Source organism: Mercenaria mercenaria, chromosome 19 (genome assembly GCF_021730395.1).
Source record: "Mercenaria mercenaria strain notata chromosome 19, MADL_Memer_1, whole genome shotgun sequence".
In the NCBI taxonomy this organism is placed as follows: Eukaryota; Metazoa; Mollusca; class Bivalvia; order Venerida; family Veneridae; genus Mercenaria; species Mercenaria mercenaria.
The window spans coordinates 199,326-271,414 of NC_069379.1; the positions used below are offsets into that span (position 1 = coordinate 199,326).

A 72,089-nucleotide genomic window follows, 5' to 3' on the forward strand; every position below is an offset into this window, starting at 1 on the left:
ACATCACACGAATGCATCTGAAAACTGTTAACTTCTAATTAACTACCGTTGTCTTCAATACTCGGGTATGCATTTCCACTACCGTCCATGAACAGGCTCAATCAAACCGAGCCTGCAACATTTTCGTTTTTGTTGTGTTGAGCGACCTGTGGAGTTTCCACTTTTTCTATTCATCCGAATTATATAAGCTACAGTACATCACTAAATGAAAATTTACGTGATAAAACTTTAGCAGTTGATTAAATGTTTTCAAATGTTTAGCTAATATCTCTCAAATATCATTTACAAATATCACACTGGCTATAGCTTGGTGACATTGGATTGTTCCAGCATTGTTTGTGCAGCGAATTTTGAGCCGACCGAGTGAACAAAATTACACATTTCTTGTCTATCATGTACACTTGAATGCTTTTTGAATGCTTTGAATAACGACACATCTGCACTGCATTGCGTTAGTTTTGGGCTAATTTGTCACAGACAAACCCAAATAGTCTATGAAAACTCTAATGTTTTCTATGAAAAAAGTAGCCTCTTGAATAAGACGTAGTTCAATAATTACTAGGGATGGGAACGAATACTGAAATCAATATTCGAATATTCGGTTTGCCATATTCGAATATATTCGAATATTCGGTTAGTTTTAATGGAAGCTTTAAACTCTTATTCAGTGATTGGCATATACACAACGTATTCATTTGTTTAAAGCGTGGATCATCGTAAATAAGGCCAAAAAAATGTTTGTTTCGGGTAACCCGATCCTACATAGCAAAACCCGCCGATCCTAGCGTTTTATTTCACGATTCTGTCAGTATAATCATGAACATATTTAACTAATTCAGTGTTTTAGCTTCGAAATGATACAAAAAATCAAAACGATTATAATTTAGACCGTCGCAATTTTATCTAAAAATAGCAGGGCGTCCCATTTAAGCACGTGACGCGCTGTTGTATTACCGCCGCCATTTTGAAAAATTTCAATCGGCGTGTAAAAATCGTCGTGTAAAATGCAAGTAAGGCAGACTTAAACCTCCTTCAACATGAACTTGTGCATCAATCATACGTTTTCTTTGATTTTATTATCAACTACTTCAAAATTTAATTCGAATACGGCCGATTGCGGATGAAAACCGATTCTGCGGATGGTCTGAAACGTCGTACAAAATATTGTGAAAAGATCGACAATATCTACAAGTTTGGTATTGTTTTCGAAAAAAAAATCTACAACTTGTTACATAAAACAGGCGCCAATAAAAATGAACAAAAGATAAAAAGATATCACATTTACGCCTAATACAAACTGTTAATCTGTAGCGATGACCCCAGGTAATTATGCATTGCAATTTTCTTGTTAATTGGACATCTTTTGACATGCATCTGACACATTGACGCCTGTTGCAAACTGTTAATAAGTAACGATAACCCCTGCCAATTATGCACTGCTATTTTCTTGTTAATTGGACATCTTTTGATACGTGATAAACTAACATGACATGGTTTTATTCTGTATGTCTGGTTCATATTGCCCAAAATCAATGAAACTTATTTTGAAAAAAAAAAAATACACAATAATTTACGAATATTCGAATTTGATTTTCATATTCGAATATTCGACCGATTTTCGAATATTCGAACATTCGTTCCCATCCCTAATAATTACTTGATCCGATAAGGAGCGTTAATGATGTGAGATTTAACAAAACGGACGAGAATCTCCTTCCCCGTTGGACTTGACAGAAATATTTGAATAAACAACACAATTCGCAGCTAAATGAACGCATGTTCTAAGAAAAAGACAAATTTCAACTACAGGGAACCCGTTGTTTTTATTTGATTCGATACATGACACGCAAAAATCTTTAAAATTATATTTACAAGACGAAACGTGCAATTTTGTCCACTTGTTCTTTGTACACTTCATCGCTCAAACAACTTTGCAACCGCCTGATTTGATAAAGCGTTAGCCATATAGTTATATAGTTATATTTAAATGTGTTTAGCCAGGCGCAAGAAATTTCTTTTTATTTAACTTCTTATCTAAACCATCCCTTTGTTTGCACGTATATGTGTAATATGCTTATCATAGCAAAAGCTTGATCTGTGATTTCTTTGCATTCTAGTTACTTTCTAAGACATAGATTATAGGAGATATACATATTTCGATCTATTTATGATTTTATGAAACTTATTTAAAATTCGTCTGAGAAGTTTTCGTTTGAAAGAAAAAATAAACAGCAACTTGTTTTCGTGGAGAAATTCAAAATAACATGAACGAAGTGATAGAGCGATGTTCGGTGTTGGTTGAACTATAGTGAAAATGATTTTTAATAAAAGGAAAGATCGCAATGGCAAATGGAAACGGATTTCTGAAGATTTTGATATTTACTTGTGACAAAACAGGCTCTATTTGATAGAAATACAATACGGAAATCTTGAAAAAATCTATTTGCCAAAGCTAAAATCCTCTCTATTCATGAATCGGTGATTCTAAATGTTCAAATATAGTAAACACGGTTATGCTTTATATTGTTTCGGTTCATATATGTATTTTATGTTATCCATGTTAACAGCACATGGAATATGGAATCCTTATTTCATGGCCCGTGTATGACTTCAGATATAGCTAACTGACGTGACGTCAACGTGACATGGATGTAATGGATGTAAGAAATGTCCCGTGGAATAATACAGGAATGCGATATGAGCTACTCCGCGCAAATAATAATCGATTCAGAGCGTGATGGGTATGATGAGTAACCACTTTCTTCATTAACAATTCGATTCCGATTTTTTTATACTTTTATACAAAACAGTAGATCAAATATGGCGGCGCTTTTCTCTTCTCCTATAAGGTAATAATTAACATGTAGACGTTTCCTCAATATTGCTGTGTTTTAATGTAAACCAACTTGATTTTTTTCTTATTGGACCTTTATTGACGTCTACCATTAGACAATGTTATTTTCATTACAAAATTACATTTGTATGAATAAAACGAAATCTTGCAACTGATACAGAACAAATACAGAAAACTAATTAAATCCATAATGGTACAAGCGAAATTTCTATTATATTTACGCGCTTGGAAAAAAATGTTCTACAATGGAGATTTTGGTGAAACATTTCGTAGTTGTAGCTGCACCTATTTACAATCATACGGTCAAATACAAAGGTCCGTGCAATTTTTTTACAACTCGTCAAACACCACCCGAATTTCTTGCATTGCTGTTTATTCTGTGTTGTTATTTTTAATCATTTAACATTAAAACAAATCTATTATCATAAACTTAGAAAGTTAGAAACTAAGAAAGTGTTGAATTGTTGAATGCAGGAGCTATAATAAATTCAAAGCAACATTTCTCCTACACATATAAGTGCTAAAAGCAATTATTCTAAGCTTTCCAGATAAAAGGTCTTACGCCCTCACATCCAGTTAATCAATATTGATAAACATATATCTGCTTTGAACCGTTTCGTATAGTATCTCATCTGTTGATAGTTGCCACTTTACACTTGCAACTTAGCATCCAGTATAACTTTTACTTTTTCTCCTGGTGAATGCATACCAATAGCAGGGTAGTAGTAGAGAATGGAGACTAAATGTGCATTTATTCTTGGTAAAGACCTTTCTCCAATCTGAAAGAGAAAAGGGAGAATGCCTGATCAGTTAATCAATATTAAATTACACTCTGATTTTGCATCAAGTAAAACAGTAGCATCATAGTAACATAGGATCGCTTCCTCAAACGGTTTGACGTATCAGTTTAAAAAGAAGTTCCGTCCTTGTGAAAATATCAAAAATACGTATATTTTTATTTGTAGATACTTTCTGGTACGGAGCGCTGTCTAAAAGATAAATGAAACAAATAAGTTCATGCGAACTTATAATACTCCTACTCCCTAATTGGAATAGTTGAAATTAAAAGCAAGAATTGTAATGAATATCTAGGGAAATATACTTAATATTATCACGTATCAACAGTAACTGAAAACAAATTATCACAGAGAAGACTATGCCAGTTATAATTGTCAGTATTAAATGGTCATGCTTTTAATACGTTTTACTTTATTTTGAAGAACTATACATAGATTTCAGGTTATGCGAATAATTTGGCGCCATCTCATCCCCGTTCCTACCTAAACAAATATTAATCATGGGATGCAGTTTTTATAATTTTAGTGCAATAGGTATTTCAACAACAATACGTATTATGTATAGTTTTTTTTATCTCATCAACGTTTCGCCTAACGCCTTTATCAGGATAACACACATACAAATATAAACAACGGACGTGCCGTAAAACTTATAACGTAAAGTCAAATGGCGGGAAAACGTTAATCAAATATCAAAATGCAAATACATATAATTATATCTACAAGGTACTATCCCAGATATGAAAATACTAAATATTTCCTATAGTAAGATTATATAAAAAAAAGCGGCGATAGGAAAAAACGGAATAGTACCCATAGTATATGTGTAAATGTACAACTGCACATGCATAATATTTATGAATTTAATCTATTGTAAATAGCAGTTTTGAATTTAACCCTTCCGGACTTTTTGTTTTTAGTTTGTGGATCCAGAAAGTTTCTTTACAGAGACAGTCAATATTATTTTTCACAATATCAATCGGCATAAATGAGAAGTCATTCATACAATGATTATTTTCATTGAAGTGTGTAGCAACATTGGAAGAGAATGCAGAGTCAATGAAATTACATATATCAAATTTGTGGCTGTTCATACGTTTGGAAACAGGTTGCATAGTTTGTCCAACATACTGCATATTGCACTTTTTGCATGTTATTAAGTACACCACGTTTTTAGTTTGACAGTTCATGTTGTGACGTAAACTGAATGCCTCCTTTGTAACGTGACTCGTAAATGATGTCCCAGTATTAATACGCGGGCAATGTGAACAACGGTTTCTTTTCTTTCAGATGCGCAAATGTTCGTACTGTTAGTCGTAAACCCTGAGCTTATCAAAAAGTTTGGCAAATTCTTAGGCCGATTATACGCTAAGTAGATGTGTACATATTATGCACAAAATTAACATCTTTGTCATTTGATAACTTTAAAAGATCCCAGTATTTATTAATTGAACGGCCAATATTTGGTAACGACGGGTTATATACCACTGTAAATGGGAGTACATTTTTCTTGTCTCGAGTTGAGGAATTTAGTGCGTCACTTAGTGTCATATGTGATACTTTTTCAAAAGCTGCATCTATCACAGATTTGGGATAATTTCTGTCTAAAAAGAAGTCACGTAATTCATGAAGTGATGAATTAAATGAATCGTCGTCCGATATAATTCTCCTTTAACGTTTGGCCTGGCTGTAAGGAATTCCATCCTTGCACATTTTCGGATGACATGAAGTGTAGTCGAGATAATGATGGTTGCTTGTTTCTTTCACATAAATATCTGTTTCAATTTAAAGCGAATCGCTTTTCGATACTTGAACATCCAAGAAGGAAACGGATTTATTCGATATTTTTTTTATAATTTTAGTGCAAATTTTGACAGCAGAAATTTTGTTACGGATTGCTGATTTTTCTTTTTATTGATTGTGTTAAAGGGTAAGGTAACTTTGATTGAATATTTGTTCTGTCTGTAAGGTCTTCTTAAGGTGGAATAGCACTTTGTATTTTTTTTACAACCCGCATACGATTTTGATATCATATTAAAGTAGAAGTTATCCCCGGCAAGAATGTGTAACTGTTTTTTTGGTTATTAGTGAAACGTTTTAGCTATGACGTCGCAAACATTACCATGCACGTCTGTTTTGGCGCCACGTTAAAAAGCGATAAAAAATCGGTTTATTTTCTCTCATTTGTTTATTTTTCAATTTACGGCAATGAAATTTACATCTTTATGTGTGTTATACAAAGGTCTACGGCGCTGGATAGTAGTTGTCACTTTTGTTTTCAAAACGATGGAAAAAATGAAGGAAAACGACATTCTCAAAATTTTAGTTTTATTGAAAAAATCGCACACTCGTTAAATTAACGGGAAAACGGCTCGAAATTTTTTTGCCAAAATTTTATATATTTAAGATAAAATTATGTTTAATAAAATTTCAAAAAATTGAAAACTTTTACCATCTAGTATTCTTTTTAATCACTGATTTTGTCCCCTATCCGACGAACAAAAAGTGACGTCAAAGTGCGTTCTTAGATACAACGCGGGTATGGTTTCTTAAGAATAATCTATATACTTAAAAAGGTATGTATGCACTAAATATTCCCCTATAAATGTGCTTCATTTTTATCAATTCTTAATTGTTTTATAATAAAAATATTTCGTGTATGAATTTCATAACAATTCTGTTTCCAGATCTTATTAAATCTGGCAAAAATGTGCCGTCATGTAGGCAATCAGTCATCTATAAATACACCAATTTTTTATTTTTTACGAAAAGAAAATTGTTTGAAAATTTTATTAGCTAAAGAATGTAAAAGCTGAAGAACGTTAAAGAAGGATCTCGGGCCCGCCCGCCCGCTTCGCTCAGTAGTGATAGCGCAGATCTGCGGATCGAGGCGTACGTTCTCCGTGACGATATGATAAAAGACAGTGTTGGAAAGCATTCTTCCTTCACCTCCGATTCATGGGGGGAAGTTGGCAGTTACTTAGCGGAGAACATGTTTGTACTGGTACAGAATCCAGGAAGACTGTTTGGTCAACTGTCCACCGTTACATGACTGAAATACTGTTGAAAAACCCAAGACAAACAAACAAAAGAAGAATCTCATGACAACAATGAGGTCACATGAACATATGACATAACAGATTCAATCAAGTGTAGTGATAAAAACAATGTCTTACAGGAAGCCTTTTCCGCAGGTAAATTATCTTTTTTTCTTAAATGTGGTAGTGTTTGACAATACCTTGTTTTCCTTTAAATTATAAAACTTTGCAGTGATAGATATATACATGTTTAGATTTTATACATGTACTTTTACCTTTGCCAGTAACTTAAGTAAGAGCTCGTGCTTTATTTTGTTGAGCGCCAGAGTTGTAGCAGTTTTGATCATTTCAGTTTCAGTTCACGCTTATAATTACATTGATAAATAAAATTCAGACGTAGGCATACATTTGTGATTAAAAACTTTTTCAAGCGGATGTACTACGGATATACTACGGTAGTATGTTTAGGACATGCATCTATTTTTTTGAAGATTAAATTATTTCGCGCGCACGACATCTTATCTCGTGGTCACGACAACTTATCTCGTGTGCAAGAAATACTATCTGGAGAGCACGACATTTTGGCATTTTAAAATTAGCATGGCGCACCGGCCTTCCGCAGTCTCATTACTATACTACTAAAAACGAAACCCGCTTCCAAAATGATTAAAATGGAATTGCTAAATAATAAATTATAGCCTGATATATAAAAAATTAGACGCTGTGCCATTTAGTGATTTCGCCTATCATCACCAACCCTCCTACCCAACCCCTCCGTCCACTCCCCGCACTCCAAAAAAAAAAAAAAAAAAAAAAAAAGCAGATAAAAAGCATTGTTTCAAGTTTGGCCTTCCGGAATAACAAAATACGATTGTATTAATCAAACCTGAGATAAAAAGTGATGAAATTAATGAATAGTTATGATATATTTGTCTGTCGCCGACGAAATATTACTACTATATCCCCACTTACCTGACCCCCACCCCACATCCTTCAGTCCATCGGTGAGTCCAACAGTGACACGACGTGTGACTTTTAAATAGCAAAATTTTTCATGTCCTATAGATACAGGGAAATATTCATGCGTGAGTGCATGCAAGTGTGTGTACGTGCGTGCGTACGTTCGTCCGTCCAGCTAATTTGTGTCCAGATCATAACATCGTCGTATATTTTGAAAATACTTTATGCTTTACTCAGTGAGATCGATTCTCCGGAGCAAACATAGGACCTCTATCTCTAAGGTAAATGTAACACTTGACTGAGGGTGTTAGACAAAGGTTGTGCTCAAAAAAATCATCACACTGAGGCAAGCATGTAGCATTTTCCCAATGTGGAGCAACAAAAAATAAACAGACAGATGTTGAGAATTACGTCACACCGACACAATTTTAGTCATATAGCGGTTTTCCAGCTTTTGATGATGGAGGAGACCCCATGTTCCCGTCTGTGCATTATTCAAGGGAAGAGATAAGATTTCATGCGCAGGAGATTATATGCGCGCATGACACACAAGATAAGATGTCATGCGTGAGCAGGGAATACGCATAATATTAACTGAGAAGGTCGGAAAAAGTGCTAGTGTAACTAACAGATCATAAATAATGAACTCATTGTCATTATATTTTGATAGGAAATGAAAATGTAATGTGCAATTTTAATGTACGTTTCAGCGCTATTGTAAGTGCACATATACGAGTAGCATTTCATTTCCAAATTTCGTACTTTTTTAAACTCCCAGTTGTTGAAATTCAGAATAGGACAGCTTGTGCAATTTCATTGTACACGCTTAAAATGCACCCGTAAAACATAAATCTGATAAGTATGGAAGCCCTGGGGGGCAAAAGTTAGAAGTCAGAAATGGGAAGTACGGAAATCAATTGTCCCTCAATGGGCTTCCATAGATAAGTTATACTTTTAACTATGTGTAGCGGGCAAAAAGATGGAATTTATTTGTAAAAATTGTGCAACTTTTTTTTAACATCCAAAGAAGTTAACTGCACGTACGTGTAACAGTTTGGGATCGATGCATTGCGTGGAACAACCTATATCGAATGTTTAATCAAATGCAATAATTCTATAAGACTCTTATCCTTTCCTAATTATCTTGTTCAAACTATGATGTATGTATTTAATTTGTATATGTATTACTGGGAATAAAATATGTTTAAACTAAATGCAATAATACATTTTTCCCAACTGTAAGAAAATGAGTTAATGCAGATACTATTTGAGTTCTTTTCATTCAATAGCCATTTTTGATTTATTCTAAAAACAAAGTTGTGATATGCAAGACATTTTTCACTTATGTTCAGTGGTTTATTTCTCCTATAAGATGATTTGTTTTCCAGTAAAAAAAATTCTGAATAAAAAACAGAATAGAATTTTATTATTACCTCCACACAGGAAGAGTACGTAATATGTCACGTTATACATGCATAAATACACTTAACATAAAGTAATTTTTTAAAGAACAATACATAATGCAAAAATACTTGAAGCTTGATACTTTGCTATTTCTGTCATATGCACATACAAACAAATCGTGAGTGAAAACGTATTGTATCTGTTCATCCATATTATTCTACTGACGCAACATTAATTAGATAGAGTTTATATTTTGACGTCACATTTTACTGACGTATATGTTTAATAAATCATTAATTAAAAAATAACTGGATGGTAAAAGTACTTAATTTTTTAATATTCTATCAAACATAAATTTATCTTGAAAATATAAAAATTTGGCAAAAAAATTTCGAGCCGTTTATCCGTTAATTTGACAAGTGTGCCATTTTTTTCTAAAAACTAAAAAATTGAGATTGTCGTTTTTCTTCATTTTTTTCATAATTTTGAAAATAAAAGTGACAAATACTGTCTAGCGCCGTAGACCTTTGTATATCACACATAAAGATGTAAGTTTCATTGCTGTAAATAGAAAAATAAATAAATGAGAGAAAATAAACCGATTTTTTATCGCATTTTAACGTGGCGCCAAAACAGACGTGCATGGTAATGTTTGCGACGTCATAGCTAAAACGTTTCACTAGTAACTAAGGAAACAGTTACACATTCACGCCGGGGATAACTTCTACTTTAATTTGATATCAAAATCATATGCGGGTTGTAAAAAAATTACAAAGTGCTATTCCACCTTAAATCATTTAAGCTTTTTCAAAATCTGCTTTGAAATAATAAAGTTGATAACATATCACTTTCTCTTAAGTGAAATAGAACTTTTACACATGTATAGCAATTCATTTTCTATTTTCACGTGCATATCCAGTTTTCTTTTTTATGACATTGTGTTATTCATAATTAAGTCAGGTGACTGGCTGGAAGTGCCAAACAAATAATGTAGAAACACCGGGTAAGAAAAATAAATCTTCCTTTTAGCATTTCAATGAGTAAATTACAGTTAATTAGCTATATAATATAAAACGTATTGTTAAATCAACTTCCAGGCCGATGTACAACAAAAATGACAACTGGCCGTTATAAGAAAACTTGCCAATCATAAAACAAACGTCTAAATTACAAGTTTAGGATATTTTGAAATGCCAAAACACATGCCTATTTTAGAGTCACTGCATTTCATTTAATTTTCTTTTAGAGCCAAAACAAACCTTTCTTCTCTTTTGGCCCAGTTATTCTTTTTTTCTAGCAAAAATATGTCGCAGAATTTGAACTAATTGAATTATTACTACTGATTGTTGTGTCATGCGTTCTTCACAAATATTTGGAATAAAGTCATTAATTGTTAAAGGACTGTCGCTTAATTCACATTCTCACGCTCTCTGAAATTGATCCAAATAATCTGAAGTTGGATATGACAGCATTTTTTCGGTATTGCATCTCCGTGATTGGACATGAAAAGCTGATTGTAATAAATTAAATGATTTATATTTATGCAGCACTGTCAACAGAAGTCAAACAGAGCGAACTTTTGTCTTAATTAATTTGATTTCAGTTGTCATTGAAAGAAGACATACTTAGTGTATTGAACAAAAGAAAAATGACTTCGTTTTTGTTTTTATGGATTAAGATTGATTATAAAATGCTAAATGCTTAACATATGAAATTGTCAATGGTATATGATTTCATATGGACGACATTAGATTTATGTGTTTATGCGACTAAGCGCTGTCATTATTTTGAGTTTCTTTGTCGCAATCGGGCTGCGCATTTTGACGATGTCGTGATTGAGATTTTTTTTATTTATCTTAATTTGTTTTATTATTTTAAGTTACATGCTTGTAACTTACAAACATCAAAGTCATTTTATGTCAATTTGCATATATTTAAAAAGCTTTAACTATAACAAGTAGTCTCAATTATGACATGAATCTATTACTAATGTCTCAAAACTAGCAGTACATCCCTTGTTTATACACAATTTAGATATAGCATTCAAATAAGTAATTTCTTTCATCAGCCGTTTTTAACATATTCAACGCTTATGAGCTTTTCCAAGCAGACCATTTAGTACATTCAATACTTCGTAAGTAAGGTACCAAATCAGTACAATATTTTAAAACTACAGTGCAGTCTCTGTAGAGTAACACCCTTTGGGAGATACACATATTGACTGTTATGTAGAGGTTGTTGTTCTGGAGTGGTAAATTTGAGAGTAGATTTCAGCTTAGGGAAATTTTGATGCTGTTGTTATAAGAAGGTATTTGCTTAAGAGAGGGCGGCTCTGGAGAGATTGAACTGTATGTTACAACCATCAATCTGCTTAATAGTATAGATAGACAATAGTGGAACATTATTAAGACATGCTGCCTGTGCAAAATGAGTCATTTTGCATGATACAGTAATATTACCTAAAATACATCTATCGTATACTGTATGTATATCCAAGCCCAAAAAGCACTTTGAATATTATGTACGACAAATAAAGCACAGTAGGATGTTACTAGCAGGAGTGCGCATAGAACACCTGTTCCAGACAGATTTAGGCTTAACATTTGTTTCAATTACTCTTTAGTAACTTTTACTTTTTGTATGGATGCTTTGCCATCAACCTACCACTCTTTTTATGCAGGTCGAATATGTATTTAAAAGCCGTTAAAATAGATAAATGTTGACAGCAGTTAATCAGCAAGTACAGAAAAGCTCTTGAGACAATAATAACTTCATTCTTTTTAAATCATTTCTAGACAATACTTGCTTTTAAACACAAACTTACAATCCGTACAAAACTAACTTATATATTGCTATTTTGACTGGTTCCTGCCGGATCACTGATCTGTCAATTGTTCAATTTGCTAAATGTAGTACGTTTTTCACAACGTGAACTACCTAAAATATTTTTAAGAATCAATTTATTCAAGGACCGGTTAATGCTTAAAATATTTGGAATATTGTTGGAAAATATATACGTAATTTTGTCGCTGACAGACAAAAACAGTTATTCATCATGTCGCTGACACAGTAATCGCAATACACTGTTATAAAAAGATATATGTTATGCCGTTACTACTATTATAGCCGGATATAAGTCATTACGTTGTTGGTTCAGTAATCGTAATACACTGTTATAGAAATATATGTCACGTCGTCAATTGAACAGTAATCGTAATACTCATGCAAAAACCATAGTACACTGTTGGAGACAGATATAAGTGATGCGTCGCTGGTACACTTATCGCATTATATTGTTAAACCGATATAAGCTAAGTCTTCACTGGTAAAATAAGCGTAATGCACTGTTGTAGACATGTATAAGTATGTCGCTGCTGATACAGTACGCTTAATACAATATGTTACAAACAGCTATAAGTGATGCCGTCCATGATACAAAATAGCAATAAAATGTTAAACACAGATATGTCATGTCAACGCTAGTACAAGTACTATAAAGCTTTTGTTTGTTTGTTTTGGGTTTAACGCCGTTTTTCAACAGTATTTCAGTCACGTAACGGCGGGCAGTTAACCTAACCAGTGTTCCTGGATTCTGTACCAGTACAAACCTGTTCTTCGCAAGTAACTGTTAACTTCCCCACATGAATTATCAGAGGTGGAGGACAAATGATTTCAGACACAATGTCTTTTATCAAATCGTCACGGAGAACATACGCCCCGCCCGGGGATTGAACTCGCGACACCGCGATCCTTAGACCAACGCTCTCCCTACTGAGCTAAGCGAGCGTACTATAATGCACAAGCATTGTATTTCTTTATTGGTACAGTAATCGCAAAACATGTAAGAAACAGATGTTAGTGATATCGTCTGTGGCAGAGTAGAAAAATAAATCTTAAAGAAATCAGATAGGAGAAGTGTTTTAAAATGCTTGGAGAGTAATTAATGAAATATTTAGAATTACGGACTGAAGGCTAGAAAGGAGAAACAATGTTAAACATATTTAAAACTTACCTAAAGCAAGATATAACAGTACATAAATACTGTAGAATCTAGTAAATAAGCACATCTTTGAATGTATGCGCATATTAAAAATAAACGCATACGGCCTGACCGTTATTCAGTATTGGATAATAAGCGCAAGTCATGCCCTTACCGTAATTTTGTCTCGAAACTAGGCGTATATCCGATTACTGGAAAACAAACAACAGATGCAGCAAAACACGTAATTAACAGTATTATACCGTGATAATTTTTTTATCATGAATACAGGTGAAAAGTGTTCTTACCTGTTATTGGATGTGTGCTAAAAAATTAACGTCTATTGTCTGGTAAAACGTTAATCGTTTTCTTTTTTTTTCTAGATAAATAATGTTTTCAGTGCTGAACAACAGGGATTGAATGGTCTCAGAGATTGAACGCTATTTGCGATATGATCATTGTGCTTTCATTATGTATAAATACTGTATGTTATAGAAAGAAGTAGTTCACTGCGCATGTCCAAGTCCTTGTTTTACCTTCGTTTTCTCAACTGAGGTAAACACTGTCAAAACAAGAGAGTCACCAAGGCCCTGTATCTCTCACCTGACTTATTGACCTAAAGATCATCAAAATTAACATTCTGACCTAGTTTCATTTAGACATGGTCATAAATGTGGTTTCTAATGTGTTAACTTTTTTTCATATAATTTGACCCGGTGACCTAGTTTTTGACCCCACAAGACCCAGATTCAAACTTGACATAAAGATCATCAAGATTAACGATATGACTAAGTTGCATGAAGATATAGTCATAAAAGTGGTCTCTAGAGCGTTAAGAAGCTTTTCCTTTGATTTGACCTAGTGACCTAGTTTTTGACCCATCTAACTAAGATTTAAACTTGACCTATAGTTCATTAAGATCAACATTCTGACCAAGTTCCATTAAGATACGGTCATAAATGTGGCCTCTGCAGTGTTAGCTAGCCATTCCTTTGATTTAACCTGGTGATTTAGTTTTTGATCCTTCATGACCCAGATTCAAACTGGACCTTTAGACCATCAAGATTAACATACTGACCAAGATTCATCAAGATTAGTCATAAAGTGGTCTCTACAGTGTTAAATCCTTTTCCTTTGACTTGACCTGGTGACCTAGTTTTTGACCCCAGATGACCCAATATCAAATATGTCCACGATTTTATTGAGGGTAACATTCTGACCATGTTTCATTAAGATTGGGCCAAAACTGTGACCTCTGGAGTGTTAACAAGCTTTTCCTTTGATCTGCACCGGTGACCTAGTTTTTGACCCCAGATGACCCAGTATCCAACTCGTCCAAGGTTTTATTGAGGGTAACATTCTGACCAAGTTTCGGTAAGATTGGACCAAAATTGTGACCTCTAGAGTGTTTACAAGCTTTTCCTTTGATTTGACCTGGTGACATAGTTTTTGGCCCAGATGACTCAGTATCAAACTCATTCAGGATTTTATTGTGAGTAAACTTCTGACCACGTTTCGTTAAGATTAATCCAAAATTGTGACCTCTAGAGTGTTTGCAGTCAAATTGTTGACGAGGGACGACTGACGGACGACTGACGACGGACGACGACGGATACAGGGCAATCACAAAAGCTCACCTTTAAGCACTTCATGCTCAGGTGAGCTAAAGATCGAAATATATCAAAAATAAGTGCACACGGCTTGTCTGTATGCCCATATCAAATATAAGCGCATACTTTTTTTCTTAAGTATAAGTGCATATCTAAACTAGGCGCATAAAAGTGCCACTAAAATTATTATAAGCCTATACACTTATTTATCAGATATAACAGTATTGTATTGCTTTGAAAGGAACAGTAAATACTGTCACCATGAAGAGAATCCTATCATAATAGTGCCGAGACTCGCATTATTTCCCCAAATGTTGACAATATGGGTCTACTTCCAACGAAAAAAAAACAGCCAGTTGTATGCAATTTGTTTTGTTATACCAACAATCAAACAAATACAGAAAAAATGTTCACGCTTTAATTTCATAACTTCAAGTTGAAAGTTTTAAATATGAAAATTAATATAAATTACATGAAATCATATGGTTCTAACCAGTCCACTATAAAAAGTCTATAAAACATATGTATTTTCTGAAATACTGTTTAGTTCCATTTATAAAACACATAGTGTTTAAATTAGTTCTCTTTGATCTCTATTTGCTCTAGATCGTAAAAGGAAAATATAATATATTTTCGACTTTAATAAACTTTGCTAGTTATCATATCTCAAAGTTTAACGACAATCCTCCTATAAATATTGCTAAAGGGATTTTAAGACACAAAGATAATTTTAGAACAAGAGCTCATAGAACACGAAATAATTCCACCTACACCTGTGACCTTGACCTTTGACCTTCTGATCTCAAAATAAATATATAGATCATCTACTGATCCGGAAAAGGATCGGTCTACAGAAAGACATACCGACAGACCGACGGACATCTGCAAAACAAATATACCACTCCTTCTTCGAAGAGGTAGGGAGCATAATTATTTAAACAGGATTTATAACATGGTTTACAAAATGATTAAATTAGCTTACTTAAACACATTTTTAAAAATAGTAGTAATGAAAAATTATTATATAAAAAATCAAAATATTTAAACATATAGGAACCAGGCTGCTTGATATGCTTCATAAGTTAAGAATAATCCTATTAAATTTTATTTACTCTTATTTATCAAATATTCTTACTACTTCCATGAAAATACTGTCTTTATATCTGTATGCCTATTTTTAGCAAACTACTGTTCACGGTCTGAGGTGCTTGGAGATTTCCCCGATTGGTATGTAATAGTTATTATTCCAGGAATATGTCTGCATTGTGTTTATAGACCTGTGAGGGCTTTATGAACCGAGCAGGCGTATCAAGCGAGGTTTTCAAATCGCCTCACAGGTCGAAAAACACAATGCAGACCTATTCCAAGAACGAAAAGTGACTTACCTACACGCTTCTTTGTTTTACATAGTCCAGATTGGTTTAGGGTTTGAAGAACGTTTGTAACGTGTATGTATGATTCAAAACAAATAGTTAGAAGAAGGAACAAGATAATATGTGCTACAATTTGGCGGATACTATTAATATAAAAAAAGGCCCAACTTGCTACGCGCCTGTAAATATATTTGTCAGCAACTAGGATATGACATTTTTACGAAAGACCCGTGGTGACATTTCAACTTCATTATTTCACGATTTCTGCTTCCTGATTTCACGATTTCACGATTTCCACTTCATGAATTCAAGATTTCACGAATTCACGATTTCACGAAAAAACTTAACGATTTCTTGATTTCACGATTTCATGATTTCACGATTTTTTGATTTCACGATTTCCACTTCATGAATTCACGATTTCACTATTTCTGCTTCCTGAATTCACGATTTCCACTTCTTGAATACACGATTTTACGATTTCCACTTCATGAATTCACGATTTCCACTTCACGATTTCACGATTTCAACTTCACGAATTCACGATTTCACGATTTCAACTTCATGAATTCACGATTTTACGATTTCAACTTCATGAATTCACGATTTCACGAATTCCACTTCACGAATTCACGATTTCACGATTTCAACTTCACGAATTCACGATTTCAACTTCATGAATTCACGATTTCCACTTCACGAATTCACGATTTCCACTTCACGATTTCACGATTTCAACTTCACGAATTCACGATTTCCACTTCACGAATTCACGATTTCACGATTTCCACTTCATGAATTCACGATTTCACGATTTCAACTTCATGAATTCACGATTTTCACTTCACGAATTCACGATTTCCACTTCACGAATTCACGATTTCACGATTTCAACTTCACAAATTCACGATTTCCACTTCACGAATTCACAATTTCACGATTTCCACTTCATGAATTCACGATTTCACGATTTCAACTTCATGAATTCACGATTTCCACTTCACGAATTCACGATTTCAACTTCATGAATTCACGATTTCACGATTTCCACTTCAGGAATTCACGAGTTCACGATTTCAACTTCACGATTTCACGATTTCCACTTCACGAATTCACGATTTCCACTTCACGAATTCACGATTTCACGATTTCAACTTCATGAATTAACGATCTCACCATCGTGAAATTGTGAATTCGTGAAGTGGAAATCGAGAATTCGTGAAGTGGAAATCGTGAATTCATGGAGCGGAAATCGTGAAATCGTGAATTCATGAAGTGGAAATCGTGAAATCATGAAGCAGAAATCGTGAAATAATGAAGTTGAAATGTCACGACGGGTCTTTCGTACATTTTGCATGAAAAAGTCCGTGCACATTTAGGAAATATTTCGGAAGATTATAGTCTCTTTCTAAGATCATCAATGTGTGTCTAGCCAATTAGTCAGAATTTGACGCGAATGGTGTTTTATAAGTTTATTTAGTTCCCAAGATGGACATATAAAAATTGCACTGTTCATCCGTCTGTCCGTGTATGTGTCCGATAAATTCATTTCCGGGATGTAAGTCTTCAATCCATAAAGAGATTATGAAAAAACTTGGCATTAATGTTTACCATAATAAAATAGCAAAATGTGGAAACTTCATAGGTCGCTCAACACGACAAAGACGAAAATGTTGCAGGCTCGGTTTGATTAAGCCTGTTCATGGACGGTTGTGGAAATGCATGCTACCGTCCACGCCCTCTAGCCCCGGGTTGAGCAGAACTCAACATTTACACATGCTAAAAGTACAAATTACAATTTACAATTTAGAGACATCTGCAGATGTATTCAAACGGCGGTGAACATGGAACCTTCAATGATACACGTGTTGAGGCGTGTTATTCCATGAAGAGCGGCGTCGTTTGGTCCCCAGAGAAAGTAAAGGTGCACATTTAGGAAATATTTCGGAAGATTATAGTCTCTTTCTAAAACGAGAACATAAGACGGCTGTAAAAAGTCTCCCCGTACGTGGATTCAGTGTTATTTGTTATTTTTTCTGTTCCTTCGGGATCATGGACTCCATTCCACATAATATTTAACTGAGTTCCGCTAAAGCCGATGCTTGGGGGCGTGAGAGTTGTTGCATATTTCATTACCTCTCATGAACAGATTCAATCAGACTGAGTCTGCTATTATTCTTCTTGGTTGCATTCTTTGCTTTCAAAGGATCTTTTTACAGATTTTGCATTACGTTGCATTACATCAGATTCTATCTTGTCATATTTTTGTTTCATTCACTAGGGTTGCGTAGAGTATTGGTTTATGATATGTGAAAACGGAATTGCGACTGTGTGTTTTGTGCTATTTACAGTGTGTACATACCACGTGGTTTGTGACGTCATTTTCGGGTATTACGGCAAGAAAATTAATAAACAAATCCGTCGATTCAGAACTTAAAAACACCGTAAGTATTTCATTTTTGCACCGATTTGAATAATTCTTTTACGAGGCTCAAGCAAAAATAGTGGGCTAAAAACGTAAGGCAACGATTTTCTGAAATTCTAAGCAGTTTTTGCAAAGGTCCGTTCCAACCCTGAAATGCTGCAAATTCTTGGAGGGTATTACGGCAAGAAAATCCTGTGTTTTACAAAATAATGCAGGATTGCTTTCCTTTACATTGTTGTGCCTTTCACCGCTGGTCATTTTGGTTCCAAGAAGACTCGCGAACGACTTTATTTAAAATGAAATGTTAGGTATCTTTGAAAAAAATGTGTCTTCGGAAAATGCTAATACGGCAAGAATGATATGACGGCAAGCAGATTCATGTATACATTTATTGTTCCTTTACGAACAGTCTCGCAGATTATTGTGTTTGAGACTCATTTCCTCTTGAAAAATACCTGTTAACAGATTTCTTTAGCTTTTAAGATGTATTTCGGTATGATGTGATATGAAAGAACGTTTTTTTTCAATGCTTCTTAAATATCGTTTAGTAGATCTATTTTTTTCTGTTTCATTACTTGTTATCTAATAATTTCGGGCTTTCAGGAGAAGTTTCCTAATTTTTACTTTATTTATAATCCCAAGAGGTATCTTAAAGATGAGTCCCTATGTACCTATACTGTTGCATCCGCGAATGCTAACAACTAAATTGCCAAAAAGTGAACAAAAATTATTAAAAATTGAAAAATATATCCTAAATGTCCACATTATATGTTTCCTTATCAATCATTAGTGGAAGTTGGGCTTCTGATCAATACCTGATAATGTATCGAAACTTCATATAGGATAAGTCTTTAAGATTTCGAGATTAAGGTGATAGATCTACAAACATTGATAAGGAAAAACTTGATGTTGAAGAGGAATACTCGGACGACGTATTTTAACTTTTTAAGAGTAATGACGCGAACAAAGATTAAACTTAAACTTGGGAAACGATCTAAGACGTCAGAGTTCAGACACAGAAACCAACAAGCGAGTTCAAATGTAAAGTTTGTTACATCATTGATACATACAGAAGTTTTCAATAAGGTTTTTTATAATAAAAAATAACACATTAAATTATGATAGTATAAGCAGATAATTAAACACTTTTAAAAATTGATTAAACATTTTGAATTGTAAAACATAACAGTAAAATTTAATTAAGAAATGAAATGATTTTTTCGGTGTTTATGCGAAATGAACGACAGAATAGAATCGGCAGTTTAATAGGATCGGCAATAGGATAGGATCGGCAATAGGATAGGATCGGCAAGTTTAATTTCTTATAATTACAGAATATTTCCTTTCCATTTGCAAACTATATAATATTATGAATTACATATGATTTGTAGCACTGAGCATTAAAATCAACTTCCCGGCCATTCTGTTCACCAGACGGAACAACTGCGATGCCGTCTAAGGAACGTTCTTCCTGACTATATGCGGACGTCGTAAAAACAGCAGTAGGTTATCGCTAAGCAGCGATGATGTAACTTTCGCGCCTTTCCTTTTGCTGTTCATACGAAATGAACGTCAAATGTAAAAATGTAAAATTGGAAATATTCATTTTATCAGACCCAACAAAGCAATGGCAATACAACAAATGCAAAATCAACAAAAGGCCACCAAGCCAGATTTGTAGTTTCCATATACGCAACGATATATCACGCACATTGAAACTCATAAATGAAGACTGTGCAGCATCCTTTTGTGATAAATTTGTATTTAAAAATTATCTTTTATTTAAACAAAAAAATTTACTGACGATGGGGAAACTATGATGAACGTATATGATATATTATTGTAAGAGCAAAGCTTTTCCATTTCGTCTTTGCATCTGCCGTATCGTCCATTAATCGCAGTTTAAACAATGTAAAACATATAATTGTAAATAACAAAACTATGCATATGTATACAGTATTTCCTGTATGTCATACTAGAGTGTAAAATGCAGATGCACCTTTAAAAATAAAAGCAATATAAAAAACGTATATTACAGTAATGTGTTAGAATATTTTCTAAAATTGGACACTTTCATCGCGTAAAACAACGAATGTGATAAATTCGATTTTGAGTAAAACATCTTTGTATCTCATAAAAAACCACACCGAAGGTGAGACAAAGAACTATTGCTTTGAATAAAGCATTAATGATAAAACAAAGAGCACATTTAAGTACGATATTGATCTGCTCCTGTTGGTAAATAAAACATAGTTGTCACAGACGGAATCAAGGGTCGGTGTAATATCTTCCAAATACAAGTCATGCAATGAAACTGTTGTTAACCAAGTTATGATTCAAGTTATGGAAAGGATCGCAGAATCATTACTGAAGATAACTTCGGCTTATCATGAAACTTAATTAAGAATCATATATCCAATCATATAAAGATAAAACCATAAAGTCGTAAAACTTTATGCCCTAGAAAAGGAGCATATAAGTAAAAGTATGAAAAGAAAAGAAGGTTTATCCTGCTTGATAAACGTAACATTATAAATGTGAATATTCTTAAGATTTTGCATTATCTATTATCAAAATTGTACAGTAATACATGCATTCTTCAGACCCCTATAAGTATGTTGTCATAGTATAAAATTATTTTTTACAAACAATAAGTATCTTTTATGAACAATATTACAATCGTTCAAAATATCGTTTCAGAATCATGTCCATGGACGTAAAATGGAATGTAAGACTATGCCTGTACAATCACTTAACTTGCCAACAATATAAGTAATAAGTATTTTCAAGTTGTGTTAAACAGACTTTAAAAAGTAATCCCGAGACGACTATGAAAGTCCTATGTCGCTGACATAGTACAACTGTTTGTACAGCAAAGCCCCCATCCTTCCTATAGCGGAAGGTGCATGAAAAGGCAACAATAATTTTGAAAACAGACCCCTGAATTATTCTTTCTAATAAATCTCAGGCATAAAGAAAATGTTTTGTCAACATTTCAAAAATGAAACAAGGCTTCACTGTTTATAAACGGTTCCATCTACTTTAGCATACCATGCACTAAGTAGGTAGCCCTTTTTACTTACCTGCTGACGGAAGTAAGTAGTTTTAGAGAACCAAGTCTCAACTGCTGTTAGGGGACAAAATGTGTATAAATGAATCTGCTTGCCGTCATATCATTCTTGCCGTTTTAGCATTTTCCCAAGACATATCTTTTCAATGAGAAACCTACCATTTTATTTCCAGTAAAGTCGTTCGCTGGTCTTCTTGGGACCGAAATAAACAGCGGTGATAGGCACAACAATGTAAAGCAAATCAATCCTACATTTTTTTGTAAAACACAGGATTTTCTTGCCGTATTACCCTCCAAGATTTTGCAACATTTCAGGGTTGGAACGGACCTTTGCAAAAACTGCTTAAAATTTCAGAAAATCATTGCCTTACGTTCATAGCCCACTTGAGCCTCGTAAAAGCATTATTCAAATCGGTGAGAAAATGAAGTACTTACAGTGTTTTTAAGTTCTGAATCGACGGATTTGTTTATTAATTTTCTTGCCGTAATACCCGAAAATGACGTCACAAACCACGTGGTATGTACACACTGATTTAGCACAGTCATTATTTTGTGTTTCATCGGTGTCGAATTTAATTTCGCGATGCCGTGTTAGAGAATTGTTCTCGCTTTACCTTAATTGTTTATTAGTTAATGTGACAGGCTTATAAGTGATAAACATCAAATTCATTTTTATCATAGTGAACAATTTAAGAAGCTTCCTTAACAAATATGTATGCTGTAAAATATATTATATAGAAATATGACAAATATCTTAAAAATATCTTCCAAAATGTTAATGTGACTTTCAAACAAATTGTTTGTCTCATTAGCTGTTTTTAAAGTCGTCTTTGCATGTGGGCTTTTTCTGCTAGACAGTATTTTAATATTTCGAAAGTAAAGAAGATATGACATAAGATATTTTAAAGCTTGTATTTAACATCTGCTTATTGTGAATACGTGACATACCCTATACAGTGGAACATTACTGAGATATGTACTGTACGTGTAAAATGAGTTATTTCGCGTATGATCAGTTTACAGTGTCATTACCCTAAAATACATTTATCTTACACTGTGTGTACAATTAAGCCGAATAACAAATTCAAAATTAAATACTACAAATTACGCACACTGATATGTCACACCAATTTCAAATAATTACTTGGACCAAGGTTCACGGTCGATAAACTAGAATTAGCATTACATTTGATATTCTTTCTACTTCCATAAAGATAGTGTCTTTATATCTATTGGTCTTCTTTTAGCAAAAGTTTGTTAACTGTCCGAGAAATTTCTATATGCATCCTTTTCATTTTTTTTCTTTCTTTCTTTTAAAATTTCGAATGTGTTAAATCATTTACATACATACATACATACAAAACCGTTACTAATACATTCATATAGGTAATACATGTTTATAAGGAGGACAACACAAAGTCATGTGAATATACTTTACGAATGAAAATGTCGGTCACTGAACTCGCAATTATAATTTAACCATCGAAAAAGGTGACACACGAAAGAAAAATGAATGTTGTTTATTTTTTGTTGTTTTTTTGTAAGGGGGGGGGGGGGGGAGTGGGTTGTTTGTTTTGTTTTGTTTTCTTTACAACCAATCAAAGATTCTTACATATATGTTCAGTAGAAGAAAATATTCGAAATATTGAAAAGCCGTTTCATTGATTTTGTTTGTTAATCAATAACATAACATAAGGTAATATATTTGATATAATTGAATTTTTCAGTTTATCAGCTGGTTGCTTATATCCTAGCTATTATGCTATGCATTTATATTTACCAAAGACAGTAATGTACATTAAAGAAATTTGATTTCTTCTAACCTCGTACGCTCGAACTCACTCTTGAAAGCTTGATTAAACAAAGTTATAGCGAATAAATGATCAGAAAAAGAAACATTTTTGACCTTTAAGATGTATTTGGTATCGTATTTAGAATATTACTGAAGGAATATATGAAAATGCTGTAACATTAATTCAGCTTCAGTATAATGTTGATGCCTACTCAAAGTGTCATAAATATAAAGTTATTTTGAAAGAAACTTAACATTGTTAAGATAAGTACAAGTAGCAAGGAACATGTCTATGATAGATAGTGTTAATGGCACTGGGCATATCTTAAATCGGAGGTTAAAATGATGATTGTAAGGATAACATTTATTGCAATTATCAAAAGACAGAAATAATTTAGATAATTTTGACTGCATACAATTTAAAAATCTTTAGTTCTCTTTTCTGATAATACTTTAAAAGACAATTTTTGCGGAATGTCTCTAACCGCGATTTCCTCTTACATAAAATCTGTTTTTCGTTCAGATGCATATTTTGAGCAATGCACTTGTGATATAATTTCCTTTATGTAAAAACTTCAAACAATGATTTAATTTATCAAGTAGTCAATGCCTTCGCTTTGTTCATCGTTTACATAACTATGGTACAGAGTTCAGAATCACCATAACTGATAGTTACTATTACTTATTTAAGTGATTGTTCGGGTCATTATTGATCTAAGCATCATCTGTGATATTTCTATTTTACATGTTTAACTTTTGACCTTGTATGACATCAAAATAGTTCTAGTTCTTGCTTTTTGTTAACTTATGTTTATGTCAGAAGGAAGAATGTCTTAATGTTCTGCAACATGTTGTAAAGAAGACAATAACTGAACACACCTGAGTGCACAAAGAATATTACATGAAACAATGACGTTAGAATATTGGGAACTACAGGTTTATTAATCAAATTTCGATACAGATTGGTTAACTGCTTTATAGCGTTAATAAATAATAACCTGAATGAGATAAACTGCTTACATTCTCCACATCATAACAATTTCTTACCTTTCTTCCGTTCCTTGTAAACACAACGTCATACCCTAACCTAAAATATAAAGTTTAATCAGTTGTGGACATATATCTATATTCCTTATCAAAGGCAAACAATTTTTCAATTTAAATATTTTTTTCAGTTTTTATCTTCATAGAATATAACGTTTTCCCTTTAAGAGTAAATGATGACAAATATTGTTCAAAATTCTCATCAATATCCTTATATCTTGATATACATTTTGGAATAATCTTGATAATTCTGTAAAAAAATAAGTATACATATAGTTCCGTATTTAATGTAACAATGGCAAATATGATAATTATCACTATAGTTTGAGATAAAAGTAAATAATATATGTAGGCTATCCATTCTATTAAAATAATAGTATAAGTGATTTCATGTTTGAGGCATGTTGTGCCTGTTTTCATAGACGTCTTTATATTCCGTTTCCATGAAATTTCTATAGCTTACACTTCTTACAAGTGAATATAAAATCGCTTACAAAAATAATACAATTTTAATGATTCCGTGAATGTTAAAATACTGTTTTCCCCCTTTATTTCACAAATAGCTGAATACAATGCAGCTGCCAAATGCAATAATTTCGTTTAATAATCTGCGAAAGTGTGTTCAACTTCTGTAAATAGCATTTTCATGAACCTTTGTATTGATATAAATTGCAAAATCTCTGCAATAAACTTCACCTAGCAACCAAAAAATTTTGAAGAAATTAAAACTTGATATTCTTAAAATGACTACGTTTGGAAAAAAACAATGCCTGATTTCTATTTACCTAGCAAAATGAAAATCTACATGTCTTTGTAGCTGTTGTTTTGAAAATGCAAATCATGGCCATATTTTATTCCTTGTTAGATATTTGAATGATATTTATAACAGCCATTAAATTAGTGTATGTGTTACGACTGAGATACCTGGTGAAACGTATGTGATATCCATCATATTAGAAATTGTTATTTTACATATTTTTCAAATTCCAAATTTGTTATCAAGAATTCCATTTACCCAAATGACAGTTTGTAACTTCCATGAGTGTAAATCACTACAAGAAGCTTGCATTATCACAAAGAGGCAATCTGTGTATAGCGTTGTTGACTTCGACACTCTTTGTCACGTTGGAACAATACCGCAAACTATGTTAACAAATAAAGACTATGAATAGTTCTGCCTGAAATATTATGATGTTATTATGTTATTACAGCGTCATTAGAAATACGCAATTATCAAATGTTGAAACATGAATATCCTCGGCTTATTATCGGTTACTTTGTTTTGTTTTTTTATCTGCTCTATATATCACCAATATACAAGTGGTCTGCAAGCACGACGTTTCAGATTTAGAAGGTGTATTGATTGCTATCGTATGTTTTGGAATTGATTTGTTTTGCATGAGTTTGACTTTCATGCTAGATTTGTGTATTATACAGTTACAGGAAATCGTTTTCAAGTTTACGGACACCTAATATTTGAAATATGTTTAAGTTTCCTCGGATAAGTTTCATATGTAATGAACTATTTAATTCAGTGAAACTTAATTGAATAACGCAACATGTTTATTTGAAAAATATTTTACAGGTACTGTCTTAAAATACCATCTGTAATACTGCAAATGTATTACAGCACATAACCTACGCATTAAATATTTAATCTGTATGCCTTATTCTGTGAGATTATAATCAACAACAATAGTCCAACAAGAATAGTCACACTAAAACAACGAGATTATTACACATTAATGTGTACTTGATCTTAGCCGCTCAAGCAAAATTTACATTTAGAGTGCTGTACGGGCCACTGCGTTGTTTAAATGTGGCTATTCCAGTGGGAGTGCTGTCCTTAATTTACATTTTCCAGAATACAAAATACATATTATATTTCAACTGCGTGGGTATTTTATGTGAGAGGGGTTGCACATTTTGTTATATGAACGACACAATCAAACCGAGTCTGCTTTTTTAATTAAATAGGCTAAAGCATTTTATAAAATGAGTTTCCCTGAATTAAATATTTATTTACATATTTTATTATTTGAACAGATATAATTTGGATTTTAAACATGAAAAAAAAGAATCTTATTAAAAACGTATAAAACAGACTATAGAAAGCAAACCCACGATATTACGGAAGAGCATTAGTGCCAGGTGCGTTTTTTTAGTAACTCGAATTTTCGACTTACGTAACTCGAAATTTCGAGTTAGTAACTCGAAATTTCGAGTTACTATCTTGCCCTTTTATCCACAAAATTTGAACGTCAGTCCGTCTGTCAAAGGCCAAAAATGTAATGGACGACTTTTGACTCTTCGAGTGGAATCATTTATCTACACATCCACATATTGTACCGAACATGTAGGGACTTGAACCTATACTACCATACAACAATGTATGACCTACCATAGCCTCTATAGCTACTCTAGATTTCAAACTGTAGGCCTATCCAGGATATATACCCCCTATTTACATGTATAGTATATTCATGTGGTTGGGGCTCGAACTAGGTCAAAAACCATCCAGATATGGTCAAATTAGTGAAATACTCTAAGTTTTAATACTTCCCGGTCTCCTTCTATGACCTCTCCTCAAAATTTAGATCTGTCCAGGTATCCAATCTTGGTCAGACTCATAACTACACTTTCATTTAGGGTATGTCTATATTTCATTGACATATGGGCTCAAACTAGGTCGAAAACCTTCCAAACTTAAACATGGTTTAGGCATCTGAGGTCTTCCTCCAACATAAAAGCTGGGAAGTCGCCATAGGACCTATAATTGTGTCGCTGCGACGTTAAACCCAACAAAATCAATCAATAAATAAACATGGTTTAAATAGTGATGTTTTCAATGAGCAAACCCTGTAGGGCTACCCAATGGATACACCAGGTACCTAATCTTGGCCAGGACCTATTCATCAACGTAAACTATTTTAGTCAGTAACTCGAAATTTCAACTTAGTAACTCGAAATTTCAAGATACGTAACTCGAAATTTCGAGTTACTAACTTAAAATTTCGAGTTACTTATCTCAAAATTTCGGCTTAATAACTTGAAATTTCGAGTTACTAACTCGAAATTTCGACTTAGTAACTCGAAATGTCGAGATAAGTAACTTGAAATTTCGACTTAATAAATAACATACACCTGGCACTAATGCTCTTCCGTACGATATAACTTATATCGAAACAAATCAATTTCAGACCATACGACAACTAAACACTAACCATCGAAATTTGAAACATTAAATTATGAAAACTGCGCTTGCAAAGCTCGCTTGTATATGGGTGGTACATTGGCTTTCTAAAAGCAAAAGCAAGTCAAAAAATGTTCCTCTTGATATTTGTCTTTCATTGTTCATTTTGCCGTGACAAACAAGTGTCATTTTCTACATAGTCTACTGTTTGATTTCTACATCTATATTCTTACTACAAAATCCAAACACGAACAGACCACTTGCATACATTGTTTTTACAGAAAGTTGTATCAGTGACCAAGTTATATAATCTGAGCAGATTTGTATAACATATGTTGAAAAACGCTGCGCAATCCGATGTAATCTCAGCTTTTCAGAATTCAATTAGTTTTTGTTTTGAATATTTACTGAAAGAAGCATTGTTCAAATGTATACCTTAAGCAATCTTTGAACAAGTGAAAAATATACATGTAGTTATGATCGGCAATGTTATATTGTGTAAACGATAAAATCATAATACATATCGTTTATTCTACAAGATAATAAAACACAGAATACACACACACAAAAACAACAACTGGAAAATATTTATATTTCAAAACTTGTGAAATGCATATCAATTTAAATATCACTGTAATAGACATGTGATCAAATGTAAGGTAGAAATATTCATATTTAGTATATGTTAACATATTTTGCGGTACATTCTACCATAATACCGTACAACCTACGCAATCAACAACGCTATCAAAAGATTGCTTCCAATAATGAAAGCTTATTGTAGAGTTTACTTACATTGAATTTACAAGTGATATTTAGGTGAATGTAATTCGTGAATTTGAAATATAAAAAATGGCATTTTGATATATGACGGATATCACATTTATATGTTTCACCAGGTCGCTTTGGCGTAACACATACACCATTTGCTGCTATTTTCGCGTTACATCTGCTCGCGGTATTTGATTTTTTTGCGAGAACAACACTGTGCAGCACTCTCACAGTAAACAAATCTGACCTACTTTGGAAGCTGATTACGTTTCACACCCTACTTTTGTAAACTAGGTCAATTATTTTTAAATGCCCTCGTCGAACATTTGACAGTTAAGTTGGTAATGAATTGTGTGTTGTCCATCTATTTGACGGAGTTAACATCCAACGTGTTAATTTTACATTGCAGTATATGTTAATGTCTTACTCACGAAATTTATTTTGAAAATTTAGGGATCCTATACATTTTCACAGGAAGCGCTGTATCAAGTCGGATGCCGAACCGCGATATTAGAATTAACTCCCTTGGCAAAAGTGAATGTCACATGCACCGGAAATATGATGGATTTCAAAGTAAACAAGGACTAGAACAATGATGTTTTGCTTGAAATGATAGTTGAAAAGAAAAAGGTTTACGAAGTCAATAGGAATTGATAGCACCACAATATTGTTTTTTCTTTCCTTTATCCATTTATTCCCTTAGCACCGCAACAATAGCTGCAAACATGGTACATTAGCTCCGTTGCATCGAAAGAAAATCAAACATGATCATGATTTCACTTTGATTTTGTTCAACAACAGTTCCAAATGCATGTGAATTTCCATACTTGTATTATGCTGTTATGTTAGTTAAGAGAAATCAAGTGCTGTATATTCCAAAAATGAGCGCATTTGCGTTGTTTAGCAACGCAGTCTTGTATCAGAGTATTACGTTTTACTTCTTCCAAATTATTTGGTTACTATGTGAAAGTTATTTCTGTGATGTTGATATCTATATAAATACAAAGGCTCATTAAAATGTTAATTACAGAAGTAGAGCACACTCTCACAAGTTCCTAAACTAAATCATTTTATTTTACAATTGAATATTATTCAACGGCAGGTGTTATTTGTAAAATATACGAAAAAGACGGGATATAAACATTCGCAGATATATTAAAATCTATTTTTGTCAGCGGTCTAAGATTAATTTGTATGAAGGTCGTCTTAACTTAAAAGAATTATTGATCAAAATTGTATAGGGTTTACATACTTACCCTTAAATAAGAGAGCCTTATATGCTAGGCAACTGGAAACCCATGATGAAATTTAGAAAGCACTCGTGCGACTAGAAATAACAGACGACAATAAATTTATATGTATTTAATCATACTTGTTTTTAAAACTGCCAAGAAAATGTAGCAAATGTATGATTATATATGTTGCTAAATGATTGATAGTATATAAGTAAATGTTTGAGTAAAAGACTCTTCACGGGTATTATTGAATACAAAACGTCTATAAAAACGGACACAACAAGCACGTGAATTGAAAAATAACTGATATTATTATATGAATATATGATAAATAACCTCTGTCACATGTTGTTTTTTTCTGTTATCTTAAACTTCATTGATAAAAATTGTTATGTTTGTTTTAGTTACATTTAATACTGAACTATATATAAACTAATTTTGTTACTGAATTATCAAGACCAAAACGTATATCAGGATATAAGAAAGATTAAAGATATAGACGAGACAGCTGACCAATATTTGTCATTACTTATTTTCAAAGGGAAAGCATCATATCCTATGAAGATTGGAATCTGACAAAAAAGATAATGCCATCACTTATGTTGTTCTTTTTTTGATTTATATGTGTTATGGAGACGTTGTATGGCATAAAGAGCATGCGACAGTGATTTAAGTGGAAGCAATTTTGTCGTCTTGAAGTAGCGTATGTCATGTTTCAACATTTGTTTCATATTCAATTTCAACGTCTGCCCAAACAATACTTTCGATCACCATTCCAATACAGAAGACAAGTCAAAGACTCCGCATATAAAGTAAAATTTATTCGAAACACTTAACTTTTTAATACGTTTAAAGTGAAGAATGTTTGCCTTGCACAAAATTGTGCAATCCTGGCTCAGTATTTTCGCAAAAGCCTCAACAGACGGAATGATTTAGTTGTAAATTAAATGTAAGATGTAACGCTAAATATTATCATGTTGTACGATATTATTCCTTGATTTCGTACATCCAAACTCTTGACTTACAGATAAGAACATGTTCTATTTCGTAAGATTTCCCTTACGTATCATTCACGTTGACAAGCAACAAATAAATAAATTATTAGTTGATAATGGGGCAAGTGAATGAAATTCCGGAAATAATTGCCGATATGATAATCACAAATCTGAAAATAAAATAGCTTCCAACGCATAATGGAACTAGAATGTGTCTGTAGGAAACAGAGTGTGACCCCCACCCCCACCCCCCTACTTGTACATTTTTCTCACGACGAATACCGAGTGCGCAAGGTCACATCACGATAAAGAGAAATACCATATACCATTATAAAGAGAAAGGTTTCCTGAATTTACATCTAATAGCTAGACATATAATTAGGTAAAAAAGTGCATTTATTTACTATTTCAGGGGCCATAACTTAAATAGGGGGTGGAGACAGCCAAAATATTAAAGGAGGGCAAGTTTATATCATAATAAACCATTTATATCAAATACTTTTTGAGCTAGGTGCGTCACAAGGTGAAAATGTACATTTTTGACTATTTCAGGGGCCATTACTCTAAACATTGGGGGGCGGACCCAATTGAAAAATAGTAGGTATGCAAGTTCATATCATGATTAAGACTCATGCAAGGTCTCATGAATCTATATCACATACTTTTTAAGCTATGCGTTTCACAAGGTAAAAATGTGCATTTTTGATTATTTCAGGGGCCATTACTCTGGCAATAGGGAACGGAGCCAGATGAAAAATAGGAGGTGTGCAAGTTCATATCATGATTAAGACTCATGCAAGGTTTCATAAATCTATATCAAATACATTTTGGGCTAGTCCTATCACAATGTAAGAATGTGAATTTTTGACTATTTCAGGGGCCATAACTCTGAAAACAGGGGGCGTAGCCAGACGAAAAATAGGAGGTGGGCAAGTTCATATCATGATAAAGACTCAAGGTTTCATCAATTTATATCAAATACTTTTCGAGTTAGGCGCGTCACGAACTTCGGACGGACGGACGTTCTAACGAAACGGTATTTATGTGAAACTCCCATTGTTCTCTATATTGTTCTATCAGTCACATAAAAAGAAAAAAGTCACATAAACAGAACGGAATGAATGACATCAAAGAGAAAGTACCGCTATGAAGTCTCTTAACCATCATTTCGCGGGCACGGACAGACGGGCGGACGCACGGACAAGATTAAATCTATATACCCCCACCACTCATGGGGGCACAAAAAGGAAGACACTGAAAAGTTAAATGACAGTATACAGATGAATATATATTTTTTATTATTAACCCTTATCATGCTAAACACAACTGATTCTGCCTTTACGACAAGGGCAGATCATGATCAGCCAGCACATCCGTGCAGTTTGATCAAGATCTGCACTCTTCGCGACTTGGTCAGTATTATCTTAGTAAATACCACTTTTAACAGTTAATGGTACTGTTCACAAGTTCGTAATAGAAATTTAGCAGGTTACATTCTTTTCAGTACCTGATACACAGTGTTTACTGGGTAAATCTCTGTGATTTATATGCGATTGGAATACTGTCTGAAGTTGAAAATTGTACAACTTTAAAATTATATATCTTTCGTGGTGTTGTACAGGTAGAACATACCGTCGTCTGTGGACACCCTAATAAGAATAAAGACTTACTCGCTGTAAGTCAGAAAACATTTCTATGAAACACTAGACAGAATATTTGTCCGTACGTTGAAAATACATAGAACACTGAAAACATCAACTAGACTTCTTTTCACAAATACATCGCACGTATTTTGACGCTCGAAAACGCATATATCTCATTTTCGCAAGTCGCTGCTAAGGACTAACTCCGTATTGCTGCAACTGTCATTATCCATGTATATCATTTCGATTTAATCTAAAATATGAATTGTTATTAAGCTCTCTCTTAATTCAAATCTGGTCATCGTTTTGAAAAACAAAATGTGCGTTGGTAAGAAAAACATTTCTATTGAATATTTATAATTACATACAGTGTTAGATTTTTGCACGAAAATAAATTTCATAAAATTGTCTGCATTTTTAATTAATCCATGAGCAAAATTATGTCAGTTTTCGATAATACAGGTTTATGGTAGAGTACAATAAGAAATTAAATGTTTACAACGTAAACTTAGTTATGCTTATCAAATTTATTTGTGTCAGCCCTTTTACTTCATTGTGCGTAAACTGAATTGTTGCAAAAGCGTATTCACTTATCGCATAAACACAAATCGCTTTATTACAACATAACATATCCGTTTTGTTTTTCATGTAATGGAGGTCAATCTGCTAAACAGCAGAAAAAGACAACGCATGAGTAGCAAATATAAGTTACAACTTCACAAATACAATAGAGATTATCGATGATGACAATCCACCGGGGATGTGCTTCATTGTTCCACTTCAATGTAGTCCAAATTAATGTTTTGTGAAATTTTCTCGCCTTGTAAAGACTATCGTTCAATGAATATGGAAGCAGGTATTTTCGACGCATTTTCATCATGTTCTCAGTAAAGTGGTCATAGTTTCTTGCATTCTATTCATTCCTGGTTCGAATGGATAGAGGGAGAGCTTTACGACAAGAAGCGAAAACTAGAATGCCTATAAGAGGATGATATACATCATTTTAGCTTTGCAAACGGTATGATAATAAACACTTACTGAGCTTGCCGATCAATAGAATTGATATTCGACGACAGGCCATTCGAAAAATGTTTAATTACATGACATCGTGAATACGTTTTCATGAATTCCATTTCATAAACTTTTTTTATTTTAGCCCAGCAATGCAGTGGCAATTGGCGGGTCAGTAGCACACATTATAGAACTGATGATTTGTATTTTGTCTTACGAATATTGAAATTTTAAATACAATTATCGTTTTGCTAATACATTAGTTTTAATTTACTTAAAATAAGATATATCCTTTCCGCAGCCTTAACGTACTAAAAAAAGTTTTAGCGTCTGATGGCCCTATCACACTTCCGTAGAAGCAACATTTATTACACGAAACTTATTTTGAAAATATTTCTGAAATGTCTAGGTCTGCAGCTCTCAAATACGGCTATATCTTACATCTGAGGCATATACTGACACTCTCAGACAAAATCTAAATGACATTATAAGCGAATTGATGAAGTTCCAAAATTATTAATGTACCCTTGGTCCATTACGGAGCCCTGTGGGATTTGTGTTTATCCAGAGCTCAAATATTTTTGCATAGATTAAAATGCTGCAGTAAAGCCTAAGTAATTTCAATTCGTAATAAAATGCTGAAAATTGGCTCCCCAATAGCAAAAATAAAGTCCACGCGCATACATTTAAACAGAGTTACCCCTGCGCGTAACCCCTGACTATCTACGAATCAAACTGCGGCTTTCGTTTTTAAGTATAGCATTTTTACTTTCATTTCATTTACTTTCGGAAATAGCTGAAGGTCGAAAGACGGCATTTTCTGTGTTGTCAAAAACATACATATGCCTCGCGAGATTGCATAAATATGTGCTGGCAGTCCTAAGGTTATAGGGTGTATTGTTCTGGTCATCAATTATGTCACGTTGATAATGATATATGGTATTTCTCTTTGCACCTGTATGACAATCAAAAGGAACAATGAACTATATGAATGGCCATGAACTTGTTGGTAAGTCCTTTAAATGTCAAATGACTCAGTAACTATATCTTTGTTTGTTTGTTTGTTATTGGTTTAACGCCGATTTTCAACAGCATTTCAGTCATGTAACGGTGGACAGTTAACCGAACCAGTCATCGTGGATTCTGTACCAGTACAATCTTGTTCTCCGCAAGTAACTGCCAACTTCCCCACATGCATCAGAGGTGGATGGCGAACTATTTCAGACTCAATGTATTTTATCAAGTCGTCAAGGAGAATATACGCCCCGCACGAGGATCGAACTTACGACCCCGCGATCCGTAGGCCGACTCTCTCCCTGTTACGATAAATTTAGCCGGTTTGTAACTATTGAAGACTAATATAATATTATCTGTAATATGATACTTATAACATATTTATCTAATTCCCAACTTTTATTATACTGAAATTTAGTTTATTCAACAAGTCTTCCAAACATTCTCTGATATCATACATGTATGTATTTGACAACTGCTTCACAGCCAGAAATATTCTTACCCCAATATTCCAATTATAGTAAGGGATTACAAATCATAATTAATGACATAATTGGAAGCATTATTTAAAAGCGGAACTACATGACAATAAATAAGAAGTTTGAGAAAAGTTTTTTTATCAAGACGCTTACAAAAGAAGAAAGCAAGATTTTGTTATTATATTTGGTAAAAAATGATATAAAGCAACACTCATTCTGAGATAAGATCCTTTTAATTGGAACTATCGCTATAAATAGTAAACTCTTGGTAACCTATTGAAATTCATTCTATATGACCATGAATACACAATTTATTTTGTACCCTATAAGATCGTAGCAATCGATAATCTATATTTATTTAGCAAGAGTTTCAATTTGACTACAGTTTTTGAGCTGAAGCAAAAAATAATTTTTTGACGCGTTCTGTGGAATAGTGTAGGTATTTCTTCGTTATTGGCAAAATTTGAACATTTGTGTGTATCTACGTCAATTATAATTATATGAATTTGTATGTCAAAAGCCGATAATAAACAGTAAGAGCTGGATTTAAGACGGTATCAAATTTTGGGCCAGTCAGAAGATCAAAATTCAAATTTTCAAAAGGACGAACATTCAGCTGACACTAAAATTTGGGCAAAGTCTGAGATCGAAAATCAAAGGAAAAGAAAACACAAAATTTCGAGTTGAAATTGAAATTAGTCCAAACTTGAAGTTTGGAATTAAATGTTTATATTGTTAAAATTCGACATAACATGACTTTCGTGTAAATGTTAGCTCAATAATTGACTTTCTATATTAACTTTTATTTTTAATCTTTGAACTGGTTCCAAATCCAAAGTCGGCTAGAAAATCGGTTTCTTGAAAATTTGAAAGCAATTTTGAGTCACATTTTGAGGGATAGGCAGAGCTTCAGATTATAAATTTGAATTTCAATATTTAATCTGACCTGAAATACAATTAGAACTCTAAATTAAACTCTTGGGCTCGACATTCTCGAATTTTTTTTCCTAAGAATTTTGACTTTTGATATCCTGACAGGAATATAATTTAACAAAAAGTAATATTCAGCTTTCGGAAGACAGAAATTACAATTATTAGGCAGTCTTGAAATGAAATGCTTATTTTAATGTAAGAATTTTTGGAAACTTAAATTTCAATCTTCAGGTTATCTTGTAATCGAACTTCATAAGATTCAAAACTAATAAGAATTCTGATCCTCAGTCTTCGATGATAGTGCCATGGCTAATGATGATAAATGTGCTACAACTCTTATTTGTTTAAAAACAAAATTATTTAAAAACGCATATTTCACTATTGTGATTATCAAACAAGTTATCATATTTTCGAAATTTTAATCTGAGCCTTTGATATCAGAAATTATTTCGCAAAATGATTATTGCATTGTCATAGTAATACGTCTCATCCACATATATAAAATGCATGAATATATACTGAACAAACACCTTTACAAGGCAATTAAAGAAAATTAAAATCTGTATACTGGACAGGTTTCATACATCAGTATGACATTATCATTAACAAATAAAAGCTTGGAAATGGAGAAATTTACCATTACAGTGTTTCAGACAAATGAAGACTAGTGAGCAATGTGCATGTGCAAAAATGCACCTTTAAAGTGTTGATAATACTGTTAGAAAGATGATCTGTCTACTCTTATTCAAATAACGTTACGTGTTTATAGTTTTGATTGATAGACCAATTTAATTCTGTAAATAACAGTTTTCACTTTTCATTTAAAACATTGTGTATGGGCGTTCAATACTATGACATGTTTAAAAGTATTATTATAGCATTAAGATAATAGTGAATTCACTAGATCTGTTGATAATTACCTGGAAAATTGGAAGCAAAAAGTAGTTACCAGTTTTTCAGATGATAATTCACAATGGGTTCAGTTTTCGAATATTTTGCTTTTTACGCATTCTATTCTAATTATTCTAATGGACATTTTATTCATGGATTACATCAACAGAATGATTGGGGATACGTTAGTACATATGCCTTATCCCTATATTCAAGTTATATGTTCTGATAAAGAAATGTCTCAAATGCTGCGTACTTTGAATCTAATATTTACGGTGACATCCTCAGAAATAATTAGTATTGTGCAAATGCTATTCGTCTAACCGGTGTCTAAACTTGCTAAAGGCATCTCAAAACGTTTGGTTAAAGAAAGATTATTCACTTCAATATTTTTTGTAGAAAGAGCCGGTGTAATGAAGTATTTCGACCCCCATAGAATAACGACCTTTCCTGTAAAATATTGACTCCCCTTATAAAAAACTGACTCCCTTTGAAAACTCTATAGAATAATGACCCCTCCAAGTAAAATACTGACTCCCTAAAGATGACTCCCTTCGAATCTCATAGAATAACGACCCCGGTTATTATTCTATAGAAAAAGTGACTCCTTCCATGTAAAATACTCACTGCCGAAATTACTACATTCGAACTCTCATACAATATCGATTCCCGGACATCATTCTATTTAAAAAAGTTACTTTCCGTGTAAAACACCGGCTCCTAAAAAGCCTTTCGACGATAATATCTATTAAAAAGTGATCCCCACCAAACCTAACGGACAATTTTACTAGATCTACAACTCTAATACTCTCCATTGCCAATAGTTAACATTTTGATTGTACTACTACTACTGGTGCCGCTACTTCTATTGCTATTACTACATGTACTTCTTCTTCTTCTACTACTACTACTACTACTACTTCTACTACTACTACTACAACTGCTACTACTGATACTACTATACTTGCTTCCACTAATACATCTTGTACATCTACCTCTTCTTCTCCTGCTGCTGTTGTTGCTGTCACTTATTCCTCTGCTGCTGCTGCTGCTGCTGCTGCTGCCACTGCCACTACCACTGCCACTACTACTACTACTACTACTACTACTACTATTACTTTCTATTGTTGCCGCTACCGTACTTTACTGCCACTGCTAAGTATTGCAACTTCTATTAATACTAAGTTCTATGCTAGCAGTTTCTTGTGCAGTTTTCTTCTGAAGAATTACTTCATACCGAAGTTTGCAGGGATTATTGACACTGGTGTGTTTTGTGAACGTATCGTGAATTGTTATTTTCCTGAAAAAAATGTATACACCAAGATACAGCGTCTAGAAATAGAATCCCTTTTCCCGTTGCGGAATGCTCTGATTTCTGTGTCAAGTGATGGTATCTGGGGCTAATGGTAAAACGGACGGACGGACAAGGGAAAATCTATATGCCCCCCTCCCCCGAGTGGGGGCATAAAATGCAGCAATTAGGCCTTAGATACATGAGTTATCACTAAATTTGACCAAATGACCGCGGGTCGTTTTTTTATGGGAGTCAATATTCTTCGTGAGGTTCAGTTTACTTCACGTGGGGGAGTCATAGTACTATGATCTGGAGGTCATAATACTATGACCGGGGGGTCACTTTTTCTATAGAATAATGACCGGGGGGGGGGGGTTATTATTCTATAGGGGTCAAAATACTTCATTACACCGGCATGGCTTACTTATCAGTTCTGCACATCATCTTGATGGGGTGATCATTTGACCCAAGTTTTATAAAATCCCTTTAAGGAGTTTAGGAGATATAGAGTGGACACGCAACTGAAGGCTTAAACCTTTGACCTCGAGTTGTGACCTTGACCTTGAACCGGCATGGCTGACTCATAATTTCATCGTCTTTGATAGGTGATCATATGAATCCTTCAAGTGGAGTAGGAGATACAGAGCGTACACAAAACGGAAGGCTCAAATCTTTGAATTGTAGTTGTGACCTTGACCTCGAGCCAACATGGCTGACTTAATGGTTCTGCACATTACCTTGATGAGGTGATCATTTGACCTAAGATTGATGAAAATCTTTCAAGGGGTTAAGAAGATACTGACCGGACACGAAATGGAAGTATTTAACGTTTGACCTTGAGTTGTGACTTTGACATTGAGCAAACATGTATGACTCATATGTTCTGCACATTGTCTTTATGAGGTTATGATATGACCCGAGTTTCATTATTATACTTTAAGGTGTTTAGGAGATACAGAGCGGACACGAAATGGACGGCTCAAACATTTGACCTTAAGTTGTGACCTTGACCTTGAAACGACCTGGCTGACTAAATGGTCTTGATGAGGTGATTATTTGTCTTAGGTTTCATGAAAGTCCTTCAAGAGCGGACACAATATGTTACGGAAGGACGGAAGGAAACCATTCGTATAACCCCCACCACTCGTGGCGGGGGATTAAACATACTCCAATTGGGAATACTACTAGATCACCTTAAGGTTCTACCTCACTGCTCAACATTAATAATATGAAAAGGAATATTGTCGAAGTTGGATCACTACTTGGTCAATATTTTTATGACTCTTGAAACTATTCCTCCTGCTTCGTGTTATCGCAATCCTACCTTGACGCGTCTAAGATTACAAAACACCACTTACGTCCTCCCGAAGTGAAAATAACACTGGTATTTTTGTTGTTGTTCAATCAGTGTTTAAATTTCTGTGAGGTCAGAAAATAATGTTATTGGTACCTTCTAAAAGTTGTCTTTGTGCTACAGAATATAGCTTGTTTTACGTAACGATTTATTACTCAAGTTACTGTGTTATCTGTTTCCTTTTTGATCGCTTACAAGAATTATATAAATATCGTGCATTATATGACATGAATTATGTGTGTTTGAAAATCTGTAGTTAACGTGTTTTGAAGCAAACTGTATCATGTTTCATTTTGCACGCAAGTCAAAAGCTAACATATGTATGAAATACGTATGTACTTTGTAGTTATTATGTTGCATGATGCAATTATATACACGGAAGCATATATGAAAACTTAAATCTGCATTGTAATATTCAATTTAAACACATAGAAGTTAGCAGTGGTCGCCTATTAGTGACATTAACAAAATCAATGATTGAAATATAGCAAGTGTATAATGGCGGATACTACCCTCGACTGAAACATTTTTATATGTAATTTGTTCATAGTTGTTCCATGACTTGTTTAGAAACATGTTTTACTAGATTTATATTCATTTAATATACTTTAAAGCACATTTAGGCAATTGTATTATTTATTGAATAAACCGGGTATTTGATTTAAGGAAGATGTATGTATGTAGACTTATGTATACATATGTCTGGAAACAGTTACAATTAAAGTCTCAAAGTACATACCAATCACTCATACTTATCCAAGTTATCCCGCAGCCTATCCTGTCACCAACATTGCACTTTGGTCCAAATTTCTTCCCAGTACCCGTTTCATTATACAACCTGATTATAAAGACATATAAATAACAAAAAAAAAACAGTTAGCATTTATAAATTAATATAGCTTATTATCTTCAATATAGCAAAAGAAACTTTCAAACGAATACCACTTAACCAGCAGACCGGAACGTGATATAGGAAAAAAAATCCAACACCCGTGGATCTTATACCCTGGAGCGGTATATGACATTGTTTTGATAATTATTCAGTTATTAAGCTTTAGATTCATTGTAAAAAAAGTAGAAAAACATCCATACAAAGTCCCAGTAATTCATCTCAAATTATTATATTTTTTACTTCGAATCTACCCGTTTTTACAATTCTTATGGCATTTTGTTTTCCAATAAATTGCTCTACGAAGTATTGAAAATCATTTTAAAAAATAACAACCGGTTACAGAACTACAACCGGAGTATCATTATTTATTGAACGCTCCTCGTATACACTCAGCAGAATGTCTAATTGTTCACTAAACTTTTACGAGCTTTGTTGTTAGGAGATCCAGATATTGCAGCAATTTCATTTTACTTTTTTAAACAGAGGAAGATTATGTATATGTAAATGTTCATCGCAAATAATCAAATGTCAATAGAGTTACAGACTTTAAAAGAAAATCGATCTAAAAACCTAATTTCGCACAAACAGTTGAGATAATTTCAGTCATACTTCTAGTCTATGGTATGCATCCTGAGATTTTAACCGAATATCGACGGTTTCAGTAAAAATCTACCATCTAACTGTTAATTCTAAACAAAAATCTACATTCAAATATACATTCTATTGTGACTAAACGTGATTATATAGGTTAAGTATAGCTGCATGTGTTTGTTTTTACATATGCAGGGCTATTTCGATTTAAAACTAAAATATAATATATTATGTACATGTATGTATGAATATGTTTGCATTTTAGAATCCTTTGACCAGAATTATATTTGCGTACGCAAAATGTTTACTCTATCTCTTTGAAGTTTGTACTTGATTATTAATTGAAAGTAAATATTGATGTTTGCATACTTGTATCTCAACATTTGAATATTTTGTCAGTATAAGTTAATTTTAATGGGCTCGTTCTGAACATGTCTGATTATGTATTCATTTGTTTGTATCCTCTTAGATATAAACCTCTGTCTTCTTATGGTACATAAGTATTTTGATATTTCGGTTGTTATGACAACATATATAACATTTAGTTCTAAAATGCCGTAGAGTTTACTTTGTCTTGGATAAATAAATTACAATGTTTTATGTTATAAATTCTGCATTAACAAGAAAAACACTTATTTTCTAGTATTATCAACTATCTATAATTATGGAATCATTATGTCACGTCATTAATATACTTTTTCTCTTAGGACATCATGTTTAAAAAGAATTGTGTCACTGCGTAGTTGTGCACAATATAAACTTTATTTTTAATGGTCACATTTTACTGTTATTCTTATTTTAAATTGGTTTGGGTGAAATATATCTAATATATATATATAAATAATTTATCGCCATGTTCATATAATGCGCTCAAATTTATAAATGTAGTTTATCTATTACAGTCTTAGCTACCTCAAGATTTTAAAGACTCTTTTATAAACGTCCTTGTTTCATCTCGGCCAAAGTACAGGTACTATAATGTAACTTGACTATTAAATTCTAACTAAAACTCCGACGAAGGTTTCCGAAAACAGGAAGAACATGAAGCCGGCGACGAAAAACAATGAAATATGGAATGCGACTTGCTTAATGGAATGTGTCACACGCGTGCTTAAAAACAGATATTTACATCCATAATATAACGTCTGAATAGGAACCATCATAGGACAGGGTACCAGAATTTTGACAACACTAATGAACAAAATGTGTTCAATGGCGCGAAGAGAAATAAATTTAGTAAAAGTGTTCCGTGTGGCAGAAAGGAAAATATTGTGTTTCATATTACACGAAAAACCAAGAAAGTCGCATAGTAGCTTTTTAAAAGCACTCCATGTTTGCAATATAAATTATGATTTTTCCTGTCTGATGCGACAAGTGACAATAATTTTAGTCAATATATAGTTGAGAACATAATCGTAATAACGACACACACTATGTGCTATATTTCGTAAGCCCTTTCGATAAATTTGGGGGGCATAAAATTTTTTCCAAACGATACAAACAGGGCAGTTCTCTTTGAAAGTGTCATTGTTAGTCATAGCCGAACAACATTAAAACATTGACAAAAATAAAATTGATAAAAAATATGTAACTGTTGTTGTTTTTGCGTTTTTCCTAAAATGACTCTACATAAGAATCAATGTGTTGAAGAAACATCTGTATGATATAAGATTTGTTTTAATTACAGATAATCCTCAACTTTTTATTTCAAATATACAGCTAGCAATTAAATTGTGCATGAGAGTGCATTTTGTAGGTACACACTGCTCTGGAAACGCAATTGAAGTAATATTGAGAAGACCGTCATAATAACGATTGACACTTCGTGCGAGATTTCATATGCTCTTTCGATAAATAAGGCGGCCATAAAGAATTGTCCCAGCAATTGTCACTAAGTCGTATGCAAACAACAATAAAGCATTGACAAAAATAAAATTCAGAAATACGAAATAATGAAACTGTTGTTGTTTTTGTTTCTTCCTAAAATGACTCTATGCAACAATCAATGTGTTGAAGAAACATCTGAATTTTTAAGATTTAATTTACTACATGTAAAACATCGACTCCTCAACAATTTATTTCAAATTTGCACTCGGCTAGCAATTAAACTGTGCATGAGTGTGCATATTTTAGATACACACTGCTCCGAAAAATCAATCGAAGTTATGTTGTGAAGATCATCATAATAACGAATGACACTTCTTGCGAGATTTCATATGCTCTTTCGATAAATATGGCGGACATAAAGAATTGTCCCAACAATTGTCGCTGTAAGTCGTATTAGAACAACAATAAAGCATTGACCAAAATAAAATTAATAAATAATGTAACTGTGGTTGTTTTTGTTTCTTCCTCAAATGACCCTACACAACAATTCATGTGGTTATAGAAACATCTGTTTATTACCTGCGGCCTGAAGGCCGCAGGTATATTGGAATGCAACAAGTAGTGTAGCACATGGGGAATGGGTGATATCACGTGATTTTTTACCGATATGTGATTGGTTTATCGCATTTATGGAACGCCGTTTTCGCAATATAGCTGGCAAGCTATATATGAGATATAGAGAAATGCTTGTGATCTGAATTCATCATTCATTATTTCATATAATTTATTCAAATTTTCAGCAATGATCAATATTGATACTTACTTGTGCATAAGAGATTTTTAAATGCTCTTTAATTTCCTTGATTATGGTTCTGTGTTGTTTTACTCTATATGTCAACGACGTCCAGGTGAAAGCATGAATCAATTTGTGACAGCTCTAGTAAAGTGTTTCAATAGTCAAGGAATGTGACCAGTCGAGATAAAAGCTATGTTATACATAAAAGGGAAATATAGTAACTTTGCTCAAAACAATGCCTTTCAGAATTAAGAAATACCAAAGAGCTATTAAAATAAATTTAGATTAGATTAAAAATAGATTATCTCCTGTTGCGATTCGGTGTATTTCATACTTATTTGGAAATGTATATTTCATAGAACTACTTGTAAAACACGTAAGATGGAGTAATATTTCCTACATTAAAGCGTAATGGTACGATAAAAAATCAAGCTCGATTTTCACCCATAAATTACTTTTTAGACTGTGGTCACACAAACATCAATAACAATTTCTTGTCTGTTTAACTTCTGGCCGCAGGAAATCTTTCGACTTGTATAATATTTGTTTTACTACATGTAAAACGTCGACTCGTCAACGTTTACCGTCTAGAATTTACACTTAAAAATGCTTATTTTTCTTTACAAATTTGCACATAGCTAGTAATTAAAATGTAAATGAGTATGCATTTTGTAGGTACACACTACCCTGAAAAATCGCGCTTCATCAGATATCCTACTAACATTATTATAGGCAACTAAACATTTACCCTTCTTAAGTCAAAGTGTCAGGCGCTGATGACTACGTGCCCTAACAAGCACAATGGGCCCAGTTTCAACTCCTTTTTTCCAGTGTAGACATTCAGTGAAACTCACGCATATAGCAGTTAAAAAATAGAAAATACAAAATGTGTCTCAAACCTCGTGCTTTTCTTTCAGTTATACTCAGGAGAAGCCACTAAATTTAAATATATTACCCCATCTGTAAATCAACATTCAATACCTTTTATTTAATAATCACAAGCATTCCGATTTAACACGCATAACATAAACACATTTAAGTCAAATTGACCGATTTCTACCTACGAGACATTTCTGTGCCTCGTAATTTAAAAGAGGCCGATAAAATCCTATCCGATTACAAAATAGTGAATTACCTTTTGGCTAGTAAGATATTCTGCTGACTTTACTACCTTCTTGCAAATATAAAATGTCATTACACGTTGGCAAAGGAAAAACATTCTCTGACTACAAATAACTGACATTATGGTTCCGCTCCTCCAACAAAACATAACACTGTGATAAGAATCCCGCGTAAGGAGTTTTACCCCTGTCACGTTAAAGAACACGAAAGATTCCTGTTATTGAAGCGTCTTCTATATATGTTACTTATCTCCAACGCAAATTATAAACAGTCAAGTGTAAATGACGCTCGCAAGTGTTTCTGGTGGGGATAATAAATTAACTTAGAATCAAGGTGGTGTTCTCACCTGATCTCACTTTTCAATATTTGTACTGTTTATTTGCATTTAGTGCCTCTACAGCCCACTAATTTTTATCAATTGATTACTTTATATTTTTATAATTAAATCAGATTTTCAGCATATGACCACTTTAAATTAAATGTGCATTTTTAAGGTGAAAAACAGTAGAAATTTATCATAGTGCAAAAGTATTACTTAGTATGTAAATTAACGCTGATATTCTTGATAAAAGATTCAAGCTATTTCAAATTAATCTATAGTATTTACATTTAGTTTAAGACTGTATTAAAAGAGCCACTTCATATGCGACAAGTTTTGACATCCGCGCTGTAAGATCCAGCGGTCCAGTGGTTTTGACAAAGTAATCTTGTATCGTGAGTTCCAGCATTTCAATAATTAATACTCTATGTCTTTACATATGAGATCAGGAACTTATATTCGAGAAATGAAGAACTAACAACCATATAGGCTCAAAGAAATTTCTAACTATAAAAAAGAAAAATATGTTCGAAGGCGAAAACTACTGTAGGTTTATGTATGACAAAGAATTATCAAAAGTATGAAATCACAGCTACTTGCAGTACATATCACTGTATGTTACTACTTTGGTAGTATTTGCAATAGATATTATAAATGTCTTACAAGCCGTCGTCTGCATGATATCCTATAGAATATTCTCCCCATCCGGGCTGATGATTTTCTGGATAATCACGTGGTACTACACCTATAGCTAAAAAATAAACATATGCTTCTATATATCTGAATTAATCATTGTAGCAATTTTTAACATCAACTTGTATAAAAACTGTAAAGTTTCTAGTAATAAAATAATTCTTAAGATGAAAGAAAAACAATTGAATTAATTCCTGAATGATATCAGTCAATCCTGACTCCGCAGTCAAACATTTTTAGAATATGCTTCAAATTGATTGATTTAATTCATTACTGCAGTATAATCTTAAAAACTCCGTAAAAATCAAGATTTTACATAAGAAAACGTTGAAAACTGCACCAAATATTTTATCTATATTTTTTCATGGATTATTATGAAGCTGTATAATGAAATACTTAATATTTTATTTATATTATAAAGATAAAGCGGTCTTGAAGATACACGATATTGTGATTGTATCTCTGTTACATTACTTTTCCGTAATATCTTTTGTTCACAAAAGCTCTTATAGTACTACCGTATTGTGTCATTAAACGTGTCTTATTACTCGTTAACCACACATGAATTCTTATACCATTTCACTATTTCAGCAATGGTTTAACTATAATAGTATAACATTATAACTATTATTATTTTCTGCTTGTATTATGTTTTTGGTTTACCGATAATATTCTGTTTTTCAATGATTGTATCAATTACTCATTTAACTCAGTATGTTGTGTTTCCAAGTGTTTAGTCCCTTTATATGTTTTCGGTAAAAAAAAATATATAAATTATGCCCTGATCGATATTCCTACATCATGGGGTAAACATATTTTCATATCACATTTTTGGAAGACAAATGTTTATGATATAAAAGCTCTGCAGTCAAACATTTTTATAATTGCTTTAGTTAATTTGATTCATTATAATTCTATAAGCGCCGTAAAAATCAAGATTTTACATAAGAAAATGTTGAAAACTGCACAAAATATATCATTTACAATTTTGTATTACATTTGAAGCTGTAGAATAAATAACTTTATACTATATTTATACAGGAAAAAAGAGATCTTGAAAATACACGGGTTTATGGTTATTACTCTGCTACAATATATACTTACATATAATATACATTTTGCTCACCAGATAACTGTTATAATTTATCAGTGTTCTGTCATTAAATGAGTCTTATTATACCTAATATAAATTCTCAATGCAAATTCACAATTGGTTTAATTTTAATAATATATCATATTCTCCGTTGATTTAATACCGCTATAGAAAACATTTCTTGTTTTGTTTGTTTGTTGTTTTGTTAGGTTTTGTTTTGGTTTCTGTGCATGTAATTTTCCTTATTTCCTGATGGATAATAATCATAACATGATACTTTTGCATTGCGTTCAAGGTTGCAAAGATCAAATTTGACTAGGTGCTTAATGTCAATTACTTGCAAAGCGTCTTAAGACAGAAAACAAAAAAATGAACACCTTCTGACAGCAAATTCGGAATGTGACTTCCATTCATTACCGGGGAAAAAGACCATAGATGTGGTTTGTCTCTAGTTTACTGGTTTTTCTATCACATTTAGCAAATAAACACGTATATGATCTAATATAAGAAGGAAACTTTGATCCAGATTGATAACCAAAATAATAAAGAGAGTCACTGTTTGCCACCCATGCATTGTGATATGTTGCAAAATAAAGTTTTAATATGGCATTCCTTGAAAAAACGTACAAACTGTAATATTACAAAGAATACGATATAGCCAGATAACCAAACAAGAACCGTAACTTCTAGTCACACAGGCGATGTAAAATGTTAAAAAAAATCTAATTTAATAAATTTAATAGTTTGTAGTCGTGGAAGGGTACTGGATCTAGTACGAGTACGTTTTGGAAATATAAGAAGTAGTCGCATCGTCGTTTTATCAGTAAATGGTAATCAATGTCGTCAAATGGTAAATGCTCTCCTTCCTCGGACACACACCAGTAAGTATAGGTTTAATCTTTATTTAGGGTTAAGCCGTTTTTCAACAGTATTTCAGTTATGTAACGGTCAGCTGTTAACATAACCAGCGTTCCTGGATTCTGTACCAATACTGAACTGTTCTAGGCAAGTAATTGCCAACTTCTCCACACGAATCAGAGGTGGACATGGATTATTTCAGACACAAAGTCTTTGATCAAATCGTCCAGGAGAACATACGCCTCAACCAGGGCTCGAACTCACGACCCCGAGGTCAGTATATCTACGCTCTCCATATTAAGCTGAAAAGAAAGTGATAAATACATACAAATAAAGGGAATATCCTTATATATAAACCTCTAATGTATCACTTTTCCTTCAGTTCTAGAATTATATTTAAAAAAAATAAAAATCATTGTAAATCATGTCTGTATTGTTAATGCATGTATATATGTATATACAGACGTAAATCTAATATTTCTGCAGTGTGTATCATGTGTGTATCATGTTTTGTTTAAATAGTAAGATTACATTTCGTTTTTTCTGTTAATGTGTACAATAGACATACTTGACGAAGATGCAACAAAAGTATTGTGTCACTGCTTCATTGTATTTTAAGTAGTCAAAACTAAACATAATTATACTGTAACGGAGAAAACAGTTATATTCTTGTCTTGAAAATATGAAAATCAACATCTTTCAAAGTATATGATATAACTATACGTTCTTACCAATAGTACCACGTTGGCCCAAGCTTAATATCTCTACTTCAAAGTATTGTCCAGTCCTTGTCCACAAACAGCCCAACATCACCACTTCCATTATCCGCGTAACTGCAAAGGATCATTATAGCGTTACAATGTACTAATTTAGGTAACAATTTGTGTTTGTACTGATCCCTAATGAAAACGTGATTCCCGCGCAAACGCGAGGACGCGTCCATTCATGATAACAGATAAAATCATCATGATAGTACAGTACTGATAGAAGGTGATTTATATTGGTACGTGTATGAAAAGAATCCATTCCAAAAATGGCACAAACTAACAGCGCTTTGATATTAGAAACCCAATACATATGTAATTTGATTCGGCTAACCACATCATCAATAGGATACTGCGATTTGGTGATATATACGGTTATGCATTGAATCACCCTTGTAAAGTAAAAATAATGTTAAGTAAATGCATGCAACCGATAGTTATTCGTAGTAAAATACTGCACCATTGGTATATAAAAAAAGTATGTTGAACTGTTTTTACTATTACTGGGCATGTATACTTGTATGTTTGTGATCAAATCCACGGCTGCCGGGGGGTTACGCCGTCTTTCAGCAGTATTTCTGTTATGTAATTGCGGGCAGTTAACCTATTCTGTACCAGTACAAACCCTTTCTCCGGAAGTAACTGCAAACTTCCCAACTGGATTCAGAGGTGGAGGACAAATGAGTTCAGTTACAATATCGTCTATAAAATAGTCACAGGGAATATACGCCCCGTCCGATGATCGAACTCCCGACTCCGAGATTCGTAGATCTGTGCTATCCCTATTCAGCTAAGCTGGTGGGGTTCACATATCTGTATAGTGGGTTATATTCGCGGAGTTTTAATTTTCGCTATATTTGCGGTTAACATTGACAGCACGAAATCTACACAGCGCGATGTTTTACCACCGTGAATATACATATTTCAGAAACACAAATATGATACATGTAATCAATTGATGTTATTCACCAAATATTCCCAATTATTATATCGGTACTTAATTCCGTCGTATTAATATAGAAATTTTGCACATGAGAAATAAAGTTGTGAAAAGCATCGTATTGTTATATAGCGGTTATATACTTTACAAATCGATTTTTGATGATTGCATCTAACGCTATCATACTACATTTAATACAATCACTGTAGTGTACAAACAATTTTCTATTTATGGTATCGTCTATTTATGATTATAGCAGTTATAGAAAACAAGAGGGCCAAGATGGCCCTAGATCGCTCACCTGAGAAATACACCATAACAATGTAAACATGTTTGTCCTAGTGATTTTCATTAAAATTGGAGCAAACATCTTAGTGTACTCAAGCATTTTCTTTGAATTGACCTAGTGACCTAGTTTTTGACCCAAGATGACCAATATTCAAACTTGACCTAGATGTCATCAAGGATATCGTTCTGACCTAATATCATGAAGATCAATTGGAAATACAGCCTGTATCGCATATAAAAGTTTTTTCTTTGATTTGAACTATGACCTAGTTTTTGACCCCAGATTACCCATTTTCGAACTTAACCTAGCTTTCATCAAGACAACAATTCTGACTAAATTTTATGAAAATCCAGCGTAAAATGCAGCTCCTATTGCATACAAAATGTCTTTCCTTGATTTGACCTAGTGAACTAGTTTCGAACCCCAGTAAACATATTTTCAAACAAAATTTCATGAAGATCAGTTGACAAATACAGCTTCTACCCAATACACAATCTAAATGTTGACAGACAGACGACGGACGGCGGACATCGAGCGATCACAAAAACTCATTGCTCTGGTGAGCTTAAAAAGAAAAATGTTTTTATCCTTGCATAAAGGATTTTCAATTTCAGTGTTAAAACCATAAAAATTATGCGCGGTGCAATCAAAATAAATAAGATAACAGTAAAGACATGTTCATCAAAATCAAGAAAATTGTACGAATACAACCTGTCATGTGTACTTATACATGATTATAAATCAGTCAAATAACAGGCTTAGCAGACGCTGTAAGATAATTTTATTTCTATTCATTTTCAATATATACTTTGTAATTGATCAATATAAAATAAACGGGGATTTGAATAAGTACGTCGTAAGAAGATACTTAACATGTTTCTCGATACGTGATTTAATATTAGTAAAACAATGAAGAGATTTTATTTCAATGCATTACAGGACTAAATTTCGCCAAAGTTAAGACGATAACAGCAGACTTATTCGCATGTTTATTATTATTTGCATGTCTAAGAAGTGTGATCTCCGTTTCAATTGTTTACAACTAAGATTTATAATTCGCGGTCGAAGTAATTTCCGTGATTTCAAAACCTTCAAAAAACGCGCAAATTCGACATCGTGAATATAACCCGCTATACAGTATGTAAAATTGCTAATCAATCACAACATGTACACAAAGTATGTGCTCGAATATTTTGCTACACTTACTTGCAAATTATTGACCTCATGCAAGTTTTCATAACAGAAGTCTATGGGAATATCAGAATTTTGGTTACAATTTCACGAACATACCTCTTTTTCAAAATGTAGATTTTCAAAATGCAACGTTTTGCTGTTGTAAATGAGTGTATTTTTTATTACATGTATATTAGCCGGGGAGCCAAGGCATGAAAAAATGGATTTACCTGTCCGGTCATGCTATAGTCAGTTTCTATACATATTATGAAAGTACAAAGACTCGCGGATCAGAAAAATCGGACCTGCAAAACAAAAGCTCTTGCAAAATTTGAGAATATCAAGGGGAGATAACTCTGTATATTTGCAGATTTTTAAGATTCATATCGTTTTTTTACTAACAAAACCTGACATCATGTTTCTAAAATCAGTTCAAATATGTATATTTTAACCTTGCTTTTACGCATAAGGCTTATGGTTGAAAAATACGCATTTTATTATAAGAATTGGCACCTAAAATACGAGAGAATAAAATAAAATAATTTAACCTAAAATTTACAGTATGAAGAAGTAACCTTTAAAATGGTCTTATTTCTCAAAGTCATTAATCAATACCACTGCAAAACAGTCTGTTAAAATAGAAAATCATCTAGATACTCTAGTTCAGGTTTGGCTAAGAAATACGCAAATCCGGGGTATTTTATGTACCCCACCCACTTTATATAATGCAAAAAATGTATAATAAAAATATTTGACCAACAACCAAGAAGATATATCCTCTTTATCACGTATATACAATATAATCTATATTTTTGACCATATAAAGCTGGATAAGGGGTATTTAAAATATTTTAAACAGAAAAAGGGGGTAGGAAAACCTATGTATTTTACAACCGATAATTAGAATTAACAACCCGTTATTAAATAAGAGCAACACTAATGAAAGGCGATGAAACCTTTTCTTGCTAACTATTCATTTGGAAAGTAATTTCTTTCGTGCAATCTAGTTCGATGTTGGCTAAGAAATAAGCTTATATGGGGTATTTTATGTACCCCACCCACTTTATATAATGCAAAAAATGTACAATAAAAAATATACGACCAACAACCAAGAAGATATATTCTTTTTATCACGTATACAATATAATCTATATTTTTGACCATATAAAGCTGAATGAGGGGTATTTAAAAGATCCGCGAGACTTTGCACTTCCATAATATGTATAGAAACTGACCGGACAGGTAAATCCTGTTTCTAGGCACTTTTCGCACATTTGGCTCCCTGGCTCTATGGTCAAATGTATAGGTCCGTAGGCTTTATTTAGAGAAATTTGGCCTTAATTGAAGATATTATTTTCAAACCGGTTTGAAGGCATCATTTGGAATTATTTCACGTGAAAACATTTTTTGTAATCATTTTTGTCTTCAGAAAGGATGGGGTTTAGACTCCAGAAAGTTTTCCGTTCCCTATGCCGGGCCCAGGCTTTACAGTATAATTGACATTACGCCATTACTTCTGGTTTATAAAAACGTGCAGGACCACCTTCAAATTATGATTATATTTTTTAGAAATTCAAGTGCTAATGATAGCCGCAAAAATATTTGCAGGTGTATGTTTTGTTGTTGTGCACGATAACACTGAGATAACATTGAGCAATTAGCTCAGAAATTTCTTGAGTTCGGTAACCAACTAGAATTTGAAGGAATTCAGTTTGAAACTCTTGATTAAATTACATAGGTTCAAAAAAGCTTGTTTCGTCCATATAAAGTCCACGAAAAAACTACATCGTATTGCTTTGAAAAGTATAAGCAATTGTTCTCGGTTAACTAGTTTTCATTAGTGTAGAAATACATTGCAATGTAAAAAGTGTAACAAATTGCCCATATAATACACGTTTCGCTAAAGGACACGACGTGATTAATAGAGGGTAATGACCACTAAAATGATCCGCATTGTCGTAAATAGATTTCACGAGAATTGGAATATGTTAATTGCACATTCAGTTTCATTGTGTGGAAAACAATTTTAACCTAAATGTTCTTGACATATTCCAAAAGTTTATATCGTCTAAGTTTTACCTGAGATATTCACCATCAACAGCAATGTTTCTGCAGATCAGTTGTCTGTCCAGAAAGGGCTGTAAATAATTACATAAACATAAACGTTCATAGAAATCTAATTCTTTGTAACAAATATAACACAAGCATAGAAGGATTTTTACAGATAATATCACTGGAAATATGTGCAGTCTTCATCGTAACATAAATATTTAAGAGACTCTCTCTACTTAGGGGAAGACATATAAATTGTTGCGTTAAATACCATTTTTCAATTATTATCAATTGATTATTACTTGATAGGACAGTCGTCTAACGGTCTAAATATGCTCCTATATGTCTAGCTATTTGTCGCATACAGTATTAGATTGTACTGTACATTGTAGGCTCGTCAAATATGGTTTGCTTAGCTGGGTACGAGTCCAAATATATCTCGTATTGTACAGTACAATGTTAAAAACCTTTTTATTCTATATCTATTTTTATCTAAGTTTTAATTACAAATGTTTCACTGAATATTGTATTCCTGCCTTTTCTACATTTCCCTGCTTGGTATGAGTGCAAATGTATATTGTACAGAACAATGTTAGGCCTTAAATAACCTTTCAATTCTATATTTATTTCACTTCATACGTAATATACGTAATTGATTGAATGTTGTTTTTCTGCGTATCAGTATTAAATACATTATATGATACAACCTCCCTACAACAGCCATTTGGCGATTTGGGTGGTTATAATACTTGGCTGAGATATTATGCCAACAAACATTGTCAGCAAGTTTGGTGAAGATCGGATGAAAACTTAAGAGAGCGGACAAGGCTAAATTCTTCGTTTTTACGAGTAATTCAAGGACCATAATTCAAGAGTGCCTGGTACAATTTGGCTGGTTATCGAAACTTGCCGAGATGGTATGCCTACAAACATTGTCAGCAAGTTTGGTGAAGACCCGATGAAAACTGAATTAGAGAGCGGACATGTTTTGAATGCCAACCGCCCGTCCGCTGCCATTCATCATCTTACACATTTTGTTTCTTAACCGTTAAATAAAAACTTCTGAGGTAGCTATTCAGACCGTCAGGGCTGATTTCTTCCAAATTCTTAGTTTCGTCCGGAACGGCTTCTTTTAGCCACTTTTCAAATATTCCAACATCTTATGACGTTTTTTTACTGTATTTTTAGGTTTGTGATTATTAACGAACGTGTTAATATCTAAATCAGATAGCATTGTCATCACTTGAATCGTTTTTGTGTGTTGTAAACAAAAAAATAATAATAATAATAAAAAAATCGACAATTAAATCCTGATTTCAAGACGCATAATCAAACTCTGTACATAGAGCGCCTACTTCATCCGATTTATAATCGGAACATTTTCACGCGTTTCGGGCTATATCGTATGTTTAACATGGGACTGTTGAACCGTCCAAATACAGAAAATACAGGATTTTTTTTTGTACGCGCGTGCGTTCAAATACAGGATTTATTGTACGCACGTGCGTCCAAATACCGTAATATATTTACGGTCACGTGTTGCAAATGAACATTCGCGATTGGATAGATAAAATAGATATAGAATAATGACATATATATCCTACTAAGGCAGCAGATACATTTTTTCATCAGAACCTGGACAAGATGTTTCACCTTCGGAAACATTGTTTGTAATACGTTGCATCAAATGTCATATATTGATAACTTTCAAAGCAGAAAATGTCAAACTCTTTTCATAGTCACGTTACTGCCGCCTGTGGTTTAGATGTGATTTTTTACATATTTGTTTTTTTTCTTTTCAAATACATTTAACTGAACCCTATAAGACTGCTCGATTCTTTATGTACTAATTATGTTCTCATTTAACACGCACTGAGGGATTCATCAGAATAAAGGTTTTATCGAAGTTGTCTTTATACTTCCGTGAAATATTACCGTATTCTTCTTCAGATTCTGAACATTAATGCAGTTAACTAAACACACATCCAAAGTAAGTAGTGCCTACTTCGAGTTTGCATTTTCAGTTACAGTGTATTCATTTAGTCTGTTACATCTCGTTTAAATTTCAAAATAGGCTTAAAAGGAGAAAGTTATACCCCTGTTAATATCTACTCAGAATTGCAATAATTATGTTTCCATGACAACGTAAAACCAAATGGCAAATATAATTCATCCTTAGATTTTTACTTGATCTTTACCTTATTTTCTTTATTCAGAAAAATCATTTATCTACTTTTTGAAACTATAACAAATGAGAGAGTTATGCTTTACATAATTAAAAGGACTGTACTCCAGAATTTGGCTAAAAGTATCATTTTTAAAAAATCGAAGTATGGTTGTAATAATGAAGATTACTTAAACATATGTTATTCGTTAATTGTAAACGCAGTAAAAGTTTTATTTTTCATATGGATATCCTACTTCATTTGATAGTAAGGTATGTATACATGAGGAACATATTACCATAAGCAAACAATATTTTGAGGAAAACAGCTTCAACAAAAACAATGATTTCGAATACATCCGACGGCAAAACGGAAGAAAACATCTACACGACGGTGATATAAATGACAAGGGCATCACCGTTTATACGAGTGAAAAAAAAGTTGAAAAAGACGCATACGCACAGATTAAGGCAGTTCTGATAAAACGTACTTTACAGACTGTGCCGAACATTCTGATGTCTGCATTAGCATGGACGGTGATAACGACGGCTAAATCGAGAATAATTTCAAAATCTCTCAAAATACCTTAAACTAAACTTACATCCTGACAGATACAGAGAATTGCAATTCAGATACGTTCTAAAACCAAGACTTAGACGTAGAAGACACTAATGATAATGAAGGTTACCGCGGTGATTAACATTTACAATAACGTTATACCGGCAATTGCAGCAACAGTGACACAGACGAAACGACTTAAAAGGTGCATTGGAATGATGACTACATATGAAGGGGTTAAGGAGTCACTAAGTCATAATTCGGTACTGAGTAATAAAAGGGGATATAATATTGTAATTTTGAGTAACTAAGTCTTAATTTGGAGATAATAAGTTCAAATTAGAAGAGAGTTAAAGTATAGCTAGCATGATGTGTGGGTAAGTTACCAATCATGACATGAATCTAATCAAATCGTCTTATATGTCTCTACATACAACTAAATAAATGTTTGTTATCTTTTTATAAATTATGAATTCTTCTATATGTCTGGTATTAATTTGAAGATGAGCTTCTCCACTTTTAATCATCGTATTAAAATATAATCATTGAAACACAATTGAGAAAATAATGTGATACACACCTGGGGTTTCCTGGGCACAGGGACTTGAGGCAGAGGGGTTCTTTCTTTTGGTTTGATTTCTTCTTTTACATCTTAAATAAATAAATTAAGTTGATCATAAATCAATATTTAAATAGCAGTATGTTGTGAAATGTGTCTATGAATAATCTTAATATATGTAACAAACACATTTCAAATTATTGATCCGCTAACGTAAGATTAACTTCACTAAATATTTACAACTTCACACTATTTTGGAAATGGGTCACTGATAAGATTATTTACTTTAACAAAATCAATAGATAAAGTGTTCGAATAACATTAAAGATAAACATGTATAGCAAAGATGTTTTACTGATATCAAACGTTTCTTTATTTCATTTAAACACGCGATATATTCAATGGTTTATTTTTTGCAAATATTGCTATATAAATTGTTATGATAACTAAAAGGAAAAGAACTATTTTTCCTACTGAATATAGAAGAATAAATACCCGTTTCATTCCTCGGCTTAATTCTGTGTACACTTCCAATTTGTTTACTATCTTTAACGGAACGCTCTAGGTTATTATTACGTTGAAACTCGTAACTTTCAATCTTGTTTCTGTCTTGTATACTGTCGAGTTGTTCTCGAAGTTGATTCAGTTTAGGTTTTTGTAAAACTGAACTTACAAAGAGTTTTTGAGGTTGGTCAATCTGTGACTCAAACACTTCAGTCAAGCGCGATATTTCAATTATCAAGTCTTCATTTTCCTTTTCTAACACATCCATATTCTTCACGTCATTCACCTTAATTTTTTCTCCTTGCTTTAATATGGCATTTGACAGTTTATTGACATGTGAAATCAATTCTTCTTTGAACATGTTTACATTCTTGTGGAACTTCTTATTGATATCTAGAGCTTGTTTCTTGTTTTGCTTAATAGAGGATGAAATATCTTTTGCTTCACAGAGATACTTCTCGGCTCCTTGGACAAGAGTTTTGAACTCCTGGCTGCTTTTTAACACTCTCGCCTTGTCACGAATATACTCGACTTTGCAGGTTTTGTGTTCAAGAATCATACAGTCACCACATCCAACTTTCTCGTGTTCTGGACAATAAAACTTTATCAGCTCACTGAAGTGCTGCTCGCATTTCTCTAAATCTTCGGCCTTTTCTGTTTCTGCAACTGTCTCGTCAGAGTTGGACAATGTATGTCCGCGATTTAGCTTATATTTTTTATGTGTATCAAAACAAGGTTTACACATATGCTCCCCGCACTCCCTACACAAACCATCAGCACGCGTAGATACTTCACTTTCTTCACAAGGCTTACAAAGGAAATTATTACCATCATTAAACACTTTTCTTCCGGATACTTCCATGTTCATACCGTTTTTATAATAAATTATGTGTCCTTTATAATTTGATCTATAGTCCTTTTGTTACTGCAAGATAAAGGGGAGGCGAAATCAAAGTACAATAGTTATATGTGTACAACTTGATAACTGACCCACTTTATAAGTTGTACTTGTTTTATTTTGCATGTATAGTTCAATTACTAGTGGAAACACGATAATTTTATTTTATTGATAAGCAATATCTGCCAGTATTCTAAAAATGAAAATGAAGCAATTTTTCCTTTATATTTATATACAATTCTTACAAAATATGGCACAATGTTTTGTCCAAGGTTTTTGGAATATAATATAAAGGGATACGAGCAAGATAGTGTGTCTCATCTATATACAAGCAGTTTATCTGTCGATAACAGTCCATTAATCGCATACGAGTTAACGTATTAAAATTATCTGATAACGTCGCTATATTTGGCATAAATATTCATCTTTAACATAGCGTTATGTAGATGAGAGATTTATATAGAATAAATAATATAGAATTCTGTTGCGTATGATTAGCAGAATACATAATGTATGCGTATGCATGTAAAATAAGTAATAATTTTATATACTGATTGGCTTGCAAAAAAGAAGTATGTCTAGTGACTTGGAACTCTGACTCGAGGAATCCATGAAACAGTACCCCTTTAGAACTAGTACTTCTTTAATGAAATATTTTTATTTTGCATTGAAATAAAATCTACTTGTAAATAGAAATAGAAATAAAAGTAATAAAATCATGAAAATAATATAATAACACCTCAAAACATTTCAATACAACAACGAGAATTCAACGACAGTCGGCTGTATGACAGACCAATGCACAACCACTACGCCAATCTCAGCTGTTGGTCTAATCTAAGAAAGGTTTTATAACAAATCATGATGACTTCACTGATTGATAGACGAATCTATAGTTTAAACTCTCAAGCGTCAAAACAAAGAAATATCACTTATAAACGGGAAATCCTCTGTTAAAAATCACCGGCCGGCATCTGCTAAAATTGAATTCTAAATGCTCGTTATATAACATTTTTAATATAATTAAAATGTTTCATGAAAATACAATTTCAAATATTGCTTTTATGTATGTAGAATCACCGCGTATAGCTAAGCCTAAGAATACTTAAGTTTGACAATAACACTTTTTTCCTTGCGTGAAATATGTCACTAGAAAGCGCGAAAAGGAGAAAACTGACGCCGCATTATAGTAGTAGTAGATAGTTTTTCGAAAAGCGAAGAAAGTCTATATACCTCATGTGAAAAAAGCATCCATTACACTAACAAACTTTTGGAATATTTAAATTCACCCAAGTTTATCTTTAAATGTAATAAACATGACAAAATAGATTTATCTGTTTATCTTTGTGCTCAAAAATAATTGATGTATTATAATGAGATCAAACAAACAATTGTGCGCGTGAAATAGTAACGAAGGATACATTAAGTTTGAGTTGCAACATAGACTTCCTTTCCAAATCAGAGATTTGCCATTATATTCATCAGTAATACGTAGTTGATTTAGATATACCGGTATTTGGACAAATGCAAACAAAATAATGGATTTTTTCTCATGTAGCTTTGACGAATGTTAAACATCGACAATTTGAAGACAAAGACAGACCTACTTTCTCGAAACAGTGATGAGAGCAAATAAGCATAAAAACATAAATGTTTACAGTTAGAATTTCGTCACAAACATTTGAGCCCTCTGCATTATTTAGGTCCCGATATAGTTTTTAATAGAATATAACTAAACTGTAAGCATCTAAAACTTGGAATAAAATATCTTATTACATACACGTTTCTATTCCCCGTTAAGTTACACTGGTACCGGAAACGTCAATATTTTTCCATACACTGACGCCTGAATTTCATATCGGGTGCGTGACGTAATTCAGTGTGTGTTCTTGCACTTTTTTCTTCTATTTAGTTCAGTATTGTCAATCCTATTCAGGCTATTGAACAAATTTATGATATTTACATTATATTTGTACGTGTAGATGTGTATGTAATAAAAAGGTTATTAGCTTTGTATCGGGAAATATGCACTCGTTCTTCAGCGGAGGAATATTGCGCTCCTAAAGTCGTGCAATATTTCCGCTGAGAACTCGTGCATATTTCCCGATACAAAGCTAATAACCTACAAATATTCAACTTTTTTCGATACAAACAGAATAAAAACCTAATATGTTAAAATGTATCAGTTGAACAAATTTGAAAGACTTTATCCAGTTTTAAATACTCTGCTAAACTGCTATGTGATATTAAGGAAATAAAACATAAGAATACAATACAGTTTCTTCCCTGTACATAAGCTTTCTAAAATACTATTAGAAAACGGTGCTAAACTGAAATGCAATACTTTTCTGAGAAATATTAAAGGTAATTATTATATATATTTATTTATTTCAAATATACACACCAAAATTGATAAAAATGTACAAGACGGAATGATGAACAATTTTCATTCCATACGTTTCAAATGATGTACTTAAATTATGAATGGGATACCATAGTCTACCGTTCATTACAACATTAACTCTCATCGGTACAAATTTATATTGGCCGCACGGTATGAGCCAATTGAAACTAGAGAAATGTATTTGTGTTTCGGTCAGTGATTCAAACTCGGACCCTTTTTGCGACAGTATCTAGCGCTGATTTAAGTGTAAAGCTATCCATGCTCTTTCTGTCCGTCCACGATTTTGTTTTGAGATAGATGGCTGCGGATTGGGTCAATGGCGTCATCAATGCATGGTAATTAATTGTTTAAGTGCTATCTCAAAGGGATAAAATAATGTTCTTCTTGATGTCTCCCTGCCTAACGTGGCTTCATAAATATATCTCGTGTACTTTCCTCATCAATTCTGGAGCTGTATTGTAGTTGAAGTTTTGCTTTGTCCTTTGTCAAGGATAATTTTGCTTTTTCTTCTCCACGGATTTAATCTTTTTTCTTCCCTTCTGATTAACTTCTACACATGTCGTGCGTGAAAGCCGTGAAACTCTGCTTAGAAAGCCGTTACCAAGGCTCGTCCGAAACCATTTCTATGTGTGGCAGACTTTCACATGCGGGTTCTAGATGCAAGTACATCTCGAGGATGTTTGTACAATTGTATATAACCACCTTGTAAAATAGTTATTTTAAATGGATTGATTTTTTGATAAATTGTCATGGTATTATATCATGTGAAGGGAACTCAAAAATAGCTGTAGATGTCAATTACTTGCGGATAGCGTGAATTATCGCAAACATTAGATTTGGAATTTTGACTCTTTGTAAATACTAGTAGTATGGATTTATATCTTTTACAGTATTTAAACAAACAATCTGTAGACTTTCGTTGATAGCAAAATGTATACAGAATTAGCTCTGTGGTTTGCTTGCCGGCGAATCGAATAAATGGAAAGAAATGTGACCATTTTGTGGTAAATTTTGTGAATGTTTGAATCTTGTAGCTGTTGAAATAAAAAAAATGAAATAGTTTTTCTACAATATTAAAAGAATAAGGGTAGACATTGTACTCGTCCTGAAGTCGGTTTTATGTTATATGGCAAGCTTATCATATTCACAACATCTAATATGGATTTATTTTGTGAGGGGCAATGTCTGATAGATTAGGTAAATGTAACTAATGTCGAGATCAGTGTGATCATATATTGTAATGGTGCTTTTTAAAATTCCACTGACCCAAGTACCCATCACACTCTAGAAAAAAAAAATATAATGTAATGTTAAATTAACTACGCGGTTATTTAATGTATCATATCATTACCAGATTATTTCAGTAGTTAATAGAGCAGATCGGCTCTTTGTTGACTGTTCAAGCTGTAACGAGACCATTTCTCGAGAGCCAGATATTCCCATATCTGCACCTACAACCAGTGATCAAATCTTTTTCTTGCGTACAACATTCAAGAAAATATTGTAAAAGTAAAATCAATCGAACGACTTTCTTTTTAGTACTATTTCTTACAGTAACGCTTTTAAACAAAGCGCGAGAAACCAACATTCGTAACAAGGAAAGCCGTCATGATGTTCCAAAGACAAATGGCAAAGCTTAGCTCTGTTTTTTTGTTTTTTTTATTAGTTGAAGCATAACAAGATGATTTTAAACAAAAAAAAAAGACAAACGTTATTTTAATCGAAAGGGCGTAAAACAGATTTTTCCAGCACCGGAAAAGAATACCGAAAATCCCCGTCTGGTATGCAAGAAATATGTTTTCTCTTATGCTTTTAGTTTCGAAATCCCAACAACCATCCGTCTCACTTTTACCAAATTCACTTCCAAGACATTTTTTTCACATTTAGAATACAGAACTATGTATATCGCATTTGGATTCTTAATTAGTATCATTCATTCCCATCTCTTATACTCATATTTCTACTCCCTACATTGTATGTACAGTTCTTACACTTATTTATGTATATGTATTGGTTGGCTTGACACATGAAGCATGTGCTCTTCACCACTCTACCCATGAGTGATGCAACATTAAGTTGTATTAATAAAATAAATGAACTGACACGCGGAAAAGCAGCTTGGTTAATTTGATGAATCAAACGTAAAATTATAATCATTTCCAAACATCATGTATCAACACAACCGGACATGCACAACAGTAGCTCGACGAATTCCCCGGAAACATCACCAGATAAATTCCGTTGCAAAGAATTAATGGCAAGTTAAGGCCTTTACGCGCACGCAACGCTCCTTGCCTATCTGGCCCATCAACTTTCAGCCAAATTGTTTACATGTCTTCATCGAAGTTAATATCTTCCATGAAAAAGTGATTATGGAGATTTTTGTATACCATTTGTTTTAAATCATTATTCATTTAGTGCAAGAACCTAGCCAGATTCTTATTGAAAGAGGCTACCAGTTTAACCGTGCAATCACCTTTAACATCATAGATGATAAGACAGAAGTGTTTGTAATAATTGTGATGATCATCCAATCTGGCTTCTGTTCTTAAAAAAACATTTTATGTGTCATTGGTTGCTATCATTTGTTTGAGATCAAAACGGGAGTTGTTTGCTATCCAAAAACTTCTTCTGAGTCAACAGGCAATCAATCCATCCTTATATACATGTGATCATAAGAGGGCACACCTTATCACTAAGAAACAGTCTGGTTATATCCTTGACCCAATCCATGTTTAATTGTCGATCTTTTATGCACGGCCGAGGAAAATTATACTGCGATTCTACTTTAAACTCCACTAAAATATCTGTCTGCCCTATGATTCCCACAAAAGAATTCAGGCGGCGGGGCCACTCGAAATCCGAAGCTACACCAATATATAACCATCCCACAGATAAAAACAAAAATCCTCTTCAAATTGTGACAATGCTATATACTTACCTTAACACAATGAGGAAAATCACGGGCACCGCCATAGAAAGTATGAAAACAATAGCTCCGAACTTCGGTCACATACTCCGAATTCTGAGCAAAACCTCCAAAATCCGAGCAAAATTATCGAGCAAGAGCAACCAGTCCACTCATCCGTCCGGACATCCCGGCCATACCGCACATCCCCCTTCATCTGACCGCACTGATTCCCACCAACCAGCCATCTCACTTTTACTAAATCCACTTTTATAACATTTTTTTTTTCAAATTTAGAATACAGGGGCCACTATCTCGAACGCACCTTAAGCCCTAAGATGTTCGTAAAGGGTACGTAAGGTAATCGTAGCGGATTTTTCCTCCACCTCGAAAGCCTCGTAATTTACGAAACTTCGTAAATGTCCTCGTAAGTTAAGGCTAAAAAATCCACCCCTTAGCGTTCTCGTAGTGTATAAAAACTGTGTATTTCTGCCTGTCTGAAGGTGAATATGTTTCTTTCTTATTGTATCACGCTGAAACTGTCGTGAAAGTATTTATTTAAGTTGTCATTCCGTTCGTTTGTGTCAACGAACATGAATATATTTCATAATAAATTTAGTGCTTTTAGTCCTTTTTTTATAGACAGAACGCACAGTGTGTTTTTTTTTTATTTCACAGAGAAGGAAATACATTAACGTTTGTCCGTTTGTTCATCCGGGCTATCGATTAACAGTTTGTCAGACTTACATGGCATTTGAATTGTTAGGACTGTGCTTTTGCTCAAACGGCCCCGTTGGAATCAAGCTGTAACAATAACTTTTGGTAATTGGCACCGGCGCTATTTTGATATGATAAGAATTTAAAATGTACAAATATTTACTGGCAGATGTCATTCGTCAAATGGTGTTGGAAATAACGCAAACGTTACAGTCAATTTTCTTAAAATCACATTGAAAACTTTAGCGCGGTACGATACACGTTGCCTACATATTTTGTCACCCTTTTAGGTACGTATATCACAAATATGGTTGAAATATCCTATGACGGAATTATTGTATCATAGACATTTACCCGTGGACTGTAATAACTGGTGAGACTACTACTTATGTTTCGGACTGCCAGCAGTAGAATTCCTAACAACGAAAGGAATTGCATTGTACAAGACTATATATTGATTTTCATACTGAACGCTACACGCGCATCCCCGGCTATACTTGCTTAATAGGTTGAATACACAAGACCTCAAAGTAGGTTCGAATACCGAGTGAGGCGTTTATGGTTTCCGTGATGATTTGCTAAAGACAATACATCTAAGTTCATTCATTTTCCACCTCTGCATTATGTGGGGGAGTATCTGTAAGGAATCCAGGAATACTAATGCATATTATATTGAGCGCACGACATATTATTTCGAACGCACGACATCTTTACCTGGAGAGCACGACGTCTTATCTCAGCGCACGACATCTTATCTCGTGCGTACGACATCTTATCTCGAGCACTCGATTATTTTATCTCATGAACTGTACATCTTATCTCGTGCAAACGACATATTATCTCGTGCGAACGACATCTTATTTCGTGCACACGACATCTTATCTCCTGCGCTTGACATCTTATCTCGTTCACACGACAACTTATCTCGTTCGCACAATATCTTATCTATATTTTATTAGGGCCTTTTTAAGCATTCAGGTCATCAGTGAAAATATATGGACGAGTAGATAATTAGTGTCCCGCCTATTCAGATTTTATTTTAACTTTCCTCAAGTAGAAGGGAAGCGGTGGCCTAGTGGATAAGGTGTTGGCCGCTTAATCCAGGGACCGTGGGTTCGAGCCCCACTTGGGTCACGACCATGTCTTCTTATATGACACCAGTACTGGGTTTTCCAGGACGCGGACTCGGGCGTGGTTCCAATAAGCTTGAAGCTTTCATTACAATCGAGCTAAAACAAATTAGTATAAACTTAAACTCAAGTACAAGTTTATCACATCATTTGGGGGAGCAGTGCACATAATTGATCATCCTATCGTCAAAATTAAAACATAATCATGCTTACTGCATGTTAGAATAGCAACAAAATGCAGTTTGGCTGATTCGCATATTGTCAGAAAAGTTACAAAATTTGAGAAATTCTTGATATATGGGCGAAGTCTACATACTTAATCTTTATTTTGTCAGGGGCTTAAATCTATTCCTTTGTGTTATCGCTGAATTTTCGCTGCATTTTTTTATCAGTTTAATATTGATAACTATAACGAAAAATAAAGTAAATGTTCACAACGGAAAATGTGGTCAGTTCCTAATTTGAAGACATTTTTTTTCAAAACATCTACATTCTATAACCAGTAGTCTCACTTCGACCTCAGCACCACAGTCATTAACAATAACTGTATACACACAAACAACACGCATATGCACGCGCACATACGCAAGCACGCATGTACAAGCACGCACCCACGTGCGCACACACAAACACAAAGCACACACAACGACGACCAATAAATCCATATACACGTGCACGCATGCACGCACGCACAACGACAACAAATAAATACAACATATTAATTGCCCTTTTTTTCCTGTTTTTTCATAACTTGGTATTACATGTATTATTTCATGAAGATAAATGTCATATTGTAGTTGCTGACTATATATACATGTATTATAATTCATGTTTTATATTCACGAGGTATGTAAATGTATATTGGTATATTATAGAAAAAAGATCAATAAAAAAAAAGATGTCGTACGCTTGAGATAAGATGTCGATCGCTCGAGATAACTTGTCAAGCGCACGAAATCAGATGTCGTGCGCTCAAGACAAGATGTCGTGCGTACGAAATAAGATGTCTTTCGCACGAGACAATATGTTGTTCACACGAGATAAGATGTCCAGTTCACGAGATAAAATATCGAGTGCTTGAGATAAGATGTCCTGCGCACGAGATAAGATGCCGTGCGCACGAGATAATATGTCGTGCGCTCGAGATAATTTAATCTTTAAAAGAAAGAAATACATGTCCTAAATATACCACCGTAAAAATTCACTTAATGTGGATATATTTTTCCATGTTGTTAAGCAATAAACAGCAAGTGGGCTATTAGGTACACGCGCAGTTGTCCGAAAATGACGTCGTTAAATGGATTTTCCATGACTTACGATATCGTAACTTACTAACAATACCTTAAGTTACGAGCGCTTTACGAGGGCGTTAAGAGGTGTTTGGAGAATAACGTTACCTTAGTCTTACCTTAGGTTTATCGTAAACCATACCTTAACTTACGATACGAATATGTTTTCGAGATAGTGGCCCCAGAGCTATATATATCGCATTTGGATTCTTAGTATCATTCATTCCCATCTCTTATATACCTCATTATACTACCTTGGTATTTTTTTTTTCCAAATCGTCCTGCCAACAGTAAGTTAAAACGTTTGAATTAAATTAACTGGCATAACTTGCTTCCATTGCAGAAATTAGTTCAGTTTAAAAAATAAAAAGCAAGCCAAGAAATTGAACGAAAATGTTCTAAAAAGAGCGCGTTACCTCTTCGCCACCAAAGAGTTGTATGCACCATAAAAGTTGTGTATGGACTTAATCTTATGTTTCAATTTTTTGTTTGTTTACATCTCAAGTCGAATTAATAATGAACGGGGATACGCTATAGTCTGGTTTTGAGGTCAGCGGTGATAATAGAACACAACCCACTATTAAGGTAATGTTTACTAATCAGTATAACTTAGCCCAATATATGTGAGATTAAATATAAATTTTTTGCAACACAATATCGTAACGCTTTGGTGGCTAGGTATATGCGTTGTAATGTTTGTATCTTATGGATGTGAGTTCAATATCCTTTGTAATATTTTTAGTATTAAATGTTATGATTTTTTAGCTTAAAAACGTTCTTGGCGTTAATTACTGCGACTTTTCACATCATTGACAGCTTTCGAGAGTTCTTTTTTCTCTTTAAAAATATTGCCTTGTCAAGAGTATGTTTTACTTTGCAAGTTTTATATTCAAGTATCATTCTGTCCCCCATAACTAAACGTTTCATTGGTCGGACAATATGACTGTATTAGCACTTTTAGCTGTTGCTTACAATATCTTAGTTCTTTATCAGATGCTCTGGTTTGCCTCGGTATACTACCACTATATTCATGATCAAGCACTTTTCCTTTGATATGACTTCGAAAGCAATACGTGATCTTTACAAATTTACCAATTCTAAGCTTTTTTTTCCATGACCTTACATTCAAGTTACATAGACTCTTGAGTGCATTATTAAGCAAATGATTTGATAGAATATCAGTCATGACAAAATCGCTGTAGCATGTTTAATAAATATTTTAAAATTCTATTTGATGTCAGTGTGTGTAATATGAATTTTATTTATAGTTTCATCAGTAATAACTCTACAGGGTAACCTAAATCGTGTGTACACTGGTGATATCAAAATGACAAGTGGGTGCTATCTTGAAGCAGAGATAATAAGAAGTGGTGGCGCAAGGACCGATTTGTAGGTGAGATAAAACGAGAATGATTATGTCAAGTAACCACTCAATCTTAAAGCAGCATGCCTTCAGATTTGTTTGAAAATAATCTTTCTTTCAGATTAAAGATTGGTCATATTAAACATTAGAATATGAACATTTGTTTCTAAAATATTTTAAAAGTCAAGTCAAGAAAAAAATATGACCGCGCGGGGAATTAAACCCCGGACCGCCGCGGCAATAAGGACATTTTTCCGTCGTCGGTATAGCTGAAATAGTGAGTAATGACTTCAAACTATAGATATTTATAATCGAGACAGTTTACCTGGAGTAAAAGCGTGACAAAAGCTTTTCGAGTTTCATCGTAAAAAGTAGTAAAAACAGCACATTCTCATGTGAGTCCGTAACATAAAGTTTGTCAGTAATTCATTTATAAAGCCTTTTTAAGAAATATAGCATTTTAAGATATCTATTTCATTTTGTTGTCGACCGATCTGGAGGCATGCTGCTTTAACAAAAAGAAACATAACTTTTGTTGTTGTTGTGTTTTTTATTATTATTATTCGTCTTAAAGATGATTTTTTAACCATACATATTGTTTTCGGTAAAATTATTATATTATAAAGAATTTATCAATTTAGCTGTGTATGACCTCACTCGTTCTTTTAAAAATTGAAATACCGAATATGTTAGGTTCCACTCTCTTAACAACTTGAAACTCTATTTTCCACCTTCAAAGTATCTGACTGAGCAGGTAATGGACAATATCTGAAAGCCAACTGCTACTGGGCTACATTAATGGAGACTCTATTTCTTTTGGGTCTAAATGTGTTTTCTTCGATACATGTTCTCTCCAAAATCATTGAGTAAGAATCGTATGGTTTCCTTGTTATACAATACTTGAATGAGTATTTCAGTAGTTCGAATATCGTACTTTTCATTTCATTTATTAGAGATACATTTAAGAATTGAATCTTACTATTATTCTGAGACGTCGTGTGAATAACAGTTGAAGTTTTGTGCCAAGTGTTACAACTACACCGTGGTGTTTCGCGCCACTGATTATTTTAATGCGGTGATTGAGTGTGTTCAAGTGCTAGTTTTTTTCATTCTTGTTTTACTATGTTCGCCAGGTCAATTAAAACGCACAATTATATTATGTAAACAAACTGTTTTAATGATTTCAAGTGAAATGAATTACAACAGAAATTCAGTTATTACATGTTTCAGTTAAATTGATGCTTAAGCTTCTATTGTTGAAAATGAGTATAATTCTTTTTGTTTAGAATGAGCATTTTCAGTTTATTGTCAATAGATTGAAAAGTACAGATAAACTAATTACGAACATATATGTAAATGTTACGAAAACGCCGCTAATGCTGGTCGCACAGCATGCCCTTAACAAGAAAATTCAAAATACAAGCATTCAATTCTGTGACAATGTCAGATTTGGCACATATATGACATAAACTGCAAAGACACTATAAATAAATTTAAAAAATGATACAATGAAGATGTCTTTCTTGACAAGATTTGAAGGTATGACAACAGTCTGCGTAATCATTGAACAACTCCCATATGACGGTAACACGGATCTCGGAATTGAGCTTGCTTTTCTTATGTGTTGCTTGTTTGTTTTTCTATGTGATTCAGTTGATCGTCGTTGTGTGTTTGTCTTTGGTACATGAGTGTCTACGCTTTTGTAATTTTCTTTGTAGTGCGACTGTTTTTTGAAAAACATGGCGTTCTCTTGTATATTTGTCCTTGTTCAACTTTCCCCTTCGGATTCCTCCCCCACCCCGACCCAATTTCGCCCCTTACCCTTTATCAATATTTAGCTTATATTAATATGTACTTGTTGGAATTTTGAAGCAACCCGTCTGAAATATTTTTTCCATTACAGCTTTTTTTTTATTGTGGGCCGATTATGTAAATGCATGGCTCTGGGGCTGTGTTATTTGGTGCTCTGTGTTTCCGAGAAATCTGCCCTTACCTATTATCGTTTGCCATGTGTCAACAGTTTTGACATCGCTTTGCAACAGAAGATCTGATGAAAAGTGCAACATCCTTCGCGCCCTTCTGCAGTTGCTTGAATGGAATTCTTTTATACAGATACTAAGCTCATGATTCCAAAGAACCAGAAAAAATGATGACATAGTTTGGGTACTTACACTGACAATTTCAATAAATTTATAGCAGATACTACTTTTACAATTATCGGATGAATAAATTTTAACACAAAGATGCAGACGACTCGCTGTAATGTTTTATAAATCACAACAGCACACGTAATAGTCTTGCAATTGTTCTTTTTCCATGTTAGGTGTCAAGTTGTTATGACTAAGTTACAACAACTGGCTCTGAATCTGCCAGCATAACGTTTTGAAACTTCCTTATTTAATTCAAATACAAAGTGTATAAAATTTATATCTGATGTCATCTGCAAATATTATAAAATACTTATTTTTATTATTCAGTTAACATACTGAATTAAATCAAAAAGAAATCAGACTTTATCTGCGGATGTCTCTAAATTGTTTTTTGTACTTTTTAACATGTGTAAATGTTGAGTTCTGCTCAACCCGGGGCTAGAGGGCGTGGACGGTAGCATGCATTTCCACTACCGTCCATGAACAGGCTCAATCAAACCGAGCCTGCAACATTTTCGTTTTTGGTTGTGTTGAGCGACCTGTGGAGTTTCCACTTTTTCTATTTATCCAAAAAAAAAAATAGTGTTTGTTTTATTTCTGAAAAAAAAAATGCGTTGAAAAATATTTATATATACATTAACCTCACTAAGTGTAGAGTCTTTCATTGTATCAGCACTTTTATTTTATAATATATTAATCAGTTGTTCGTAGAAATCCTTAGGACTATAAAAATAATGAGTAACAAACTGAATATTTATACACATAAATACACCAATCTTTTTTTTTCAGAAAACTGATACGTGCCGTAATTTGCTATACTTTAACGTGATGTGGCACACGGGCAAACTTGTTAATGGACAAGGTGTCACAGGTTATAGAATAGGGTAAGCTAAACGGAGAAACAATTTATTTGTAACTTTGCAAAATAGAAAGTTCAGGATATTCTAATTATTGTAATCTTGTAAATGAGTTGGTAGTTTGTCTATATTGAAACCTCCCTCCAGCCGTAACTACTAAACCAATCTGGCAGCGAATCAGCTTAAAGTCTAATGCAGTAAAGTAGAGCAACAAATACTTGTGTTGCAGTGCTCCTATATTACTTAGGCTTGTAATAGCCCGTCGTGTCCTAACTTACACAGCTTGTATATAGTATCAATTGTTTCAACGGATTAAAACCGTGTTTTTGCCCTTAACTTCTCAATGCATTTGGCAGGAAATCCCACAAAATTTAAGTTCGCATTTTAAACACACAAACAAATTTTCATTGTAATAGAGTAATAAAAGCAGGTTCCCTGACATTACTGTAATCTTGGAATCTGTATCCATTATTCGCAGATAAAAACCAAATCCAAGAAGACGTTCGATCTTTATACTTTTAATTACCAGATGATAACAGTTAATACCAGTAATGAGAATCATTCTTCCAAATACACTTCTCTATTAAGGACAGTTACATGAACCTATCATGTCTGAAAATAAACATATTAAACATATCCTAATACATTTACCAAATAGCTTGTTGAACAAATACGGTACTAAATTAGAACAAATATGGTAATTCATCAAACCTATCCATAGTTCTGACCTTAGTCACATACATTTAAATCTAGTCATTAAAGTGTTACATATATTTCATAAAACAGTAAAATATATCAAATTCATAGTATAGTGGTCTGAATACATAAACTTATACATGTAGATAAAACAGCTGATCAATACAATTTTAAGCAAACACATCACTGGACATTTTCAACACTTACTGATCTGATGGGATCAAGCCCTTTCTGGAACTATACACATCACACACCAAGTCTCTCTGTCTGTGCTCCGGTTACTGTGAACAAACATATCGTATTAAATACATGCTGGGTTATGTGCAACCACAGAAGAACAGATAATCGACCGGCATTTTCAAAACAATGGAAATATGCTTCGAAGTTATAAATATGAGACCATAAACAAATCATTCCGGTCATTACACATATTTTCGGATACGTCCTTAGTTCTCGAACGCCACGAGATTTTAGAAAAATAAAAATAATAAGCCGCTGATAGGAATAAATATGGTGGCCCGGAGGCAAAATCGTTGACCGTTTACCGCGGATGAGGGGTGACCGCTGAAGAGGGAAATGTAATAGAGTAAAAATCGACAAGGGCGTCACAGAAGGACCGTTGGGAAGTGGTGACCGCCGATCAGGGGTGACCGTTAGGAGGGATCAGACTGTATACAATATAGATTATTATACAACCTTCTAATGTGAATGACTTTTTAATTTAGCAACAATACCCACTGTCATTTAAGAGTTTATGGAGTGATATATAATAGATTTCATTTTGTACAAGTTGGTCACCTAAAACAATCACTACAGCTTTTTACTTACTCAGTTAAAGCAAAGGTTTGTTCTATATAAAATTTCACTAGGTAATTTTATAATTGTCAGTCATTTATGTCTTGATTAATAAATGCCAGAGGAAATCTGAATATGTAAAATAAGTACATTTTGAAAGATATTTTAATGAAATCAATATATTTAGACGAAATTTTATCATTGATTACATATGCAGTCGAACTCGATTAGACAAGCAAAATTTGTTCCGGGTAATCGGTAGTTTGAGCCATCAATCAAAATACGTTGTACAGGAACTTTGCCAGGACATGACGATTAGTATAACGGTATTTACTAATTGGCCAATTGAATTGACTAATTTCCAGAACAAGAAATATTTGAATACATGTAACACCACATCAACATAGCAATGTACTCTGCTGTACAACTTAAAGCAACGATTGAAATCTTACGAAAATGATGTGATGGTACATTAAGTTCTACAGAGTGAAATGTACAAATGTACTGCGTAAATGGGGAAAAAACGTT

General features: G+C 33.4%; 1 protein-coding gene across 2 annotated transcripts; it reads right to left on the bottom strand.

Moving 5' to 3' along the window:
• Window positions 1-2,910: 2,910 nt before the first annotated feature.
• Window positions 2,911-57,358, bottom strand: LOC123541730 (SPRY domain-containing protein 3-like). 2 transcript variants are annotated; one of them, XM_045327299.2, is made up of 8 exons: window positions 56,346-56,412; window positions 55,872-55,942; window positions 52,596-52,654; window positions 48,082-48,183; window positions 45,370-45,457; window positions 39,899-39,997; window positions 24,350-24,389; window positions 2,911-3,633 (listed from the first exon to the last, which is right to left on the bottom strand). In XM_045327299.2, exons 3-8 carry the CDS (start codon window positions 52,609-52,611, stop codon window positions 3,505-3,507), a joined length of 474 nt encoding a protein of 157 aa, XP_045183234.2. In that variant the 5' UTR covers window positions 52,612-52,654; window positions 55,872-55,942; window positions 56,346-56,412; the 3' UTR covers window positions 2,911-3,504. The 2 variants fall into 2 exon arrangements, with proteins under 2 accessions (XP_045183234.2, XP_053386975.1); XM_053531000.1 differs by lacking the exons at window positions 2,911-3,633; window positions 24,350-24,389; window positions 39,899-39,997 and having other exon boundaries at window positions 45,368-45,457; window positions 56,346-57,358.
• Between the last annotated feature and the right edge of the window lie 14,731 nt (window positions 57,359-72,089).

Bases quoted from the DNA above. Each gene is read 5' to 3' on its own strand.
- LOC123541730 (XM_053531000.1), bottom strand. From the start codon at position 57,222: ATGAACATGGAAGTATCCGGAAGAAAAGTGTTTAATGATGGTAATAAT. The intron at 55,943-56,345 runs GTATTTATTCTT...TATTTATTTAAG, and splicing joins TAAGCCGAGGAATGAAACGG to ATGTAAAAGAAGAAATCAAA. The intron at 48,184-52,595 runs GTAAAACTTAGA...GATCCTTTGCAG, and splicing joins GTTGATGGTGAATATCTCAG to TTACGCGGATAATGGAAGTG.